At 50.9% G+C, this 68,551-nt stretch overlaps 4 protein-coding genes across 7 annotated transcripts in view; all 4 read right to left on the minus strand.

Moving 5' to 3' along the window:
- Window positions 1-13,971: 13,971 nt before the first annotated feature.
- On the minus strand, window positions 13,972-26,755 carry Abcf3 (ATP binding cassette subfamily F member 3). Of its 2 annotated transcripts, XM_006987761.4 has the most exons (22): window positions 26,665-26,755; window positions 25,641-26,200; window positions 25,270-25,417; window positions 25,067-25,146; window positions 24,235-24,281; window positions 23,907-24,004; window positions 23,686-23,808; window positions 23,283-23,549; window positions 22,638-22,718; window positions 22,496-22,555; window positions 22,329-22,385; window positions 22,200-22,222; window positions 22,031-22,086; window positions 21,726-21,926; window positions 21,373-21,449; window positions 16,833-16,877; window positions 16,622-16,754; window positions 15,806-15,894; window positions 15,604-15,695; window positions 15,290-15,422; window positions 15,073-15,160; window positions 13,972-14,985 (listed from the first exon to the last, which is right to left on the minus strand). In XM_006987761.4, the coding sequence occupies exons 2-22, from the start codon at window positions 25,711-25,713 to the stop codon at window positions 14,827-14,829; spliced, it is 2,130 nt and encodes a 709-aa protein (XP_006987823.1). In that variant the 5' UTR covers window positions 25,714-26,200; window positions 26,665-26,755; the 3' UTR covers window positions 13,972-14,826. The 2 variants fall into 2 exon arrangements, with proteins under 2 accessions (XP_006987823.1, XP_042115005.1); XM_042259071.2 differs by lacking the exon at window positions 26,665-26,755 and having other exon boundaries at window positions 25,266-25,417; window positions 25,641-25,794.
- A 1,997-nt stretch (window positions 26,756-28,752) lies between these two features.
- Ap2m1 (adaptor related protein complex 2 subunit mu 1) lies at window positions 28,753-37,879 on the minus strand. Its single transcript, XM_076548568.1, has 11 exons — window positions 37,635-37,879; window positions 35,381-35,497; window positions 33,535-33,800; window positions 32,413-32,495; window positions 31,712-31,847; window positions 31,472-31,613; window positions 30,986-31,105; window positions 30,752-30,887; window positions 30,554-30,651; window positions 29,946-30,057; window positions 28,753-29,337 (listed from the first exon to the last, which is right to left on the minus strand). Exons 2-11 carry the CDS (start codon window positions 35,452-35,454, stop codon window positions 29,203-29,205), a joined length of 1,302 nt encoding a protein of 433 aa, XP_076404683.1. The 5' UTR covers window positions 35,455-35,497; window positions 37,635-37,879; the 3' UTR covers window positions 28,753-29,202.
- Window positions 37,880-38,929: 1,050 nt separating this feature from the next.
- Window positions 38,930-57,034, minus strand: Dvl3 (dishevelled segment polarity protein 3). 2 transcript variants are annotated; one of them, XM_006987765.3, is made up of 16 exons: window positions 56,671-57,034; window positions 51,368-51,437; window positions 50,611-50,732; window positions 50,381-50,490; window positions 50,068-50,203; window positions 49,784-49,877; window positions 49,540-49,609; window positions 48,405-48,544; window positions 48,200-48,276; window positions 48,026-48,093; window positions 47,747-47,896; window positions 47,135-47,266; window positions 46,172-46,339; window positions 41,812-42,033; window positions 41,337-41,726; window positions 38,930-40,552 (listed from the first exon to the last, which is right to left on the minus strand). In XM_006987765.3, the coding sequence occupies exons 1-16, from the start codon at window positions 56,829-56,831 to the stop codon at window positions 40,521-40,523; spliced, it is 2,142 nt and encodes a 713-aa protein (XP_006987827.1). In that variant the 5' UTR covers window positions 56,832-57,034; the 3' UTR covers window positions 38,930-40,520. The 2 variants fall into 2 exon arrangements, with proteins under 2 accessions (XP_006987827.1, XP_015861787.1); XM_016006301.2 differs by having other exon boundaries at window positions 50,068-50,200; window positions 56,671-56,965.
- Window positions 57,035-64,091: 7,057 nt separating this feature from the next.
- Window positions 64,092-68,551, minus strand: part of Eif2b5 (eukaryotic translation initiation factor 2B subunit epsilon) — a 9,501-nt gene continuing 5,041 nt past the window's right edge. Inside the window, exons 8-16 of one of the 2 annotated variants that reach the window (XM_006987768.4) lie at window positions 68,346-68,491; window positions 68,005-68,146; window positions 67,780-67,881; window positions 67,199-67,306; window positions 66,964-67,054; window positions 66,352-66,475; window positions 65,524-65,649; window positions 64,636-64,746; window positions 64,092-64,480 (exon numbers count right to left, since the gene is read on the minus strand). In XM_006987768.4, coding sequence (XP_006987830.1) covers window positions 64,421-64,480; window positions 64,636-64,746; window positions 65,524-65,649; window positions 66,352-66,475; window positions 66,964-67,054; window positions 67,199-67,306; window positions 67,780-67,881; window positions 68,005-68,146; window positions 68,346-68,491 — 1,010 coding nt within the window. In that variant the 3' untranslated portion in view covers window positions 64,092-64,420. Of the gene's footprint in view, window positions 64,481-64,635; window positions 64,747-65,523; window positions 66,040-66,351; window positions 66,476-66,963; window positions 67,055-67,198; window positions 67,307-67,779; window positions 67,882-68,004; window positions 68,147-68,345; window positions 68,492-68,551 lie in introns of both variants that reach the window. The other variant, XR_013043650.1, reaches the window with a different exon arrangement.

Genomic DNA, 68,551 nt, shown 5'->3' on the forward strand with positions numbered 1-68,551 from the left:
AGAACATGGGGCTGGAGAGATGGCTCAAGGCTTAAGAGCACTGACTCTTCTTCCAGTTCTTCCAGGACCCAGGTTCAATTCCCAGCATCCACATGGCAGCTCACAACTGTCTGTAAGTACAGTTCCAGGGGATATGACAACCTCACACAGACATACATGCAGGCTAAATACCAATGCACATATAAATAAATCATTTAAAAAGTAGAAATAAGAACATAATATACAAGAAATATAATACCACCACCATTGGGGATGCGCAGGACATTGCTGTTGCTTAGTGATGAAGAAGGACTCCAAACTTCAAATGTAAATTATTGTTGCCAAATGTTGACTGGAATACCTCCCCAGCTTTCTTCCTAGCCTTAGTCTTGCAGGTTATGTAGATGATTGGTAGTCTGCAGGGCTTTTCTTTCTTTCTTTCTTTTTTTTCTGCAGGGCTTTTCATATGTGCAGATTCTGCACCAGATTTTCTTTTGTTTTGTTTTGGTTTTGTTCGTTTGTTTTTGTTTGTTTGTTTTGTTTTGTTTGTTTGTTTTGTTTTGTTTTGTTTTTCTAGACAGGATTTCTCTGTTTAACAGCCCTGGCTCTCCAGGAACTACTTGCCTCTGCCCCCGCCCCTGCTGGGATTAAAAGCATGCAACACCACCTCCCAGCTTGCACCAGGGTTTTTTGCCTTTTTTTTTTTTTTTTTTTTTTTGAGATACGGTTTCTTGTAGCCCAGGCTGTTCCTCTTTTATTTTTTTTAATTATTTTATTTTATTTTTATGTGCATTTGTGTTTTTGCCATGGGTGTCGGAGTCCCCTGGGACTGGAGTTACAGACAGGTATGAGCTGCCATGTGGGTGCTAGGAGTTGAACTCGAGTCAGTGCTCTTAAGCCCTGAGCCACCTCTCCAGCCCCAGGCTGTTCCTCTTGCCTACCTCTGGAGCACTGGGATGATAGGAGTGCACCGCACCACCACCATACTTGGTGCAGTTGTTGGTTTGAGTCAAGGCACTTTGGGTTTGGAAGGCAGTGGAACGCTTTAAGCACTGCTTACTGGGCCACACTAGTAGGAGCATGGAAGACAGTGGTGCGGATCTGAACTGTGGAGACCTTCCTCAAGAGGCTCCAGAGGAGAAGAGTTTTAATACATTGCCTAAAGATTGTTCTTTTGATATTTTGGTGAAGAATGTGGCTGCTTTTTGCCCTTGTCTGGAGAGTCTGCCTGAGGCTAAAGTGAAGATTTTTGGATTCTGTTGGCAGAAGAAATGTCAAAAAAGCCTAGTATAGACTCTGTCGTGTGGTTATTAGTGTTAACTCTAATGGAGATTCATAATGAAAAGAAGCAAGCTGAGCAAATAAAAATACAAAATGTACAGATTGAGAAAAGGGACACCAGGAAGTAGAATAGCTCTAAATCCTGTGTTCCAGGAGATAAACAGATTAAGAAATGGAATAAAGGGAGTGGTAACCTCAGGGTAAGATCCCACCCAGTTAAATTTCCAACTTATGAAAAGGAACTAAAGAAACCTTAGAGCCAGGTGTGGTGGGGCACACCTTTAATCCCAGCACTGGGAAAGTAGAGGCTGGTGGATCTCTGAGTCTGAGGCTGGCCTGGTCTACAGATCTGGTTTCAGAACAGCCAAGCTTAGGTAGTTAAGGACAGAAAGCTGGTGAAAGTAACTGAACAAGGAGGCCATGTTCCAGCCCCAGTAAGCAGCCGAACTTGGCAGCTTTGACCATGTGGTTCTGGAGCTAAGGACAGAAGAAAGGGGCTATGGAATTTGCCTCCATGACTAAGGAAAGCTACTGAGGCAGGCATGTGTCAGGGGTGTCCCTGAATGGAGGCCTAGAGAGGCCATTATGTGAAGCTGTGAAGTTGAAGCCTGGATTGCTTTGGAGACCCCAAGATGTTGGTGATGCCAGAGTCATGTGATGCCTGCCAAGGAGAGCTGTTAATAGGGGATGGAACCAACCCAAGAGACAGAAGTGTGTTGCAGTCAACAAAGCTGAAGGGAGTTGGAGATATGAAGAGTGTTTTGACATCAGACATGGAGGTGCAGAATTAGAAGTTTGCCCAGCTGTTTTTTGGTATTGTTTTGGTCCAGTATTCCCTTGTTATGCTCCCTTCTGTATGTTTTGAAATGGCAATGTATATCCTGTGAGATTATATGTTGGAAGGATGTGATCTGTTTATTTTGATTTTATAGGGGACTACCGTTAAGAGATTGCATGAATCTCAGAAGACACTTTGAACTTTTAAACATTGTTGAGACTTCGATAGACTATGGGGACCTTTGAAGTTAGACTGAATGCATTTTTGCATTATGATATGACTACAAGCCTTTGGGGGTTGGGGAGTTGGATGTGGTGGTTTGAAAGAAAATGACCCCAAAGGGAGTGGCACTAGTGGGAAGTCTGGCCTTGATGGAGGAAGTGTGTCAACGTGGAGTACTGCGGAATAATCCTTTTGTACACTGTAAAGATTTGTCACTCAAATTGATTTAATAAAAAATCTGACTGGCCAGTAGCCAGGCAGGAAGTATAGGCAGGACAACCAAACTAAAGATGCTGGGATGAAGGGCAGAGTCAGAGGAGATGCCAGCAGATGCAGAGGAAGCAGGACATGTAGAAAATGAAGTAACAAGTCATGAGCCACATGGCAGAGAGTAGATAAGACATATGGGATAATTTAAATGTAAGAGTTAGCTAGTAACAAGGCTGAGCATTTACAATTAATATTAAGACTCTGAGTGGTTATTTGGGAGCAGGCAGTTGGGACAGGAAAATTCCACCTACAGTGAAGGTGAACTTTGAGGTCCCCTAAGCTCAAGATACTGCCCAGTGAGACAGTCCACTTCCTGTCGCCTTCTGATTAAGATGTAGCCAGCACCGTGTCTGCTTACATACCATCATGCTCCCCACCATGATAATGGACTACATCTCTGAAACTGTCCACTACCACCTCAATTAAATGCTTTCCTCAGTAAGAGTTGCTGTGATGGGGCTGGAGAGATGGCTCAGAGGTTAAGAGCACTGACTGCTCTTCCAGAGGTCCTGAGTTCAATTCCCAGCAACCACATGGTGGCTCACAACCATCTGTAATGAGATCTGGTGCCCTCTTCTGACCTGCAGTCATACTTGCTGTATACATAATAAATAAAAAAAAATCTTAAAAAAAAAAGAAAGAAAATTGCACAGGAAACACTAAAAAAAAAAAAAAGAGTTGCTGTGGTCATGGTGACTCTTCACAGCAGTAGAAACCCTAAGACAGCCTCCATAGGACCATATGTTTGAATATTTGGTCCCCAGTTATTAGACTTGTGAGGAATTAGGAGGAATGGTCTTGTTGGAGGAGGTATGTCACTGGGGGTGGGCTCTGAGATTTCAAAAGACTCCTGTGATCCTCAGTGCTCTTTCTCTGCCTTGTGTTTTCAGATCAAGATGTAAGCTCCACACTCCTCCATCATGGACTCTAACCCTCCGGAACAGAAAAGTCTGTCAGATACTCTGGGCCTGTAGGCTGAAAATGGATTTCCCAATGTTGCAGAGGAACCTTGGTGACTGTCCAGGCAGCCAGCTGTCTCTGTCATTTCTATAGTTTTTGAAGTTGCTTGTTCTCTCCACTTCCTATTTACTCAGGTAACATTTTATCCTCAGGTCTCTGATGGGGTTGAAGACTAGACAGTTACAGTTTTACAATTTTTCTTGTCAATTCAGAAAAGAAACTCACAAAAGAGATGTAATGTTTATAAAGGTTGAGAGACATAAAAGGTTAAGTTGTTTAACAAAATATCTTAAGGTCTAAAAAGATACTTTTAGGATGTTAACACAAATTATGATGGAAAGTGATTTAGGTACAAAACTTTGGACTCATCAAGATAAGACAGATAATGGAATACTTTCTCCAAAGTTGTCCAATGCAGGTGGACTGGACATTGTGAATGCAATTCTTTCTCTATATAGTTTTACTGTGTTAGAGTTAAAAAAAAAACCTTTCCTTTTTATTTAGGCAAAAGGGGGGATGTGAACCCTGAGTTTGCATTTGCATTAATTAAATAAGATCAACCTTGGGTCAGGAGGTAGAGCCAGCGGCTGGTTGACAGGAAGTAATCATAGAGAGTCAGAGAGCAGCTGGAAGACAGAGACACACAGGAAGTAGTAGGGAGGGACTTTGTGGTGGTCTTTTTTGGTTTGGTGGAGGGGAAGGAAGAAGCTCTCTTTCGGAGATGCCGGTGAAGAGGGAAGGTCAGCTGGCTGCTCCTCAGCCTCTGAGCTAGCGGGCTTTCACCCCAGCCTCTGACTCCTGAGTCGTACTGATAAATAGAACAATAGAGATTTAGTTAAAAACTATATTGGTGGCAGGGGAAGGAGGCAGATCTAGGATATAAAAGTCCCACAGAGCCACCACTGGAGAAGTGGGTCAGTTAGCGCGGAGCCACAGTTATTGACAGAAACAGCAGTAGATTCAGGTGCGGTCGCTGTGCCAGAGACAAATCAACAGCAAGGACTCTGCTAACAGAGATGAAAGGAGAGAGAGGCCTGATTCCAAACGGAATAAATGGAGCAGTGCCCTCAGCGAAAGACCCCACCCAGCCAAGCTTCTGACTCCTGACCTCAGGCAAGGCCTGAGGGATTTTTCTGCCCCTAAAAAGCAACCGCAAATCAAAGCTGGTATCAACGTGATTCAAGGGTGCCAGAGTTCAGCCCAAGTTGATAGTAAAAACTGGAAGTGTCATCCATGTGGCTCTGCCTTTAGAATCATAAAGGATCGTAAAGGGGTTGTGTGGAATCTTCCTCTGTGGTTAAGGAAAGCCTCTGAGGCCAGCCATGTGGCAGGAGGGTTCCTGCATGGAGACACTGAGAAGCTGTGTGAGAAGCTGTGAAAGTGAAGCTTGGATTTCATTGGAGCCTCCAAGATGGCAGAGGTGCCAGAGCTGTGGGATGTCTACAAGGGAGAGCGGGAAACAGGAAGTTGAATTAGCCCAAGCAAGACTATGTGCTGCAGTCAGCAAAACTGGAGAGCAGAACCATCTAAACCCCTTGACACCAGACGTGGAGCACAGGACTTGAAGTTTGCTCTGATGGGTTTCAGTATCCCCCATCCCCCACAAGGTCTGATTGTTTACTTGTTACTTTTTTCTTTTCCTTCCCTTTAATTTTTTTTAAATAAAGGGTCTCACTATATATATCCTGGAATTCAGTGTAGACCTGGCTGGCCTAGACCAGGCTGGCTTCAAACCTGAAGAGATCCACCTGCCTCTGCCTTCCAGGTGCTGGGATTAAAGGGGTGAGCCACTGTCTATGCCCCAGCATCTTGTTACTCGGCAAGACTGATTTTTGACTGGACTCAGAAGCAGAAGCTCTCAACAAGGACAGCCTACATCTCTTGGCAATCTGTTCCTGGTAGTTTTCTTTGGCTCCATCCTCTAAGCCTGTAGCCTCCTCATTTTTCTTAGTGTGTTGTTTCTTCTGAGAATTACATCTAAATCTTGCAGGACATTAGAATTACAAGACACTGAATATAGGGTGTGTTGGTCCTGGGCTTTTTCTTTAAGGGCTTTCTGACAGGATATTGGTGGACACGTTATCTTCTTTAGAGATTAAAAACCTGTCAGATTCTGCCAGCTCCTTTGGGCCCCAGCCAACAAGGCACAGTGGCATGGCAGTCCAGGAATATCCTCTCTCTCTTTTACAATAACCAAGTTGAGAATACTTAGATTGGCATCCGCAATTCAACCTGAATGTTACAGGTAGTCCACCAGAAATGGGCACTAAGCCACAGTTTCTTTTTTTTTTTTTTTTTTTTTTTTTTTTTTTTTGGTTTTTCGAGACAGGGTTTCTCTGCGTAGATTTGCGCCTTTCCTGGAGCTCACTTGGTAGCCCAGGCTGGCCTCGAACTCACAGAGATCCACCTGGCTCTGCCTCCCGAGTGCTGGGATTAAAGGCGTGCGCCACCACCGCCCGGCCTAAGCCACAGTTTCTAACCAATAGAAGGTCTTCATGTCAGCTGGTGTTAATCCCAAAGATGGGAGGAGAAAGACCACTAACCCAAATCATCATGGCCAAATTAATTAAAGCAAACAATTAAAACAAACTTTTTTTTTGTTTTTGTTTTTTGGGTTTTTTAATTTTTTGGTTTTGTTTTGTTTTTTCGAGACAGGGTTCCTCTGTGTAGCTTTGGAGCCTGTCCTGGAACTTGCTTTGTAGACCAGGCTGGCCTCGAACTCACAGAGATCCACCTGCCTCTGCCTCCCAAGTGCTGGGACTAAAGGCCACCACTGCCCGGCCTTTTTTTGCTTTGTTTTTTTTTTTTTTTTTTTTTTTCAAGATAGGTTTTCTCTGTGTATCCCTGGCTGTCCTGTGACTCACGCTGTAGACCAGGCTGGCCTCAAACTCAGAGAGATCCGCCTTCCTCTGACTTCTGAGTGCTGAGACTAAAGACTTGTGCCACCACCGGCAGGCTTACAGCAAGCTTTTTAAATAGTGTACACAGGCTGCCTCCCACCTTAGGTGGGGTTCGAGAGGTTAGCATTTGACGTGAGGAAGACAAACTTTTTATAGCTCAGGAGTGGGGTGTTCCCACATAGGGAAGCTGGCAGGCAGAATAGGTGGGGTTACAGGAGCAGAACATGACCACAACAAGTTAGTGCTAATGACCTCCTGAAACAAGGACATGGTTGCAAGGTAGGCATAACAAGGTAGTCATAACAACCTTTTGAAACAAAGGTAGGGTTGCAAGATGGTTATAAACTTTTGAAACAAAGACCATTTCCTGGAATAGGCAGTATAGAACCTATAGGAAGTAGTTAAAGTCACAGGTGGGGGATAGTACAATCCTTGAGAAACAGGTGTAAGCATAAACAGGAATGAACCTAGTTTGCCTTCACTATAACATGGCTTTTAAGCCTAAAATAGAGGCAGGCTGGTTCATCACAGGCTGTGACTATACTCAGGTACTTGGGACCCAAGTGTAGCCCTGAGTATTTAGGGTAGGGTTTTTTTTAAAGGTAAAAACTACATCCGGTTGCAGGAGGAGGTTTTCAGCAAACAAGCAGTTTAACAGAAGCTAAGATAAATTAGCTGGGGGCATCTTGACCTCAGGCTCCTAAAATAGAGTTGGGTAATTTTTCATGGAATTCTCCATTAAGGAGATCAAATTTTAGTTAAACCTGAAATGGCCTCAGCAAGAATAGAAGATGGAGAAACCTCTGCAGGGTCTTGCCCTGTCACATGAACAGACTCACGCTTCCCCTCTCCAGCAGGCACCCTCTGTTGTGGGTCAAGACACCTTGCTTCACAGTAAAAGCCTTGTTCTTCCCATCGCTGATTGAGATTGGAACCACATAACCCTTCCATTCTTCACCCAGAGCATCAGCAGCTACATCTGTGGCCATGAGCTTCTCACAGAAGAATATAGAACTTGCAAGCATGCATTCATTGTCCCCTTCAGTGAATTCCTGACAGTAGGTGGCTGGGAAGGAGATATTCAACTTCATCCGACACAGCCTACTGCAGGAGGTGCCATGTGGGGTGGGGAATGACACACCACTGAACTTGGACTCTTAATAAACAGTGTTAAGACCATAGGGGATGTTTGAACTGGGATTAAATGCATTTTGCATTGTGATATGGCCACAAGCCTATGGGAGCCAGGGAGTGAAATGTTTGAATGACAATGCCCCGCATGGACTCATATGTTTGAATACTTGGTCCCCAGTTGGTGGAACAGGGATGGATTAGGTATGGCCTCGCTGGACGGAGGTGGGGTGTGTTACTGGGGGTTGGCTTCAAGATTTCAAAAGACCTGGTGCCATTCCGATAGGTCTCTCTGCCTCCTACTTTTGGATGAGGATGTAGATCTCAGCTACTGCTCCCTACCATGATGGCCACGGACTCTAACCCTCTGCAATCATGAGCTACAACAAGTGTTTTCTTTTCTAAGTTGCCTTGGTCACAGTGTCTCTTTACGGCAATGGAAAAGTAACTAAGACAGATACATATAGACGACCGGATGTAACTTTGTCTAAGCATACAACTTGTTCTGATCCTTATGTATTTAAATGCACTTTAGGATTGATGAAGCCTGGCTCAGTGTATCAGAGCACTTGCTATGCAGCAATGAGGACCTGAGTTTGAATCCCAACACCTACATAAAAAGTCAGGCACGGTTGTATATGCCTGTAACTGAAGCTTTGGGGGTGAAGACAGGAGGATCTCAAGAGCTCACTGGCCAGCCAGCAAGTGGGGAGCTTCGGCCTCAATGAGAGTCTCTCCTCAAGGCTATAAGGTGGAGAGAGACAAAGGAAAACATCTAATGTCCTGCTCTGTTTTCTGCATGTATGTGCACGCCCACACGCACACACACACACACATACATGAAGACTTCAGAAAATTAGGCAATATGAGATACCCAAGTTAGTTATATAAGACGTTGGACAGTGCGCTGAGAAAAATAACAAAGCCAGTCTCAGGCAGGCTGTGGCTAGCTCCCAAGGAGAGAAGCGCCTCTTTGAGGAGCAGGCAGCCTTCCCTTTCCCTTGGAGTAAGCCTCTCCACTTTCTGAGTAGTCACCCCTTTATGCACCCAACTGTAACAGACTGCATTGTGGGTAAGGACTCCAGGGGAGCAGTCCCAGGAGGCCAACAGCCCAGGCGACCCTGCACTGCCCTCTCTCAGGAGGGTGCAATCTCTCTCTTTTTCTTGACTGCTAAAAATAAATGCTCAACTGTTTGTTCTACCTGTGCCCACGTGAATCCTCCCCCCTCTGGAGCCCAGCTCTGAGATGGCTGCTGTGGCTGGGAGACTGCTGCTGCCTTGGTTGGAACCTGTGACAGTTAGGAGGAATTTCTTTTTGGTGCAGAACAGAGAACTTATTTCTTGAAACCATTTGAACTTCCTAGAATATTTTAGTGTACATTACCTGCAGACATCACTCCTGCACCACCACAGATACTCACCCAGACAAGGCATTAACAATGTCTAATCAACACCAGCTTCCGTTTTGCTGGGATACTCGATTTAGCAGGGCAGAGGGTCGTGGAAGGGCATCATAGGCTGCTGGCTCAGGAGCTTATCAGGAAGACTGGGAGGGGCAGGGTTGGGGTATGTGGTGGTGATGGGGCACACTCAAGACCTCACCTTGCTCCTGCAGGTGTGCCTCTCACCTTTCTCTTTGTCGGGACAACGACCTTTGAGGACAAGAACAGCATGTGAGTCAGTGCTATTCCTTAGGCCCAGGCCCAGTGAACTGGTAAATGAAGTACACTGATGAACAGTCAAGGGACCATCAGGGCTGTGGGAGTTGTCACATGAGGAGACATCTCTGAGCTTTACTTTTCACAGCTTTATAACAAAAATCAGTCAGAAAAGACAGGGGATTGACATACCTACCCCCTCCTCTTTGTGGACTGAATCAGGGCCTTGAGCTTGCTAGGCAGGTATCTAGCCACTGGACTCTATCTGCAGCCCCTGGCAGACCAGTTTTACAGAAGGGAAGGATGAGTCTCTAGCATGAACACTTAGGAAATGTCCAATCAGATGGACGGCCTTTTCCTCAGCACCCGGATGTCCCAAGTCACAGCCACACTGAAGTAGAGGGCCCTAATACCTACACTCCATCATGATTAAGTGGCCTATTCTGAGAGGCAGCCTGGGTGGAGAAACAGTCACCTCAAATTTCTCCTCTGACACATCAGCCCTGGTCTGAGTAAGCAGGAAGACAGCCCTATAGAATCACTGAAAGCATCCGTGCCAAGCCGAACATTTCTTTGCTGGGTGGTGTGGTGATACACGCCTTTAATCCTAGCAAAACAAAACAAAAACAAACCCCCAGCACCCCCCAAAAAGCAAAACCCATTTCTTTTCTTGGAGTTCATGTCAAATAAGCTGGGTAGGCAATTGTGATTACTTAAGGCTGTTGGAGACCATCAATGTTAATATCATGAACTTGATAGGATCTACAGTCACCTAAGAGATAAGCCTCTGGTATTTCTTAGAAGGGAATTTCTTTTTCTTTCTTTCTTTCTTTTTTTTTTTTTAAAGATTTATTTATTATGTATACAGTGTTCTGCCTGCATGTCTGCCTGCATGACAGAAGAGGGCACCAGATCTCATTATAGATGGCTGTGAGCCACCATGTGGTTGCTGGGAATTGAACTCAGGACCTCTGGAAGAACAGCCAGTGCTCTTAACTGCTGAGCCATCTCTCTAGCCCAGAAGGGAATTTAAAAAAAAATAAAATAAAATTATGTGTATATTATGTGTATATGTTTGTGTGTGTGAGACCTGTGTTTAGGATCTGGACTCAGGCAGTTTTGAGCTGTCTAACATGGGTGCTGGGAACAGAGCTCAGGTCCCCTGCAAGAGCTCTGCACATCTCCAGCTTCTGTGGGCAGTTTCCAGGCCAGGCTACCTGAGGTGGGAAGACACACTCTAAATGTGGAGAAAAGGAGCTGAGCACAAAGGTAGGCTCCTTTTCCTAAGTTATTATTGCCAGAGTGAGCTACAGTGACACAGTTTATCATTGGAAATTCAGCTGACAGCCAGGTGGTGGTGGTGGTGCCCATAATCCCAGCACTGGAGAGGCAGCACAGGGGACTGTCCACAAGACCAAGGGCAGCCTCAGCTAGGTCCTATCTTAATAAAACAAGACAATGGCTTCCCTGGCATGGTGCTACACAAGAACAGACACCCAGACTTCTCCAGGGACCGAGGGTCACCAACCTAGGAGAAGAGGAGGAGGAGGAGGAGGAGGAGGAGCACACGGGAAGAGGAGGGGATGAAAATGAAATGTGGGCCTTCTACAAGTGTTGGTGTAGGTGTAGTACAGAGCATCCAGAAAGAACTAGATGTGTGTGTGTGGGTCTGTGCATGAGTGTGCAGCATTAGAAAAAAACATCTTTACAGTGGAGACAAATCCAAGAAGAGGTTCTTTCTGGGCCCAACAACATGAAGTGAAGGTGTTCATTTTGACTGAGGAATTCTGACTAAATGCAATGGTTTTTCCAGCCACATAGCAGCACAAGCAATAACTCACTAAAAATCAACAAGGCAGCCGGGCAGTGGTGGCACACACCTTTAATCCCAGCACTTGGGAGGTAGAGGCAGGCTATTACTATGTAGCTCAGGCTGGCCTCAAAGTTGTTGAGATCTGTCTACCCCTGCCTCCTGAGTGCTGGGATTAAGGCTTACACCACATCTAGCTTTTTAAAAGCATGGTCTGTGTGCCTGTGTATCACAGCACATGCATGCAGGTCAGGCCAGGGGACAACGTATGGGAATCTTCCTCCTGCTGTTTGGGTCTGGGGATTAAACTCAAGTCTTTAAATTCATGGCGAGTGCCACTAAGCGATCTCACCCACTCCGGAACTAGCCTTTTTTTTTTTTTTTTTTTTTTTTTTTGAGACAGGGTCTCTGTATGCACCCACCTGTCCTGAAACTCACTATGCAGACCATGTTGCTGGCCCACACCTCAGAGACCTACCTGCCTCTGCCTCCCCAAGCGCTGGGAATCAGGAGTGCTACTACAGTCTTAATGAAAGCTAAGACTCACAACGGGAAAGGAAAGTAACTAGCTGAACTGGGGAACAGCCTCCAGACCTGTCCATCACTCCAGCTTCAAGGCCTCCTACGAGGGAGGTGGAATTTGTTCACAGCCTGGGCCCACTTTGCAAGCATCTCCTACTGGCGTCGGCATCCATTCTGCATGCTCAAGCCCAGTGCAGAGCTAGCCAGAGGGAACTTAGCAAAGTGTCTACTAGACCTCAAGACAGTAACAGCACATGGGAGTGAACAGCTTGTGGACTGGTCTAAGTGCCTTGTGAGACCTCTGCTGAGGGACCCATGGCTTCCTGAGGGCCAGGCAAGTTACTCAAGGGGTGCTGGTGAGTCCTGGTCAGGCTGAGAGAGGCAAGGAGCCCGGGACTCTAGTGAAGACTGGGCCCTGGTGTAGCATGAATCTTAAAAGTTCTTATTAATAAAATCAAGCCAGAGGCGAGTTATTGGGGTCCATGCTGGTAGATCAGAGAGACAGAATAAGCCACAGCTATCTCACCTTGCCAATTCCTTAGCTGGTCCTGTTTCCTCAGACTGGAGGCCTCTGAGTCCTCATCCAGAATGAATCTCAGCTGAACTGTGTTGCTCCAAAGCCTGAATGCTTATCCAGCCAAATGCTTAACCAGCCAAAAAGCCTCTAGTTTCTGGTCCTCACGCCTTATATATCTTTCTACTTTCTACCACCACTCCCTGGGATTAAAGGCTGGCTTTCTGGGATTAAAGGTGTGTGTCACCATGCTTGGCTATTTCCAATGTGGCCTTGAACTCACAGAGATCCAGAGGGATTTCTATCTCTGGAATGCTAGGATTAAAGGCGTGTGCTATCACTGACTAACTAGTGGCTTGTCTGTTCTCTGACCCCAGGTAAGTTTATTAAGGTACACAATATTTTGGTGAACACAATACCACCATACCCTGGTCAGCTCAAAGGCCGATGTCGGCAGAACAGCTCCAGGATACGCAGCTCCAGAGACTACTCCCAGCCGGTGCAGCCGGTGCAGCGGGTGGCTGCTGCGATGGAGGGCACTCCAGTGTGGGGCTCCTTCCCTCTTGTGTTTCCTGAAACAGGGTGGGTTGGCTGCCACTGCCACCTTCCCGGGCCTCTGGGCCACCACCTTCTCGCTACTGCCGTCCTTGCAGGCTGAGTAGGCTTGCCTCCCTGTACATCGGGGCTCTTCACAGTTCACGGAATTGTAGTCAGCACCTAGTGCCTCCCCATAGGCTCCAGCGCACCGTCAAGAGAGCCTGGGTGCCCGCAGCCTTTCTTTAAGCCCAGACGGGGCCATGATGAGTTACAGAAGTGTCTTCTTTTTCCTGTCCTTCCAGTCAGTGTGGGCACCCAGCAAACCCTTTCGGAATGCTTTTACACCGTGTGGTGGCCGGTCCCTTACGAGCGGCACAAAAGCCCGGCGGTCGGGTGGTTTGCTTTACCCTGGCTCCACTGTGGCTCCGTCCCCTGACACCAGCAAGTGCTGAGCCTTTCCTCACACCTCCTTCAGTTCCAGCGCTCTTGGTGCTCGATGCTCTCCAGGGGCCTTAAGCACTTGCATGACTCCTGGGGGGCTTACAAACTGGGAGGGGTTCGGGGCTGAGCCTGGAAGCCTGACAGGCTCGGGGCCTACGGTTCCCCAGTACTGATCTGTGGGCTTCAGGGTGGAAGAGAACTGTCTGAAGAAGCTTCCATCGCTGCTGAGGTGCCCACAGCCCAGCACAGGGATGTCTACGGGGAATACGTGTGACCCGAGGGAGGGAAGCTGAGGGGTGGACAGGCCTCATCAGTCCATCAGCACCAGCTCTGGGGTCACTGGAGCCTTCTGGAGCTGGGATGTCACGCAAAGGCTCATGTGCCGGAGGTCTGCCCCAATGCCTAACGCTCAGAGCCGTGGCTTTCAGGGTCCTGCGCACTCTTAGGAGGGAGTGTGTCCTTGGGGCGTACTCCAGGAGTGAGATGGCTACCCTGGCCTACTGTACCAGCACATGCCCCGCACTGCGTTCTGTCCACTACAGACACCACATCCAAGTGCTCGTGGGCTGAATAAACCTTTCCTTGTTTTAGGGGTTTAGTAAAGAACTCTGTCACAATACAAGGCTAGCTCACACATTCTCCCTTACCCCACAGGTTCTTTCCAAACTACCTAGACTACAACATTCAGCACACTGGTCAAGATTCTCGGGTTGAGACTCATGACCACAATTTCTAGTAGGCTAAGACAAGTTCCCCTGTTGACTCCATTGTAATGTCTACCTAGTGCTTAACTATAGCATTCAAGTCCTTGAGAAGTGACGTAAAAGCCAGACTCCTGCTGAACACTTCTCTTCCCTCTTTTATGAAGAGATGGGTCTCCCAGGTCAGGCTGGTCTCTTAAATCAAACCAAGTGGTCCTCCAGCTTCAGGCCCCAGGGTAGGAGTACATGCACACGCCACTGCACGTCTTCCTCTCTAAAGTCTGCTTTATTTGAAAAGAAGGAGTGTCCTGTTCCTTTCACTTAGACAATCCCCTGCTTCCCAGGCTGCTTTTACATGGGTAGAGGAAAAAACCAGAGCATTAAACCGCTAATGCAAACTGGGAACAACAATAGTTTCTCTTGAGTCCTATGGACTAGAGAACTGGAGGCTGGCCAGAGCCCCTGGAGAAAGCAGTTGGTGAGCCATGTACGAGGCCCGATTCCAGACCAGGGCAAATGCCCAAGCAGCAGGGGTTGAGACCGCAGGGCCCGAGACGCTCGCTGCCAGCTGAGGCTAAGTCTAGGCTAGGGTATGAGCACTAGTGATCCCACAACACTGCTTTGCGTTCCTCCAGCTCAAGCCTACCCAAGGGGCAGACGACGACGACGACGACATCTCCCAACGAGAGGGAGGCTGGCACTGCTGTTCCTGTCTGTGTGACTGACATTACATCACAGGAAAACACCAGTCAGAGAGCCCAGAACCACAGCAGAAAAACCATGGCAAGCCCTGCCCACAAAGGAGCAGAGATGAGGCAAGAGGTACAGGATATTTAATTTACATAGCAGCCACGCGGGGCCCTGTCAAGCTGGGCAGTATGGTACTTGTAACCCCAGATGGCTCCCCTCATCCTTTTCCATCAGGACTGTCTTCACAGGCCCTTGGGTAGGTCTCCCCACATTGTGTAGAGGATGCTCCAGTTGGAAGGAAAAGAGAAATTTGGGAATAAGGCTGTCCCCAAGCAGGGAAGTCCTAAGTCTGGAGTTGGTTGTCTACACGGCAGCTCAGGTCTTTCAAGACCAGTCCATGTCCTAGGCACAGTCCTTAACCGGCCGGGCGCTCTAGAGGAAGCCTTCCCGACGGAACTGTTCTTGGAGGAGGGCGCGGTACTGGTCAAATCCTCCCTCAACCCGGGTCACACTGCCTTTCTCACACACCCACAGCTCCTGGCACACCAGTCGGATGAAGCGCTCATCATGGGAAACCAGAATTACGCCACCCTGCAAGACAGAAGAGAAGTGTTCAAGGGAATAGATAGTGAGGGTGCTGAGACCTAGGGAAGAAGAGGCAGGCTAGGGCACGCTCACCCTGAAGTTGTTAAGAGCATGGCCCAAAGCCTCAATTGTCTCCATGTCCAGGTGGTTTGTGGGCTCATCCAGAATGTAGAAGTTGGGGCTAGAAGGAAGACCACACAAGTTACAAGACGGGAGAAAATAGACTCTTAGGACACCAAGATTTGAGAATCATTTTGTACTGGGCAAGAAGGGGGAATGAGAAGTAAGAACCCAAGAAAATAAGCCTCACCAAGGCATGGTCATCTGAGCAAAGGCTACCCGGCTCTTCTGGCCCCCAGATAAGCTCGCAACAGGGCGCATGGCCAGCTCTCCAGAGATGCCGTACCGGCCCAACTGGTGTCGATATTCCTCTTCAGGTCGCCCTGGAAAAGGCCCCACATCAGATGGGCTCTGGCCCCACGCCTTCACTACTCCCGAGGTTCTCCTTCTCAGTGCCATGTTCTCATACCTAGACGTGGGCAAGCTGCTTATACTGGCCCACGGCAGGCCTAGGTACCCGGGTCGGCCTAAACACCCGGGGCTGCCTGCCCTACCCTAACGTACCAGGGAACTTTCGAGCCAGGAGCTCCACAGCACTGACATTCAGGTCCAACTGCTCCACGTGGTGCTGGCTGAAATAGCCTATCTTCAGATTCCTGGAAGCAAAATGAAAAGAGAAGGCACCGCTGTGCAGTGGTAAAGGTAGCTGACTGTGTGTTGAGAGTGCATGCAGTTCACGGTGTGTGTGGGCAGGAGCGTCCCTTACCTGTGGGCATGCCTGATACCTCGGACAGGGGCCAGGTCCCCCATGAGCAGCTTCAGCATAGTGGACTTCCCAGCTCCGTTCTCCCCAACCTGTGGGAAGCACAGGCATGCTCAGTGAGTGGACATGTGCGGGGCACAGAGGGAAGGAGTGAGAGGCCCTGGGTAGTCCCGGCCTACACCCAGAACTCTGAGGAAGTAGCACATAGGGAACTGAAACTTGAGTACTTGCCAAGGAGTGAGGGTACCTCCCCCCAGTAACCAGGAGTAGTGTGTCCCCATGTATGGGTACGTCTGGGCACAAATGTGTGCATGTGGAGGCCCACGGCAGCATCAGATGTCTTCCTCAGCCTTTTCTAGAACCCAAGTTGCACTAGCCGGCTAGCCATCTTGCTCTGGTGATTCCGTCTCTGCCCCTTGCACACAGGGATTATGAGGGCTGCCATGAGCACTCAACCGTAGAGTGAGTTCTGGGGACTGAACTCTGGCCTTCACATTTGGGCAGAAAGCGCTTCCTACTTGCTGGGCTATTTCCCTAGCCTTTACCTCCCTTCTGAGAAAAAGGAAACTTCCTAACCTAAACCAAGCTATAGAACAGCACACTCTAAACCCTGACCTGTATCCTGTGTTCTTACTTTAGTGTCCCATGACTGACACAATCCAGAACCAAAAACAGTAAAGTAAATGACTGTTCTATATATTCAAAAATGCCACCTCGGCGGTACTCTGTGAGACTACAGAGGACAGACACCACAGTGTAAGCTTAATGCCCAGGCCCCACCCATTTCTCTCTATACACAGAACAGAAGAGCAACCATACCACGCAGATTCGAGACTCGAGGTCAGCAGAGACGGACAGGCGACTGAAGATGATGTGTTCAGGGTCATAGTAGAAATCCACCTCATCTAGCTGCAGAATCGGTGGTGAGAACTTCTCAAACCCATCCGGGAACCTGCAGGAGGTGCAAGTGTGGAGTATGGAGGCAGCCAGAGACAGAGGTTCCCCATCAGCTCCCCGGCTCAGCACTCACTTCATCACCACCTCCGATTCCTTGTCCACTGGCTTCAGCTCAGGTCTGGGAGGAGAGATGGGAAAGGGTTATTTAACAAGACAGGGAGGTGGAAAGGAGATCAGCGGGGGTGGAGAGGTGGAAGCAGGGAAGGGAGACAGGGAGATGAGGGAGGGTCAACAAACACTAACAATGTACGGAAAAGCCACAAGGAGACCTGATACTACTTTATAAGCTAATTAAAAACCAAAAAAGTTTAAACAGAAGTATCCTGTGTGTGTGGCTACAGCTGCTCCAAGAAGCCACAGGTTATTAAGAAAGTCCCTGGGCCAGGGCTGGTATTCCTCCCTACAAGCAGCTATCAGGAAGGCCTTTGAAGACCCAAAACAATACAGGCAATAGTTATCTGCTCACCAGAACAAGGTGGTCAGGAGACACACACACACACACACACACACACACACACACACACACACACACACACACACACATATACACACACACGGTTATCCTAACTGTAAGCATCAGTATCAAGGCCATGACGACTCAGGAGTAAAGAACTCCCCTATGCAGAAACACGTGGTTACAGCACAGAGGAATCAAGACAACAGAGGTGAAGTTTCTGCCCCGCTGGCCAGCCAAGCCCGCAGTGCTGGGAGGTCCCAGGCCGGCTGCGGGGAGAGAACTACCATCAGCAGTCCTCCTTCGCCATGGAACCGGGTGCCACACCACTGACTGGCCACCAAGTGTGCCCGCTGGCAAGTCTGCTGTGGGCTAACCAAGGGCCTTCTGACGGGAGCTGAGGCCTGCTCTACAGGACGAATCTGCATCTGTGCTGCAAACCAGATCAAACCTGTGGCCAGGGAGGACACAAGCCCTGGCGTGGAAGCTACAGCTCTTTGTTAAATCATCACGATGTGCCCATCCGATTGCCTTATAATGACGATGCCTATCCCCGCAGGTTAGTCAGCCACGGTCTGAAAAGCACTAACTGCAGAGACTCAGAACTGGTCAAAGTGCTGAGGAACAGAGACTGGTGGGTGCTCAGCCATGGAGGAAGAGAGAGAAGAAGAAATAGGAGCTGGGGGACGGGTGGAGCGTAGGGACAGTCTTCTGGGTGTGACATGGCCGTGACACTCAAGCTACGGCTGCTACGATTACCTGCACAAGACCTGCACAAGATCTGCACGAGACCGGGCCTCAGCATCCTGTCATGAGGGGCTGAGCTCATGAGGTCCTACCACTGAGGAGTTACAGGCAGTTAATCAGTGCTGGGGGCGGGAGAGAAGCCACAGGTGAGGTGCCTATGCTTCTGAAATGACACCTCACCCGTGCTCTGTAAGCAAGCCAAAGAAACTTACAGGGTTGCCAAAAGACAGAAAAGACATCAAAGCTGAAGGGAACGAGTTGGGAAGAGAGAGAGATGGGAGGGGAATAGAGAGAGCAATGGGAATGGGTACAATCAAAATACATTATGTCGTTTATGATAACACTAATAAAAGCAGCCAAATAATCAACTTTATGTTGACTGTGGTAACACACCCACAATCCTACCACTTAGGAGGTCAAGCCAACCTACATAAACATTTTGTGTTATGTAGAGAGACTCTGACTCAACACAATGACAAAAATTAACAAAACTTAAAGAAAATCTGTTCCTCTTGCACAAGTAAGTGCTTGGAGAAAACAGACCTGTGCGTCTTTCACTTGGCTAACGCTACAATATGTTCTTCTAGTTCACTATCTCTAAGAAAGAGAATCATCTTTTTTGCAGCTTAAAAAACAAACAAACAAACAAAAAAACAAACTTGGGGCTGGAGAGACGGCTCAGTGGTTAAAAGCACTGGCTGTTCTTTCAGAGGACCCGGGTTCAATTTCCAGCACCCACATGGCAGTTTACAACTGTCTGTAACTCCAGTTCCAAGTGATCTGACTCCCTCACACAAACATCCATGCAGGCAAAATACCAGTGCACATAAACAAACAAGCAAGCAAGCAAACAAACAAAAAAACCATTTAAAACACACACACACATTGGGTATAGTGTGCATGTTTTTGATCTTAGCACTTGGGAGGCAGAAGCAGGCAGATCTGAGTTTGAGCCCCACATGTTTTACGTAGCATGTTCCAGGCTAGCTAAGACTATATACATACACGGAGAGTGTATGTAGTTTCAAACAACAAAATAAAGAAAATTTATACATACAAAAAATTAAAAAATATTAATTTAATATATTTCTTATTTTATTTCTACCATGATTCCTCTCCCGGCTGAATGGTTCTCCAGTAAACAAAACAAAACCCAACCCCATCTTTCAACAGCTTTTTAAAAACTTAAATATGTGCTATTCCTTTATGCTGTGCATGTGAGGCAAGGTCTCCCCAGCTTGCTTAAGCCAGCCTTGAACATGAAGTCCTTGGCTTTCAGCCTTTTCTAGTTCTGAGAGTACAGGTCTGTGCCCCAGCCCCAGCTCCCAGTCTGTCTTGGGAGCTTTTACCCTTAAAATACAGTGATAAGTGTTTCCATGTCAGAGTTGTAAGCCTTATGAATTTACTCTCTCTCCCAGAATTTCTAGAAAACCCCCCTCAAGATTAAGCCTTCAATGAGCAGTTTCATTAGTCATGGAACTGCTTATCAAAACCACGAGATGTTGCTTTTCATCTGCTAGGGCGGCTGAGACTGCCAAAGTTAAGAACAAGCACTGGCAAAGACACGGGACAAGGACAGCTCCCACACCCTGGAGGAGGCGTATGAAGATAATGCACCTGCTTTAAAACAGAGTCTGGCAAGCCAAAAGTGGAAGAGATTCCAGCTCGTGGGAAGCAACATACCTGGAGTTCAAGGTTAGCCTGGGCTATAAAGTGAGAGACTGTCTCAAACTAAAAACAAAAAGACTGGTCTGGACCTGCAACCATCTTTCTGCACTGCATCCAACTATCCTACCCAGCCAGACTTTCCAAGTCCTTCTCCAGGGTCTAGCCTCACCCCTCAAGGAAACTTCTCTTTGCAACAGACAGAGACCATTACAGAAAACTACAACCAATCAAAATGTAGACTTGTAGAACATAGTCCTTATGGATACATCCACAAAACACCCCAGCATCTAAGGCTCAGGGAACTTTTGGAAGAAGGGAAAGACTCTAAGAGCCAGAGAGGCAGGGAGTTTGCCTTGAGACTGTTTCCTAGCAGTGTCGGAAGTACAGCCATAAAGTCTCAACAGTATGACTGCCCAAACATGAGCTGAACATGAATGACGCCAATAGACATGCCGAAGTGTGTGTGTGTGTGTGTGTGTGTGAGTGAGAGAGAGAGAGAGAGAGAGAGAGAGAGAGAGAGAGAGAGAGAGAGAGAGAGAGTGAGTGAGTTAGTTAGTTCAGAGCCAGCCTAGTCTACAAAGCCGGTTCCAGGCCAGCCAGGGCTGTGTACAGTGAAACTGTTTGAACAATAATAACAACAGCAGCAAAAACCCTCAAAAGTTAAATTACCTAGATATGTACCTAAGTAAAACAAAATAAATGTCTGCTTAAGAACTTGAACATGGGGCGGTGATGGTGCACGCCTTTAATCCCAGCACTCGGGAGGCAGAGGCAGGCGGATCTCTGTGAGTTTGAGGCCAGCGTTGTCTGCAGAGTGAGTTCCAGGAAAGATGCAATGCTACACAGAAAAACCCTGTCTCAAAAAAACAAAAAAACAAAACAAAAAACAAAAAACAAAACCCACAAACAAACAAACTTGAACACAGGGCTGGAGAGACGGCTCGGAGGTTAAGAGCACTCACTGCTCTTGCGGAGGACCCGGGTTTGGTTTCTAAAACCCACAGAGTTGCCTACAGTCATCAGTTAACTCCAGTTCCAGGGGACTCCCCTCCCACTTCTGACACCTGACCAGGCAGACACACACACACACACACACACACACACACACACACACACACACACACACACACACACACACACACAGTGCCTTCACATACATGCAGGCAAAACACTCACACACATAAATCTTTAAAAGAAAAAATAATTCAAAAAACTTGTGTATATATATTCATTGCAGGCCAGCAAGAGAATTGTGAACTGGCGATCAGCCTTACAGATTAAGACTGGTCTCCATCTCTCACATCCCCTAGAAAGTTCAAAGTAGCATTCATTATTCCTAAAAACAAATTAGGAATAACCTAAGTCCACCAGCTGACTCAATGAACAAACTGTAAACAGTCATTATGCCACCACAAAAGGAAACAAAGTGTTCCCATTACAACATGGATGACCCTAGAAAACAAGCTATTAGAGAAGCTAGACACAGGCGAGACTTGGTCTGCTCCAGGCATTAGATCAATCTTCAGGGCGGGGAGAAAGAAAGGCTAGACAAAGCAAATATATAGAGACAGACAATAACTCTCTGAATTTGTGGCTGCCTAGGTGAGATTAGTGTAAAATATTCTGCTTAATGAAAGCTGGCAGCCAGCTGAGGGGAGACCTGGAAAGGGAGGACAAAAGGCATCTCAGAGGAGGAGGGAAGACGTGAAGAGGAGCTGGTGTCTGGACAAGGGTGTGTACTCACAGCTTCTCCAACATCTTGAGTTTACTCTGCACTTGAGAGGCTCTGTTGGCATTGTATCGAAAACGGTCTATGAAAACCTACGGAGAAGAGGCGTTCTTCAGCTCTCTGTCACCAGCCCTGACACCCACCCACGGGCTGGGGCCTCCTCCTGCCTCCCCCTGCCCCCCCACCCGCCAGCCGGCCCGCCCCACCTGGATGTGCTGGCAGTACTGCTGCTGGGCCTCCTCCTGCCCCCCCCCTCCCCCCCGCCCGCCGGCCCGCCCACCCCACCTGGATGTGCTGGCGGTACTGCTGCTGGGCCTCCTCCTGCCGCCCCCCCCCCCCCCGCCCCCCCGCCAGCCGGCCCGCCCCACCTGGATGTGCTGGCGGTACTGCTGCTGGGCCTCATACTCTCGCTGTTGGCTGAGCAGCCGCTCCTGCTTGCTCTTGATGAAGGTTTCAAAGTCCCCTCGATAGCCGTCCAGCCGCTGGCTGTGCAGGTGGATGATGTCTGTGGCAATGGCATTCAGGAAGTTGCGGTCATGAGAGACAACTAGGATTGTGGAGGGCCACGTCTGAGGAATAACAGGACGACAGGCTGTTTGGAAGGGTAACTGGCCCCCGGTGTCTTGGAGGCAGACTCTCTCCAGACCCACTGTAAAGCCTTCCCTAAACTTACCTGCAGGTAATTCTCCAACCACAGGATGGCCCTTACATCCAGCATGTTTGTGGGTTCTGGAGAGGAAGCAAGAAACACATACTTGGGAATGGAGGTCTGGAGAAGTAGAAAACAAGGATGTTATCATCCTTGTCTATCTCCAAAGTCAGGGTAGCTCATTCACACTCACCATCTAGCAGCAGCAGATCTGGCCTATGAAAAAGAACACACGGATGAAGTATTATGGTAAGAGACTTGTCAGGCTATCCTATGAGACCACTGTGGTCCAGCCACACATTCTCAGGCTCAGGAGACTCACCTGGCAAACAGAGCCCGGGCTAAGGCCAACCTCATCCTCCAGCCACCTGAGAACTCCCTAATGACAAAAGACTCACATTAGGGGTGGGTGTTCATCAGGACAGACAGGGCCAGGGCCAGGGCCAGGGCCAGTAGTGTTCAAAGCCAAGAACGGCCAAGTTTACTCACTTGGTAGGCTGCTGCTGCATTTTAGGAGTAAAACCAAGGCCCGCAAGAATGACTGATGCTCTGGGAATGAAAATGAGAAGAATCCAGTTGGAACAGTTCAAATGAGAGAGCAGCTAAAGGGGAGAGGACATGGGAGCTTTACCTGGCGGGTGCCTTATCAGCCTCAATCTCCTCCAGTTTGGTATAGACTTCTGCCAACTGTGCAGCTTCTGAGCCCTCTGCCCTGGGGAGGAAAAAGACCCAACCAGCTGGTGTAAAGACAGTCTAAGATAGAGTCTTGCACCACTGGGAAGCAGGTCACTGGCAAGAATGAGGGCTTTACAATTCCACAGGTCGAATCCCAAGCTCCGCTGCTTACTAGGGAGGCCACACGATTTACAGAGACACTCTATAAAAGACAGTGTCTTAATGTCCGGGTTTCTATTGCCATGATAAAACTCAGGTCACGCTCCATCACTGACGAAAGTCAGGGCAGGAACTCAAGGCAGGAACCTGGAGGCAGGAGCTGAAGCAGAGCCCTGAAACACTGCTCACTCGCTTGCTTCTCATGGCTTGCTCAGACTGCTTTCTTATTCAACCCAGGACTACCAGCGCCCGGGGGGGGGGGGGGGGGGGGGGGGCCACCACCCATAACTGAGCAAATGCCGTAAAGGCTTGACCTCAGGCCAACCTGTTGCAGGCCTTCTCTCACTTGAAGTGAGAGAAACACCTCTGGCTTGGGTCAAGTCCACACCAACCAACCAGGCCAGAGAGCTACTGCTCGCAACCCCTAGCCTGGAGCCTTCACCTGCCAGCAGCGATCTTGACACTGAGCTCCCGTTCCTGCCGCAGCAGGTCCTCCCGCACGGTGTCGCTTTCCAGCACACTCTGCAGGGCGGGGGTGTCATCTCCGGCAACCTCTTGCTCCACGTGCAGCAGGGAGATGTGGGCCGGAACCCGCAGGCTCCGGGTGGCCAGCATCTTCAGCAACGTTGTCTTCCCCAGACCATTGCGTCCCACCAGCCCATACCGTCGGCCCCATGCCAAGTTCACATCCGCTCCGGCCAGCAGTACCCTGAAGGGGTGGCAGGAAAGGGATGAAGAATGATCCAGAAAGAGGTGCAAAGGACCTTCAACACTGTTTTGGTACCACTTCCTAACTCCAGATTCTCCCCTAATCGGAAAGATCCTGCCACTGGCCATCCCCTCACCTGTCACCAAAAGACACGTCGAAGTTCTCAATTCGCACGTCATAGGACTTGTTCTTGCCGGACGATTCCAGCCGGCTCTCTTTCCTGCTGCCCGCCTGGCTAGCTGACGCCTCCTCCAAGACCCTTTGAAAAGGAGAAAGGGACAGTTTTTAGGACTCCCGACAGCCTTCCAATACCAGAACCTGACCTCCCCGCTTCTGAGTCCTTCTTGCTGAGCTCACAGAGGGCCGCTGGTCTTCAGTGTCTCCTTCTCCGAGCGCTTCTCCTGCTTGGCCTTCAGCCGAGCTTCAGCCTTCTCTAGTTTCTTCGCATTCACTGTCTGCGCCAATTCCAAACACGGCAGTTTAGAAGAGGGTACAGGTTCAAACAGGCACGCGGGGACCACTTCAAACCCTTAGCACTCACCCACGATGACACAGAGCCAAAGATTCACGGGAAGAGCATCAGACACCTCCCCCAAGGGTATACCCGCTCTGTGGACAGTCAACGCCCACACCCGCCACGCTCACACCCGCCAGGCGCGCGGCCCCTCCCCCTTCTGCTCCTCACCGAGGATTGTTCCCTCTTTAGCGGTCCTGGAAGTCTGGTGTCACAGTCTGTGATAAGAAAAGCAGTCACCTTCTCCGTGAGGGAAGAGAAGGGAAGACTAACAAGAACCAAGGACAGCCGGGCGGCGGTGGCGCACGCCTTTAATCCCAGCACTCGGGAGGCAGAGCCAGGCGGATCTCTGTGAGTTCGAGGCCAGCCTAGTCTCCAAAGTGAGTTCCAGGAAAGGCACAAAGCTACACAGAGAAACCCTGTCTCCAAAAACCAAAACAACAACAATAACAATAACAAAAAACCCTAAACAAACAAAAAACAAAGGACAGTGTTTTAAGACAGTATTGTGAACTGGGATAGATGGTTATCAGCCTTGAACATGAAATAAGGAAGAAAAAGATCTCACACTTAAAGACAAGACTATGCTGTTGGTTAAAGCACAAACCCGGCAAAACCAAGCATGGTTAGCTCCAAGGCTCTGTGCCTCCTACTACAGCCAACAGCCTGGAGAACCTTCCGATCATACTCTTCATCACAAGCTTTTTTTTTTTTTTTTTTTTTTTTTTCCCCAGACAGGGTTTCTCTGTGTAGCCCTAGCTGTCTTGGAACTCTCTCTGTAGACCAGGCTGGCCTTGAACTCATGCCTGCCTCTGCCTCCCAAATGCTGGGACTAAAGGCATGTGCCACCACTGCCCTGCTCATCACAAGCTTTTATGTTCACAAACTATCACAAGTTCCTACGAGCCCTGTTGTAGAAGAGATGGAGGGAGTCCTGGCTGCAAGGAGCGGGTGGCTGGGGTGGACGCAGAAGGCAGCTAGTTCAGTCTCCCCTCACTCTCACCGTAGTTTTCCATTATCTTTGACAACTGGATGGGGGCGTCCAGCAGCACCTGGCTGTTTCCCTGGTTCTGTGGCTCAGCCCTGCGTGGGTAGGGACAGAAAGCAGTCAGTCGAGAGAAAAGATTTACAGGCTTCAGACCTCCCCCCTCGTTCGTACTCCATTCGCTTCCCTTTGCCCATCAACTCCTCTCCCTTAGCACCTACAGGCGTAGAGTGTTGTACATGCGCTGACAGACCGCCCTGATGCCCGCGTCATCCTTGCTGTCCCCGGACACTTCTTGCAATAGTTCCCCCACGGCTTCCACTAGGTCATCCACAGACTCGAAGTCCGCGCTGCCGCTGTGCAGGACGCCTGGGCCGGGCACCGCAGAACAAGAACGACACCGGGTAGGACAGACAGACAAGCAGTTTCAGGGTCTGCTCAGCCCACTCGGGGCTCCAGACCCCACCGGCCCTCAAGATACGAGGTCACGCAGAGGAGAGACCGGGTGGCAGTCCGCTGCGCTGTCCACCCTCAGGCTTCCCCCACGATCTCCATCTCGGCCTCCCCGGGCAGTTAATTCCGTTTCGCTCACCGGTCACGTAGTCGAAGACCTGCCCGTCAATTTCTGGGAACTCGCTCCGCAGGATATCGGCGCAAGTCGCCATGTTCGGCCGGAATCCCGTCTGCGCAGTCGTGATGAGACCCGGGCATAGGACCGCCTCTCTGCCCTTCCCCCCTGAAACCGCGCCCCCTCCCTCCCAAGGCGCACGCGCGGCGATGACGTAAGAAAGCCGAGGTCTGCGTGAGCCCAGGGGGCGGGGCCACGGGAACTGCACACGAGCGCCGCCGTGTCCACCAGGGACGGCGGCCCGTGCGCCTGCGCAGTACCTGTTTCACGACCTGTGCCGATTTTCACCGCCTTCTGGGAAGTGGAGAAGGGATCGAGGGGTGTGGCGGAGTCCACCCGAGGCTTATCAGGGCGACGAGCCCAGGAGGCGCTGCGAGGGGAGCCCCGCTGTCGTGGAAGTGGGCTGCTTTGCTAGCTCGGAGCCTTCCGCGCGGGCACGTGGCGCCCGCCGCGCGTCCCCCAGGCCTGGAGGCCGCGGCGTTTTGCTGACTCACGCCAGCGCTCAGCGCTGCTCAGTCGGGAGTCTGTCGGTTTCGTGTCGTCCAGTTAGGTGAATCAGCTTGGTGATGCCCAGCCGTCTACCCGCCCCTGTGCGCAGTTCCTTCTCACTCCATAGGTGTTCAACCGAGTCATCGAGAATTAGACTGTTCCGTGCTTCCACCCCCCTAAGGCACCACCTCACCCACGGCCAGAAAACCATCAACAAGAAGCCCTCTATAGAAAGCAGATTTTCTCACACCCTAAAACTGAATCTCGGGGTCTGTAAAAGGACCACCCCCTCGATTTGCTCAAGTAGACTTTGTTCATAAATAACACTACTGCTTCATAGTAACATGAAAATCGTTCCTAATATGCTCAGATTACAGCCGTATTATTTAAGACAGTCTCCCTATAGAGTCCAAGCTAACCTAGAACTCGTGATCCTCCTGCCTGTCACCTAAGTGCTGGAATTAAGAGCATGTGCCACTACACCGGACTGCCCACTCACCCATCTTAAGCTTTTCCGCAATGGACAGCAGTCTCGGTGTTCAAAGTTTAAAAAGCCATCAGTATGCCCGAGGAGATAGCTTGGTTGATACAGTACGTGTCTACTGTGCCCGAAGCTTTGTGTTTGACCCCCAGTACCTCATAAAACTGGGCATGGTGGCTTGTTGTAACCCTAACATCAGGAGGCCGTGATAGGACCAAGAATTCAAGGTTGCTGGGCAGTGGTAGCTCACACCTTTAACCCCAGCACTCAAAAGGCAGAGAAAGGCGGATCTCCGTGAGTTCGAGCCCAGCCTGGTCTACAGAGTGAGTTCCAAGATAGCCAGGACTACACAGAGAGACCTTGTCCCAGAAGGAAAAAAAAAAACGTCACCCACAGCTATAAAACCAGCTATCTAATAAACAGTTTACAGTAAATACAGACTTAGCAAAGTGTCATCTCTGCAAGCCTGAGGACCTGAGTTTGATCCAAATAAAAGTCACCTGTTAGAAACAAGTCCCTATGGTCTATATCAGTGTAAGGTGTACTCAGTGCTCACCGAAGAGTCACAGTAAGCAGGAGGCAAGACGGCCTGCTTTCCCTGGCTTGCAGAGATTAACTGCTACTTAGGCACTTTCAGTTTACCTGAGGGCTGAGAAGTTAGTCAGCTACATAACAGGAAATGAGGAAGGACCTCCAACCCAGGAGGAGGGGGATTTTTTTTTTTTTTTTTCTAGAAAAGATAATGGGAGAGACTGTGACTCTCTGGAATATCAGCCTGGGGGCGGGGGAAGGGCAGGATTTTTATTATCTATTTATTTTTGATCAGGAACTCTAAAAACCACTGTTTGGTGCCAAATCAGAGGGCCAGGCAGCCATGTCTGCCTCTTCCCCAGGCTGATGACAGATTCTGCAAAGTCAAAAAATAAACTGCTTTGCTTTAAGTCTCTAGTACCCTTATTATGAAGCGAGGAACACCGTTTCTCACACACCTGTAATCCCCATGCTGGGCAAGCAGAGACAAGATCCCTGGGGCTCACTAGCACTTGCTTTTTCAGAGGATTGGGGTTTGTTTCCTAGAACCCACATGACTGCACCGTTTCAGAGTATCCAATGCCCCCTTCTGGCATCAGAGAGTACTGCATGCATGTGGTCCGGCAAAACACTCAAGGACGGAAATAACCAAACCAATCAGGGGCCAGAGAAACGGTAGTTAAGAGCACATACTGCTCTTATAAAGGACCCAAGTTCAGGTCTTAGCTCCCATGTCAGGCAACTCATGACCCGCCTATAACTCCAGCTGCAGGGGATCTGATACCATAACTGGATCCTGATGCAATTGTAGAAATTTTATAGGCTACCTTGGGTTAAGTTACACACTAGAATTGGCCATGAGTTCGTTTATTACTGTTGAAGCTGGGTGACAGGATGTGGGGTTTGTTATATTATTCTGCTTATGCTTGAAATTTACTTTTAGTAGATATCCCCCCCCCCCCCGCCCCATTTAAAAAAGCTGAAACCTGGCAAGCTGTAACTGGCGAGGGCAACCCTACTCTCTCTCTGTCCTAACACACAAGCCCTTGGAGACTCTGGAGGGATGAAGGCTTTCACCAGAGGAGTGTGACAGGATGCACGGGGAAAAGAAACATCTTTCCTCTGGTGGTTTACACCGCAAGACTGGAACCTAGCTTAACAGAGAGACGGATGGAGCCAAAACATCAGCTTTTCAGGACAGTTGCGAGAACCAATACAAATCTTCCTTGGTATGTGCTACTTAGGAAACTGCACATCTGCAACACTGCACTTAGGAGGGGGAGGCAGGAGGATCCTGAATGCAGCCAGCTGGGCTTGCACAATGAAAACCCACCTCAAAGCAAACAAAGCCTGGAGTGGAGGCACATATCTGTAATAACAGCACTTGGGAGGTGAATCTGGTCTATACATTAAGTTCTAGGTCAGCCAGGGCTACATGTGACAAGACCCAAACAAAACAAAGCATTTAATCCCAGCACTCAGGAGGGAGAGGCAGCATGGTCTACACAGAGAGTTCTAGGACAGCCAGGTCCCACAGACCCTCCCCGACAGCCCCATTAACACTTAGTCAACAACTCCACTCTACAGTTTATTGGGTTTCTAACTGGACGAAGTCACACGTGTACAAAACGAAGCATACTATCCCAAAGCAGAGAGGGGCTAAGGGCTGGGAATCTGTTACTGGCCTTTGGGGGAGCTCTGAGGTGAGGGCTAGTCAACCTTCCCACTGCAGAGGTGTGGCCACGAGGGTAGAAAGGAGAGGGGGCCACCTGGCTTTGGTCACAAAACTCAGGGCCTGGCACGAAGCCAGGACAGACAGATGGAAGAGAAGCCTCCAAAACCACCCTGCCCAGAAGCCGGGGACTGCCTCACCAGTCCCACTGGGGCTGGCTGAGACCTATAATCAGGGGCCGGGGTAAGGGAAGGCAGCAGAGCAGGACGGGGAAGGACACTGGCGAGTGGTCACTGGGGTCCTTGGACTTCTGGAAAAGGGTGGGTGGGGAGGTGGCCAGCTGCCACGGGCAGCTAGCAGCGGGTTTCATAAATGCCGCTGCGGCCAATGTATCGCACCCATTTGATGACATCATGGTCACTGTAGTTCAGCTTCGGCTCGAATACCTTCAAGTAGCGCACCTTGAGGCCGGAGGGCGCGAATGGCACCTGGGCAGAGGACAGCTGCAGTTAGGACCACGGCCTTCCTATCAGAGCAGCTCTACTCTGGCAAGCTCCATGGTCACCCCCTCATCTACCACAGGGGGTTTTGAACGGCTGGGTCCAGAAGCAACAGAAGAGCACTCAGGTGGGAGCCCACTCCGAGGTTACCGAGTGGAGAGTCACTAGGAATCTTCTCAGGTCTGAAGAAGGCCCCAGCTGAGATGCTAACCATTTCTAACTGTCAGGAGGTAACCAGAAACTACCTTTGAACATACTTATCCTTGTCAACACTACGGGCTGCAAAAATGAAAGCTGCACGTCTCATCCACACAAAGCAAAGTCAGCTTGTTGTCTTGTCTAACAGAATTCCTGTCTTTCCAACAATCTAAATGTTTCTCAAGAACTGTTCTGTGACAGGTCAAGAGAAGTCAAAGCTTTCTGTTAGATTAAACTTCACCTTCTATTAAGAGGTTTAAGAGGATGGATCTATCAACTCAAGATGCTTCTCAATGGAGGCCCAGCTTCCTCCTCCCTAAGGGGCGGAGACTGATCTGAACGATCACCGACTTTCCCATCATACCCAGACACGGCACTGGGCCCCTCCTCTGCCATACCTCAAAGTTCATGGAGATGGGGGGTCGAGCCCATTTCTTCTTATCGTTGGTGGGCAGAAGCTCAATCTCTGCGCTGATCTGTGATTCCTTCATGCCTGCCATGCGCTTGATCCTAGGAACACAGGGTAAGGGGCAGTAGGAGCCTGTAGCAGTTTGGAGAATTTTTAAAGTAGGGATTGCTTATTTCAAGCATGGAGAGAGAAGGGGAGAGGCAATAAGGGCATACGAGCTTATGAGAGTGCCAGGATAAGGATGAGAGATCAGGACCCTGAGAACTACTTGTTACACCTTTAAGTACTTGGGGCTTCAATTTCTTCTTAGATGGATGGGTGAGCTCTCCCTTACCCAGACTGTATGCTTCAGACACAAGACAAGGGCCAGTGGGAAATACTTTTGAGAAATAGACAAATAGACACGCACGCACGCACGCACGCACGCACGCACGCACGCACGCACGCACGCACGCACGCAGGCACGTCCACAATACAGGCACAGGTTCCTAGCACACCTCTCTCACCCCATAATCCACACAAGAGGACACAAGGTGAAACCTAACGAGAAGGCACACTATGGCATCTCGAGCCTGGCCTGGCCTCCTCAAGACTCACTTCCACACAATGGCGTTCTCGCTGGCCTTGTACTTGGCCTTCCCCTTCATGCAGATCACCTGCACTCCACTCGTGTTCAGTGGGGTTGGGATCCTCACCTAGGAGCAACACACGCGTCAGTGAGCTCTGTGAAGGCCTAAGAGTACCTGTCCCTGCTCCCCGAGTCAAGTTCTCCCTCTCCAAGTCTCCTGGCCTCACCTCAATCTTCTGGGCCAGAAGCGAGGGCTTGAAGTTGGACTTGATGACCACCTTGACCTCCAGTTTGGTGCGCCCCACCTCCCGCACCAGCGGGATCACCCGGAAAGGGAGGATGATGTCCTTGGTAGTGCGGTATCTTTGGGAGGAGAGAACAGATGGACACCACAGGGCTGGTCCCACTCTTCCCCCCACCTCCTCCAGGTGTGCCCCTGCCTCCTCACACCCCAGCGGCACCTCATGAGTTCAAACTCTCCATCGGGTGGGATGAAGCTGATGCTTCGCTCAGAGTCAAACTTGCTGAGTCGCACACACTGGTGGAAGGTGCAGTCATCAATGGCAATTGATTGCTTCCCGCTGCAAACAGAAGCAGAGCGCTCATAGTACAGTATGTGCCAGACTAAGAGACCAGGCCACAGCAGGCTAGCCACTCTGACATGGGACAGCTTCCTGACTCGGGACTCCCTGTCCTGCAGTCTGAGCTGAGGGAGGGCCTCCAGGTCCCGGAGCCCCCGAGAACCCTGCTGCTGGGGACCAAACAAAGCGGCTGCTCTCTGAGGACAGTGGCAGTCCCTTCATCTGTCTTATCATTGGATGATCTAGACAGACAGTTAGCAATCCAGAAGAAATGAAGTCCAAGAGGAACCTGTGGCTTCCTAGGTCGTGCTCGACTCTCAAAGGCCTACCCATGTCTGTTCCCTTGAGCTCCGTCCGACTCCGTACCTCTTGCCGGTTTCATCCGCTGTGCCTTTGCCCTGCTTTTCAATGACAATCTTGTCATTCATTCCAAATTTGCACTCAGGCATGCCACTCAGGTAACTCTTCATCACCACCCGGCCTGACACATGGGCACTCAGCACCTGCCCTGTGACAGAAGAGAGAAACGGGGGAGGGGCAGCTAAGCCGGCAGAAAGGCCAGGGTCTGCCCTGGCCGCCCCGGTTTCATCACGAGAAGGCACTTACCCTGGGGGGACATGAGCAGATTCACACTCTCCAGAACATCTAGGAAGAGTTCATTTCGCCGATACTTGATCCCTTCCCGCCGCCAGCCGATCTGCCCAGTCACCTGGCTGGTGATCTGGGATTGTTCTTCTTTTGTCTATATGGGGTGAAGGTGGCCAGTGACCTCACTCCTCTCCTCTCCATTACCCTCTCGCCACTCCAACCTTATCATAAGAAAGCTCTCCTTCCTGTTCATTCCTCTGTCACCCACTCCCCCTTACAACCTTCACAGGGCGGGTCTGTAGTACAGAGCGAAATCACAACGGCAGCCGTGAAGGAATAACTTACCTGATGCTAGAGGCCGCGGAGCCAGCAAGGTCACAACAGGAAGCAGCACAGGAAGCAAAAAAAAAAAAAATAAAAGGGAAAGCTATGAGGCTTGAGCCCGGAGGAGAACCACGTGCCCTTCTGAGCAGCCACACCCCCTGCCCTCGGTGCAGAAGAAACCAACTGAGCCGTATTCCTGGTAACAGAGAAGCTGAGTTGGCAGCTTCTGGGGTAGGAGATCTACCCAGGGCAAAACAGGCCTGCAGGCACGGCAGGAGGCTGAGGCCAGCACTTCCTGTCTTGGGCAGACTCATGAGTCAGCTAGGAAAAGCTGGAGACTAACGGGGAGGAGGGGAGTGTGGGTGCCCTCCCTGGGTTCCGTACAGTCCGAGTACCTGACTCTTGATGCCCTGCTGGGTGATGAAGGTCTTCAGTGCACCTGTCTCTGAGTTCTGTGGGTAGCCAAAGTCCAGAATCTCTGCAAAAAGAAGGGAATCGTAGCTGGGTGGTGGTGGCTGATGCCTTTAATCCCAGCAATCCAGAGGCAGAGACAGGTGGATCTCAGAGTTCAAGGCTGGCCTGGTCTACTGAGTCAGTTCCAGGACAGCCAGGGCTACACAAAGAAAATAAAACCTGTCTTGCAAACAAAAACAGAATAAAAAGAAGGGAATTACTAGCCTCTAGAGAAAACCAAAGGCTCCTTCCTTCAATGCAGTCCTTCCTCTGGCCTGGGTATCCCTGGCTGGTACAGGTCCTCAGGCCTATGTCTAACCATCTGCAGTAAGGCCTTCCAGCTGAGAGCACTCAGCTTATGATTTGCTCTTCATAAGAAAATACAACTTTTTTGTTTTTTGGTTTCTCGAGACAGGGTTTCTCCGTGTAGCTTTGTGCCTTTCCTGGATCTCACTCTGTAGACCAGGCTGGCCTCGAACTCACAGAGATCTGCCTGGCTCTGCCTCCCGAGTGCTGGGATTAAAGGCGTGCACCACCATCGCCCGCCTAGAACTTTTTTTTAAATGTTAAAAAAAAAAAATCACAGAAGAGTCACATGGTCAGTGGGTAAGAGGCTGAAAAATCATGAGTCCTCATTTTCTCCAGAAAACAGATGTTGTTAAAGGGGAAGCAGCCAGCCAGACTCGAGGAGAGGAAAGCGCACAGCCAAAGGGACCTCCAAGACTTCCTCTTCTCCAGGCCTTGCAGTGTTGAGCGGAGAGCTGGGAAGAGTGTGTGAACCAAGGCTCAAACTGCAGAGGAAAGGCTAGAACAGCGGCTCAGCGCCAAAGCCCACAGTCAGGTTCCCAGGCCAGCGAAGCCCAGAACTCCCCACCCCACGGCTGGCCTATTTCTGTGTTCAAAACAGCCTTTAGGTCTGGGTTTGGACTGGATGTATCAAGGGCAGAGGTCATCACCTAAGAGACCAGAGGCTCTGTAAACAAAGTTCCGAGTATGCTGGAGTCTCCAGACCCCTCCCAATTAGCTTAATCCCCACCAAGGCCACCAGTCCCCAGAAGCCTCACCATCCAGCAGCTCATAGATGAGCACAAAATTGTTCTTGATGTTCTCCTCGCTGATCTTGCCAAAGTAAGCAGCCATTACGTCACACATCTTATAGAGGAATTCGAAGACCATGGCAGCGTTGACATTCTGCTTGGTGACGGCTGCCAGCCAGATGTTGGACCGCTTAACATGGAAGAAGCTGGTGCGAGCGATGTTCGTGACCGGGCTGCGCACCTGCTGCCGTGCGTGAATCACATTGACCCGAAAGGCGTCCACTGCATTCCTCCTGAGGGGAAGGATGCCCAGGGCCTGCTCAGCATCGAGGCAGACCGCAGCCCATGAGGTCACCTACAGATGCTGGCAGCTCCACCCTCCATGTGTTTAGAGTCAAGGCTTGAACCACGAGGGTATCCTTCTTATAGCACCCAGGAGGGTCATGGGAAGAAGGCCTGCGCTGGGCTGCTATCTGAAGGCCATGAGAAGTAGGGGAGTCGAAGGATAATGACGGAAGTGACTCCAGGCCTGACTTCAACTTCCCAGATACACCCCAGCTGTCACCTTTCTAGCTTTCCAGAAAGTTCCAGACCCTGAAGAGAGAGAGCTCTCTATTGGGCCCACCAGTGGGAAAGGCAACTCCCCTGAAAGCCGGACAAGGCTAGAGTGACCTCGGGGAAGACTATTCTATCGGGTGAGAAGAGGCTATGGACTGTAAGACCCAGTTCTTTTCTGAGATCCAACTCCAGAAACTCAGGGGGTGGAAAAAGATGAAGGAAAACCATTCCGTGGAGCAGGACCCGCTACCCGCCTGTACCTGAGTGGCAGCGTGACAGGCTGCTTACCTATTGCTACATCAGCCAATGAGATGGGATGAGAGAAATGACGTCAGCAAGAGGAGGAGAGTGACAGCAAGGAGAGAGAGGGTTAGACGACACAGCACGCTGACACAGCACGCACGCCCACACAGCACGCCGCGGTGGGCAGCACACACCACGGCGGGGAAGCACACGAGACAGGCACCGGGTAGAGCGCACACCGAGGCATGCAGGGCTTCACGTGGCCTAGCCGTAGCATCAACCATCAGAGGTGGGAGGAACAGGAAGGGGCGGGACCGGCCAGGCTCACTTAGGCTAGGCACTGCCACAAAGCCTAGCTCAGGTTTACCACCAAACAATGGATACAGCCACAAGGTGCCACACCAGGCTAGCCCATCAGCCAGGGAGACAAGAACAGAGGAGAGCTAGGACAGGTCTATTCTGACTGTTTATCTCAAGCGATCTGAGAAAGAATCACAAGGTAGGAAGTACTGGAGGAGCCTAGGCTCGGGTTAGAGCAGCGAGGATCAGCAAAGAGCCACCGTGTGAGGCAGAGTGAGAGAAACAAGGCTCTAGTGAGCTCTTTGTAGGGTCTGAGGGACTCAGGACACGAGCGCCCATAGAGCGCTTCGAACCTGTTCACAAGCAGGAAGGGCCCAGGACACCCGAAAACAGCTGAGTTAACACACCAATGAGGATTTGACAGGGGTTGAGGGAAGGCTCTCAATATGAGAAGCATTTTGAAAGCAAGATTTAGATAGCTTAGTACCCCTGGTACTAACTAATCACGCCCACTGGAGATAGTGCTCCCTCCTGAAAGGAAGAATCAATCCGACTGGGAAAAAAAAGCACTCATCTTTAGCAACCAGATCTATACCTAAAAGATACAGGAATAGGAAGGGCAGGAATTCCTCAGCCTGGGGTTTGGGGGTATCATTCCGAGGTCCTGAGCCTTGCTGCTAGGCCAATGCCTAATGGGGACCAGGCTCTATTGCATGCTCAGGCTGAGGCAATCGGGAGGTTGGAGCACAGCATGCTCAGCCACGGAACTTACCCGATATCATCTCTGTACACCCGGGAGATGAGCACCTCCCCCTTGTGATTATAGATGAATAAACCTCCAATCATGGTGGCAGCTCAGTCTCTGTGACCCATTGCTCTGAGAACAGACCTAGGAAGGAAAGATGGGGGCAGGGTAAAGGAAATCTTCAGAACCCCTGCCCAAGTCGGGGCTGTACAGGCTTGGATTTTTTTTTTTTTCTGACTCAGTCCTCTAGCAAGTGACCCTGCAGCTCTCCCAGGGAAGCCCCTCCCCCTCAGCTAGGCCCCAGTTCCTGTTTATTCCACACTGGATAGGAGAAAGCAATTTCAGAGTGTGGGGCCGGGGATGAAGGCCATTTTCTTCCAGCCTTTTCTGAGGGCCGAAGCAGAGAGTAACCAACCCCCCCCCCTCCTTCACAGCGCTGGGCTCAGCAAGGATTCCTCTCAACCTCCTGCTGTGCAGTCTCATTCAGTGAGTCACTGAGGCGGCCGCCTGCGGATGCAGGCATGGCGGTAGGAATTACTCTTTAGCTGGCTTGGGCCTGGGACGGCCACCAGGCAGAACCTTTAGAGCAAGCACTACTTTTCCAAGAAGGCAGCAGGGCATGGACCTCTAGAAGTCTACACATTCCAGGAAAGGGTGTGCAGGGTGAGGAGGGTGGAGGGTAGGAGAGCGAACGGTGGCCCTTAGGCTCTAACATGGACCCAGGAATGTGGCTGAAGCAGGCACATCTTTCCCAGGCAGTGAGATAAGCAGGCAAAGGAGCAGAGGCCCCAGCACAGACAAACCACACTTAATGATCCAAGCTGCCTACTACAGTTCTTTTAAAAAAAGATGAATTTTCACCTCCATGAATGTACATGCCGGTGTGTACGCTGTGTGTGTGTGTGTGTGTGGAAGCTAGATGTGCAAGCCGTGGTGAACTACCTGACGGGGTGCTGGGATCTGAACTCAGGTCTTCTGGGAGAGCAGTGAGTACTCTTACACTCTGAGCCCCTCCCTATCACAGTTATTTCTGGTCACCGTCCTTTCAAAATTTCAAAGTGCAATTCAAATAAGGTCTGTGTGTAGCATTAATCCTGCCATCTAAACTGTGACTCCAGATCTACCAGTCACTCATGGCAGGCCTGACATTTAGCAGCAATGGTCAGGGATAACAGAGTGCCTCGACTGTCCAAATTATTTGGGTCAAAACTAATTTAGACTGTTTGTGAAAAGGGGTTAATCTGGTTCTAGATTTTCTGGATTAGCCCAGGTATTAATTTCACAGGGGTTAGTTTAACAGACCTTCTTTCTGAAACTGGAAAATAAACCCAAGACCAATGACAAGTCTCTTAGGGTGGTGGACTCATTCGAATCCCACAGTTCCAAAGCTGAGAGAGAGAAAAAAATGCAAAATGGAGGTTGAGTCCTGAGCAAAGGACCAAGTCCACAGGTATCAAGCAGTAGATGGTTCCGGGCACTAGAACCGCAGGTCGGGCGTATGCGTGTGTGTGTGTGTGTGTGTGTGTGTGTGTGTGTGTCCTGGACAGAAATGGGATATTTAGTTAAGGAAACGGCTAGCTGTGCTTGCTAGCAATATACTAGGGTGACCCCACAGCAGCAAGCACAGCCGTGGACGCCCCTAAAGAAGTTCTCCTAAGGCAAAGGTCATAGGAGCTTTGGAGGAGCAAAAAACGGCGGCGGAGATTGACAGCAGAAAAAGGGAAAGCTGAGCCAGGGCCTACTCTGAGGTTCGTGAGGCAGGAGAAGCTGGTGGGGTTTTCTCAGCCGCGGGAGGAGATACCCAGGCCGGGGAGACGGCAGGGCGGCATGCGGGGGCTGTCACGGGTCTGGGGGGAGAGAGCCGTGGGGGTCAACAGGAGGAAGGAATATCGCAAGGTTCGAGACCTGTCACTGTCCAAGGGAGTGGCACCAGGAGATGTCACTGTCCCGGGGGGGATGGGGGAGATGGGAAGCCTCAGGGGTGAGCGGTTGTCAGGGTTCTAGGGCTGGGGGCGCCGCGCGGCGCCCCGGCTCAAGGATCCGGGCCCGTGTCTCTCCCCAGAGACGCCCGGCGGGTCACCGGAGGGCGTCGCTCCCCGCCCTCGCTGCAATCGCGCCCGAGGCACCCCCGCCCGGCCGTCTGCTCCTTGCCGGCTCTGGAGGCTGAGGCCACTCCCGAGTGCGGGCAGTTTTCCACCCGGCGCAGTGCAGGGCACGGCAGGCGACCCCCGGCGCCCTCGCTGGCCCGGGAAGGACCCGCAAGCCCAGCTTCCCAGCTCACCTGGAGTCAGCAGCCCCCCAAAGGCCGGCCTGGCCACTCTCGGATCCCAAGATGTCCGCCCGCCCCCTGCTCGCCTGTCCGCTGCCTCGGCTTTCACTGCAGTGCTCCCGCCCCGCCCCGCCCCGATCTCAGCTGCGCCTGCGCGCTGGCCTCCAGCGGCGACTACAAGTCCCGTCAGCCCCCGCAGCTTTCAAGCTGCTAAATCAGACCGCCCTAGGTTTAGCAAAACTACAACTACCGACCGCCTTCGAGAGAGAGGGCCGACGCCGGCCTTAGTGCGTCTTGCTTGCGCTAACACGCGTCGTGGTACGCTCCACCCATTCATTTGCTTCACTGAGTATCACGGGAAGTGTAGTCTCGGCAAGTCTTCCTGTTCCTAGTTAGATTGTTTCGGCAGGCTTCGAGAGATCAAAGCTGTTTGTCGAAACCAGTTGTAAATTTTGAAGTACTGAAGTCTTTTATTGTCTCCAGATTCCGAAGACTGGCTATCTTCACTTTACAAACACAACCTGGCATAAACTGAATTTACTGCTTTTTAACACTACGATTGATTCTCCCAAGGTATATGTATCTATTGCAGTCACGACTGAGCCTTTTCCCAGGGATAATTATCCAAAGACAAAGGGTGGGGAGGGAGACTAATTCTTGGCAAAACTAGTTAAAGCTTTTCTCAGCAAAACCTGTGACTTTGTGTGCTGGTGATGCATTCCTTTAATTCCAGGGCTCAGGAGGCAGAGGCAGTTAGTTTGAGGCCAGCCTGGTCTACATAGAGTTCCGGGACAGCCAGTGCTACATAAGAGACCCTGTCTGCCCTCCACCCCAATTTAGCTGGGCATGGAATTAAGAAATTCCACCTCTCATGATATCCAGACTGAGAGAATGAGGCAGGGTGAGAGAATGAGGCAGAGCCAACCCTGGACACAGCCTGTCTGGTTCTCACCAAATCAAGAAAATGTGGTTCTTCTCTCTCAGTAGGCAGAGGCATCCTGTTGCCTGAGCAGGCCCAAGACTGCTATGGCAGAAAGGAAGCGGGGTGGGGAAATCTGGTTGCTAACCTTACCATTCCTAGCAACCTCCTTCCAGAAGCCAGGACATAGCAGGATGAAGACCTGACATTTCTCAAAAGATCGTCACTTTGGGACATTATTCAGTGATCAAAATCAGATACTTTTAACCCTTGAACCACCATGCAAGGCTTCATGTCTATGTTTGCAAAAGCTTCCCCTTCCCAACACACCCTAAATGTTTGCCAGTGTAGAGTAAATTAGTAATGATAATAATAATAATAATAATAATAATAATAATAGCTACCATTTATTGAGCACCTACTCTATTGTGTGCCAGGCACTGTGCGCGGCACTTTTCGTACAATATCTAATTTGAATCCTCACAACAACCCTGTGAGGTAGGTATTATTATCATCTTACATACAGGAGGACTGAGGCTCCGGAGAGGTTAAATAACTCTATTACACAGCCAAAAATGGAGAGCTGGAATTCAAACCCAAACCAACCTGACTCCAAATCCCATGCTCTGTAAATTAAGAAGGGGAGAGGAACAGCTGAACTTCAGAAAGAGTGTCAGAGCGGAAGGGTGTGATGTGCTGACTAACACCATGTAGGATGAAGGATTTTAAGCGAATAAATGTTTCTGGCTGGGGGGCCTATGTAGATTGTGACGAAAGTCACCAAGACAGGAATTCAAGAGGAATAATACTGGGCTAGGGACATATGGACATGCCTATGGAGATGTCCAGTGAGTAAAAAGGAAGTGGCCAGCATATCAATGGCAACTGAAAGGAGCATGGATGACACTATTTTGGGAGAGAAAGAGAAGTGAGCAAAAGTTGGCAATGGAGACACTGGCATCCAGTGCATGAGCCCTGGGGAGGGGGGGTCTCAAAAGAACAGGACATGGCAGAGTCACAGAGTACTGAAGACAGGGAAGACTGAGTCATGCGTCTAACATAGCCCTTTGTTCATTAAAAGCCTAGGAAATATTTGTAAAATGAATGAATGTCAAAATATCCCCACCTCGGTTTGCCCCCAAACATGGGCTAAGGACATCTTGATGGCAGGAGGCATTTTCTGGGGACTGAACCCCAGGGCACGCTAGGCAAGCACTCTACCCAGAGCTACATCCCCAGCTCCGATACCTTTGCCCTGAAAATGTGAGTCTGGGGAGTCAGTAGAGTTTATAGCAGAGTTTTAAAGAAAAATTGTGATTTAAGGTGGAAAACAACTTTAAAGATAACCGGAACTTTCTGGAAGCCCCAGTGGTCCCCTTGTGTAACTTCGGTTGGCCTGTTTCCTGACTCTGTTCTCGGGTGTCATGGTGAAGATGAAGACAGGGCAGGGGTAAGGCCCCGGGGGAGGAGGAGGGAAGTAGAGAAGGACCTGTCAGGTACCCGGAGAGTCCTCTGCTGAGCCCAGCTTTTGGCCTTGATCCAAGTACCGAGGTATTGGGGACATGTGTGGGAGGCTTTCCGGCAAGCGGGAAGGGGAGAGGGCGGTTAGGGACCAGCCCCACTGTCTAGGAGACGACTTGGAGGAAGGGTCCAGCCCTGTGGGCAGGGACCAGCCCTGAGGCTTATGTAAACTTGCATAGGCACACAGTGTGTGTGTGTGTGTGTGTGTGTGTGTGTGTGTGTGTGTGTGTGTGTCTGTCTGTCTGTCTGTCTGTGTGAGGGGGTAGGGAGAAAACGTCTCTACTTCTCTCTGGAAAGAACAGTCTGTCATGCTTGGGTGAAGCTGAGGCCTTCCCAGAAGCCTAGTAACCTTGCACTTGTGTGGGTGTGGGGGCTGGACATCCTTGGGAAGCCCCGAGGGGGCTGCTGAAGCAGAGTTCCTGGTCTCCTTGGAGGCCGGGCCTCCCTTTCCTGGGGACTCACAGAAAGTCAAAGAGCCCGAAATTCTTGGCTGCTCCAGGCCCAGGGAAATTTGGAGGAAGAAAAAGAAGAAAAACATTTCAGGCCCAGAAATCAGATGAGCCTGTGGGTTAGTAGGGTTAGATCTCAGAGAACCAGCACACAGGACAGGCATAGATGAGGGGCCAGGCCCAGCAGAGATATTCCCCGGAAGCCACTGGTGGTCCTGGCACCTGAGCACCTCTCTGGGCTCCTGCCTGGGCCGGCTCCAAGCAGGGACAGATAGCATGGGTGCCTGCTAGAGGTGGTTACAGCCGTGGGTGAAGGCCTGAAGTAGTGGGCAGGGCAGTTAGGACCGGGAAGGCCATTTTTTGGTGTCAGTGTGGCGGGGTAAAATCAAGATCTCTGCACACATGCTTGGGTTGGGGGGAGGTGGGGAAAAGGGTTGGGGGGAGGTGGGTATTAGGGCGTGACACCACGGGGGTCAGCTCCTAAGCGTGAGAATGGAGCGTCGGGAAGTAAGACTAGCAGTGCAGAGCCAGGGACAGGAAAACTTCTGGGAAGCCAGAACCGGATGGAATGGGTGCTGGTTAGCGGGCAGAGGCACAGCTGGGCCAGAGGCGGGTTTAGGGCTGTGGCATGGATGAGCAAAGACCCTCATCCTTGCTGCTACCAGCAAGCAGGAGCAGTTAGCTCCATTTATTTCCCTTTTAGGTACCAAAGTTTAAAAAAAAAAAAAAAAAAAGACCGACTGATGAGAAAGGGATGCAGCCGGCTGGGGGGTGGGGTGGGGAAGGGAAGGGGTCCTGATCACATCACATCCACAAAGAACTCACTGGGGTTTCCCATTGCCATGCGGAAGGACTGTCTGCTGGCCGTCAGTTCCGGGGGCACCGAGGCCAGGTCACGGCCTGGAGGGGCTCCTGGGGGCCCCATGGCTGCAGGCGGCGGGGTCATCATAAGCATCGGGGGGCCATAAAGAGGGGGCACTCCGGGCGGGCCGTAGCTCGGGTGCGTGTGGTGGCTGCGCAGGCTGCGGTGGCTGTGTTCGCTGGCGGCCGGGCCCGAGCGCTCGCTGGGCGCCCGCTCCCGCGGCCCCCGCAGACTGCTGCGGGTCGTGTGGTCTGATTCGCTGCCGCTACCGCCTGATTTGGAGTCCCCAGCTTTTGGGTCCTTCTCCTTGCGCCGGTCGCTGCCACTTCGGTTGGAGCCGCTGCTGCGACTGCCTGGAGGGAACAAACAGGGCCAGGATGGAGGTGCAGAGGTGGCCCGGGTTCCTGCAGATGCCGTCCGGCTGGGTTTCTGACTTACCTTCACTGTGCTGACTGCTGGCGCTGCCCCCGCCGCCGCCGTAGCTGTAGCCCAGTTCTGGGAAGCCGGGGTGTGGATTGTAGGGATGCGGAGGTGGTGGGTACTGGTAAGGGAAAGCCATAGGCCACGGGGCAGCCCCCGGGTGCGGCAAAGGAGCCAGTGTGTCCTGGTCAGAGGCGCCACTGGAGCCGTCGTGGTCGTGAAGTGACAGGTTGGCCATATCTGTGGGAAGAGGGCTCGGTAAACTGGTCTGCTGTGTGTCCCACGCCCTCGGTCAGGAGGCCTGCAGCCAAAGATGGACGGCAGGCAACGATGCTGAGTTTATGGCCAGGATGGGAGGCCTGCAGATCTATCTCCTTGGCCACTCCTAGCTCTACAGCCAATCCACCACATCTAATACCCAGTGCCTTCAAGGTTTCCCTAAGTACCGTTCAAGGCTGGGCGAGAGACCTGATAATGAGCTCAAGCCCAACTTGGGCTACATGGCAAGTTGGAAGCCAGCCTGGGCTCCATTATTAGAGAGTCTCAAAGAACTGAAAAAGAAAATCTCCAAAATAAAACAAAAACAACCTGGCCCGCCCACCCACTCTCACCTCTTTAGCCATTTTCTCTTCTGTTGAGAGGGAAATAAAGTCAGGGAGTGGAAAGCTGAAGTACTAGAAGCCTCTGCGTATTGTACTATGATTCATTAAGCACACTACATATGGGGCTGGAGAGAGAGACGGCTCAGCGGCTAAGAGCACTGGCTGCTCTTCCAGAGGACCCAGGTTCAATTCCCAGCAACCACATGGCCACTCATAACGGGTAGCCGGTACCCTCATATAGGCAAAACACCAATGCACATTAAAAACAAAAAACTAAAACAATACACACTACCCAGCAACTCACAAAGGGTTAATCGTCAATTCTCTAGGCAAGGAAACAGAAGTCCAGAGAGGTCAAATGAGCAGCTTGAGTTAACCCAGCTGCAGACAGAGCAGAGCAGAGAGCAGGCTTATACATTTACCTTCTCAGATTAATTAGGAGGGGCATGTTTGGGACAACTAAGGTGAATGTTTTCCCCCAAGACAAATAAGAATAAGATATGAATGATGATGATTTATTAAAAGTCCAGAATGAGGCTGGAAAGATGGCTCAGCAGTTAAAAGCACTTGCTGCTCTGACAGATCTGGGTTTGATTCCCAGCACACGTATGGTGGCTCACAACCATCTGTAATAACAGTTCCAGGGACCCAGCAACTTCTGGCCTTCCTGGGCACTGCATGCATATGGTGCACAGACATACATGCAGGCAAGGGACTCATAACACAAAGTAAAAGTAACTCTTAAAAATAAAAGTTCAGAATGAGGTGGGTGTGATAGCCCACTCCTTAATCCTAGCACTCAGGAGGCAGAAGTAGGCCGATCTCTGAGACTTCAAAACTAGTTTGGGCTGGGCAGTGGTGGGTATGCCTTTAATCCTAGCACTTGGGAGGTGGAGGCAGGAGGATCTTTGTGAGTTTGAGGCCAGCCTGGTCTACAAATGGAGTTCCAGGACAGCCAAGACTGTTACACAGAGAAACCCTGTCTCTAAAAACAAAACAAAACAAACCCCACAAAAAACCAAACCAACTAGCTTGGTCTACATAGTAAGTTCCAGGACAGCCAGAGCTGTGCAGTAAGAGCCTGTCTCAAAGAGGAAGAGGATGAGGGGCGTCCAGGACGGGCTGATGGGGTGTCCACCTGTGTCACTCCAGCAGGACCGAGAGGTCAGCTGACCCGCATGCAGGGTAAATTAGAAGAGCAAGAGGAGGGCAGAGTCCTAAATGAACACATGGTTTGGGGGCCTCCTTTGTAGAAGCTCTTGCCCCATCACATTTTCCTGGTGCTGTTGTAGAGAGTGGCGATGACGTAGGAAGGGCCAGAGAAAACTCCCCACCCTGCTTGCAGCCAGAACTGGTACCAGTTCACCAAGAACACTGCTTCCTTTCTTCCATCCTTGAAAGTGTGCACTTCCTAAAGGTAAGCTGTCCTCACAAGAGCTAGAACTTCCTGGAAGGGAGTATAAAGGGACACTAGGACTGATCACCTGCCCAGGACATCCTTTGCTCATGCGCACATGAATTCTAAGAAAGCTATAATTGTTCTATAGAAGCCTTCTATACCATTAGATCTTCTTCCAAGAACCAAGGTGATCCAGCCAGCTCTGCAGGAAGAAGCCAGGGTATGGGACTCTGAAATTGCTTATGGAGCCTGTCAGCCAAGCCACTAACTTGTCCAGAGGGGTGGCAGCATGCAGGCAGTGAAGGGAAGCAGTGGCCTGTATTGGCTCAAATGCAAAGAGCTGTAGGGTGCTGCCCTGGGGACCAACAGTATACTCCAGGGCGAGCACATAGGTCCTCTTTGAGCCTGCCACATTCCCAGCTCAGCAGACTTGTGGCCTCTGTGAAGAAAAAGGCTTTTCTGTCAGCACATCCTGAGCTGAGCCTTGGGTGGCCTAGGTGGAGGAGCAAGTTGGGGCCAGGAAGGAAACATCTTTTGAGCAAAACTGCCATAGCTGTCTTGGAAGCTTTGTATGTCGCAAGAGGTCTGGGACCCTGGGCTGATGTCTGCTAACAATATCAATAATAACCAGTTTCTTTGAGTCTACTAAACTAGCAATGGAAGATATACCCAATCTAAGATAATGGAAGGTGAAAATAAAAAGTGCACCTTATAATCAATTAAATATATGAACAGTAGGCAACTTCTACGGAGCACTTCTTATAGGCTGCACACTGTTCTAAGTGGTTTGTATACATTACATGATGTTCGAGACAGCCCTATGGCCGAGGTTCTACTCTTCCTTCCTTCCACCTCTGACTCAGGAGTTGAAGCACCTCCTGATGTTCACAGTAAGGGCAGAGCTAACATTTGAACCCAGAACTGCCAGTCCAAAGTCTATCACAACCCTGTAAGAGCTGCTGAGGGACAGGGACCCCACCCTCTACCAAGGGATGGTGTTCTGTGGTATCGGCCGCTCTAGTCCCAGAAGCATTCTGAGTTAGCCATTGGGTGCACCACAGCCAGCACCACAGGTGTGAAGGAAAGCTCTTTTGGGCCGAGGTGGCTGCGGGCACTGGGGCTGGGACTTAGCTGCTGGTGTGAACAGCAATGTCTGTTTGAGGTCATCATCTGGAGGCAACCGGGAAGGAAGGGTCTCCACAGGGAACTCGACGTAATGATGCTCAATGACTCTGCACCCTCTCAGGATCAAATTTAAACTCCTTAGTGCAGTTTGTAAAGTCCTCTGCACCCTGACTGACAATTTCTCCAGCTTTACTCCATGGTATGGTTCACCCCCGGGCTCTTAGAAAGACAGGACTCCCTGGCCAATCCATATCCTGACCCAGTAGTTCCCATTGGTTCATGGACAAGGGCAGGCACTCTGTTTAGTCTTGCTGAGACAATGTTTGGGGAGCATCATGTATCTTGAGCAGCCCAGAACAGCGGGGACTAGAACCAAAAGATCTGGATCCAAGTCTAACTCCTTTGTTTCTAATTGTGGAACCTGGGGTAGACTATTTTACATCAATAAATCTATTTCCTCATTTGATAACATGGACAGGACTCACCCCACCCCCACCGAGAGGTGAAGACTGAGTGGGATGTAGGTTGACACTTCAGAAACCACTGGCACCATGCCAGTCACAGAACAGGCACTCGGAGAATGCCAGGCTCAACACAGCGATGGAAGACCAATGGAGAGGCTAGACTGGGCTGCTTAGATCATAGGGCTAAAGCTTTGAACCAGACCCCAGCTATCACATCATATCCTCACTCCCGTCACATCACATCCTCACTCCCATCACATCACATCACATCCTCACTCCCGTCACATCACATCCTCACTCCCATCACATCACATCCTCACTCCCGTCACATCACATCCTCACTCCCATCACATCACATCACATCCTCACTCCCATCACATCACATCCTCACTCCCGTCACATCACATCCTCACTCCCATCACATCACATCCTCACTCCCATCACATCACATCCTCACTCCCATCACATCACATCCTCACTCCCACCACATCACATCCTCACTCCCATCACATCACATCACATCCTCACTCCCATCACATCACATCCTCACTCCCACCACATCACATCCTTACTCCCCTTCAGGGGACAAGAAAGGGGAGGTGGAGATCCTGGGTATGGTCGTGGCATGCACTTACAATCCAATCCTTAGGAGGCTGAGGCAGGAGGGTTTCTGCAATTTCAAAGTCAAGCTGGCTACACAGCAGGTATTAGGCCAATAGAATCTACATAGCAAGACCCTGTCTCTAAAAAAATGAAGAAGAAGAAAAAGGTGGTGGGGAGGCACGTACTGCCACAGAGGTCACCAAAGATGTAGTAGCACTGCTCAGAGAACGTGATCTTGTTGACGGTGTGGCGGATGAAACCGGCTTTCAGCAGGTTGCTGGCATACTTGCGGGCCTCCCGCCGGTCCGTGAATCCTTCCACATTGTGGTACAGCCAGTCCACCACATCTGAGCCTGGGGATAAGGCTGACAGTTGGTTTGGGTTCCTCTGGCTTCACAGAAGCTGTGAGCCTGAGGCATTAACAGCTCAAAGGAGTTGTCCATGGGGGCTGCTGGGTCCCCAACCCCTGCCCTGCTCCATGACCCCCACCCCTGCCCTGCCCCATGACCTCCTCCATGACCCCCACCCCTGCCCTGCTCCATGACCCCCCACCCGTGCCCTGCTCCATGACCCCCACCCCTGCCCTGCTGCTCCATGACCCCCCACCCGTGCCCTGCTCCATGACCCCCCACCCCTGCCCTGCTCCATGACCCCCACCCCTGCCCTGCTCCATGACCTCCTCCATGACCCCCCACCCTGCCCTGCTCCATGGCCTTCCACCCCTGCCCTGCTCCATGACCCCCACCCCTGCCCTGCTCCATGGCCTTCCACCCCTGCTCTGCTCCATGACCTCCTCCATGACCCCCACCCCTGCCCTGCTCCATGACCCCCCACCCGTGCCCTGCTCCATGACCCCCCACCCCTGCCCTGCTCCATGACCCCCCACCCGTGCCCTGCTCCATGACCCCCCACCCCTGCCCTGCTCCATGACCCCCAGCCTGCCCTGCTCCATGACCCCCACCCCTGCCCTGCTCCATGACCCCCAGCCTGCCCTGCTCCATGACCCCCACCCCTGCCCTGCTCCATGACCCCCAGCCTGCCCTGCTCCATGACCCCCACCCCTGCCCTGCTCCATGACCCCCCACCCCTGCCCTGCTCCATGACCCCCACCCTGCCCTGTCCTTCTTACAGCTGTAAGGTTCTCTCACCAATGAAAGCGTTGGGAATGGTAATCTTGAGCCACATGCGGTCTCGAACCTCCAACCCTGACTCAGGGGAGGCCATGGCTTTTACGATGGCCGCCATGTCACTGTGGATGGAGAGGTGGAAGTCATCTAGGCCTGGGGGGAGAGGCAGGGTAGTGAGGTAAAGAGGAGCCGTGGAGTTAGGAAGAGCGGCATCCCAGCTCTCCCGCTCAGTTTCCCCTTCTGTGAAAATGAGTCCTTTAATGTACACCCAAGAATACGTGAAAGAGGAATTCAGTGATTTCATGAAGGTACTCAGCACAGTGCAGATGTTATGACAATGAAAATGAGTGTGTCCTTCATACCACACAGTAATAACGTTCTACTTAGAGCCTCTTACTAAACACCACGAGAACCTGGTGAAGCATATGCTGGGAGTCCAATGGGGAAACTGAGGCTCTGTGGGGAAGCAAGTGTGTGCAGTGTGGCCCTAAGAGCCTGTTGGGGAAGGGCTGCAGTGTGAGGCACCTGGGATGAGCAGGGCCCCCCAAAGGCCCTGCACGGTGCACAAGCCGGTCATCGGGCCCCCCCACCTGGCCCTGGGTGCTGGCCCAGGGGACAGGCTTGAATACTCACGTTCTGTGTCGGGAATGGAGCTGGTGATGGAGGAACTGGTGGAGGTGATGGTGCTCAAGGAGGGGCTCATGCCATAGGCAGGGAAGGTGCCCGTCATGGCTGCAGTGTGAGAGACCCAGGCTGCAGGGTCAATGGGCCGGATGGGCTCACCTGCAGGGAGGGCGAGGAGTCACAGGCTGCCCCCCCCACTCTGGAGCTCAACATGTAAGCTGAAGACATGAGGGTCAGAGTCGACAGACGCCAACACCAACCTTAGGGCCGAATCCCTTGTCTACTTACTCCGGGGTAACGTGAAGCACCCACGAGGACTTGGGTCCCAGCACTTGGCTACCGTCAGAGTGATGGGCCTGAAAACAAGGCTGTCCTAGTAAAGGCAGGATGTACGGAGGCCAGACCCAGCCTGCTTCCAGAAATGCCTCTCCCATCTTCCCCAGAAGCCCACTCCATTCTTACCCTGGCTTGTGGACAATCTCCCGGAGTACGCGGACGGCGTCGTCGTTACTCATGTTCTCAAAGTTGATCTCGTTCACCTGAGAAAGAGGGCTAAGAGTGAGATAAGAGGTAGCGTTCAGGAGATGGACGGGGGAGCTGGGTTGAGGGCCTTCCTCCAGACAGCAGGGGCTCCTCACTCTCCACCACCCAGGGGAGGCAAGGATACCTGTAACAGCATATCTCCTGGCTCTATGCGTCCATCGGCTGCCACAGCCCCACCCTTCATGATGGAGCCAATGTAGATGCCTCCATCGCCTCGCTCGTTGCTTTGGCCCACAATGGAGATGCCCAAGAAGTTATACTTTTCTGCAGGGAATAATTTAACACTTTGAGACGGGCAGGGCTCCTACCCATTAGTACAGGAAAGAGAAGAGCAGGGCTCCTACCCATTAGTACAGGAAAGAGAAGAGCAGGGCCCTTATCCATTAGTATAGGGAAGAGAGGGGCCAGAACTGGTTATTAGTACAGAGTGGAAAGGGGCAGGGCTCCTTATCAGTACAGGGTAGAGAGGGGCCATAGGCCTCCTACCCATTAGTACAGGGCAGAGAGAGGCCGTGACTGACATAATAACCATGTAAATATTTCTGTACAGTATGCACTTAAACATGTTTTTGATTTTTCTACTGGTTATGAGGCAGGGATTCCAGACTTACTTTTACAAATCGGCAAGACATAAGTGCCCTTCCTAAGCCAGTGGGTGTCGGGAGTTAAACTCAGACTCACGTTAAACTCTTTCTGTTATATTTAACTGCCTTTAAAGTGTATGATATTTGTATCCACTTGTTTTGTTGTGGGGAGCACTCCTGTGTTTGTGGGTGCAGGTCAGAGGCCAACTGTGGGAGTCAGGTTTCTCCTTCTCCCATGTGGGTTCCGGGACCGACTGAAGCCCTGTCACTAGGCTCAGGGCGGGCCCACCTGCTGAGGCACAGGCACCAGCTGCCTTCTAAAGAGTCAGAGTCAAGGATGCAAGGACAAGATGGGCAGGGACAGGGCTCTCAGAAATCACCTCCCACAGGAAACCTCCCAGGGTGCCACGTTCTGCTCCCACAGATCTGAGTTTATCTGTTATAGCCCTGCCAATGAAATACTGAACCGATTATATTACTTATCAGTGTTATTCATAAAAGAACAACTTGAGAATAGGGAACATATATTTTTCTTCCTGTATTGGATTTGGGACCTAGGGCCTTGTACTCTGTCACTGAGATCCCACCCCAAGTCCCAGAAAATATATGTTGTATTTCCCAGAAACCCCTGATGCCTTCCCAGCCAAGGCGCTGGAACCTGTTCCCCGGACTCACCCATGTTGAGAGTAACTGTGATGATATTGAGTGACATGGTGGAGTCCGTGATGCTGCTGAAGGACGAAGACTGGAAGAGACAGTGGCTGTGAGCAGCAGGCAGGGGTGGATGTTCCCACCCTTGCCCACTAAGATTCCAATCACCGAGCCAAACAGATGGGCTCCGAGGAAGAAAGGGCTGTGGTCCTGCGTGGGAAGGACTCATCATCCGCCCTGCTCATCCTGGACACCAAAGAGCCCATACCCGCTCGATCCGCGAGACCTTCTGCTTCCGCCGCCGCCGCTTGTGTCTCCTCATGAGGCGCGAGGCACTGCTCTGTTCTGTGGAGCTGCTGAACCTGTGGGGCCCAAAGTCGTTCCCCACCAGGCTGGCCCATCCTGGCCCTGGCTCCAACACAGTGCCCACACCCCTCCCAGAGGTGAAGCTTCAGAGGATTCAGGGCCCCTCATGAGTCACTTGCCGTCCCCCCCCCCCCCCCCCCCCGCGCCCCCACTCCCATCCCAGTACCTATGAAAGTCAAGCCCCACCTGCTGGTGGAGTCATCCTCATCTGAGTCAAAGAAGCTGGTAGTCTCCAGCTCACTGCTCATAAGGGTGGATGAACTGTCGTAGCCACCCGGCTCCCGCCGCCGCTCCCCCTTTGCAGTTCCATTGAGCCGGGCTGCTGCAAGGGAGGTAGGCAGCTGGGTCCATGCCAGGCCCAGTGTAGGGAAGGAGGGATATGAGGCGGGCAGGCCAGGGGCTGAGCCAGGCATATCCGTAACTCTGGGAATAGGGTGAAAAAAGGAGGGAGCCGGCTGAAAGCTGCTGCGGGGAGCGGCTCGAAGGGGGGAATACACACCGTGCTCTGGGCCGTCCCGCCGTCGGGGCCGCTCTCGTTGGGCAGACACCAAGGAGTCGGTCTCCGTGTCATTGTCCAGGTTCTCCTGGCTGCCTCCACCAGCGTGAGGGCTAAAAGGTAGAGAGGACTTGGTGGAGAAGAGAGCAGCCTGGGGGCTCCCTTATCCAGCCCTGGGTTGAGCTGAGGTGCCCCTTTTCCATGGGCCATTCCCACCTTCAAGTCCCACTTACTGAAAGGACGGGGGTCGAGAGTCCCCAATGCCCCCCGTGCGTTCCATTGAAGGTGGCAGCTCTGATGGGTTGTCAGCGCAGAAGGGAGCTGGCTCTGGGTGCGAGCCCTCGGCCGATACCAGCTGCCGAGGAGAAAATAAGTGGTGGGGGGGGGAGGCAGGGAAAAGCAAGCTGTGGCTTCCAACAGGACACGAAGGCAGGAGAGAGTGAGACAGAGAAGAAGACAGGCCCACGCAAGGGCAGCTGGCCAGACGCATGAGGGAGAGGGGCTGGTGGGCACGGGTCACTGTAGCAGAGTTGGGGCCCAGCACAAGTGACAGAGGATGTCAACTGGCTGCAGGTGTCTGGATGGACAGAGGAGACCTCCGAATCAGCACCGTGTGTTCCTCTTTCTCCCCTCCCCCCTCCCACTATTCCCTCACAGTTCATTAAAGGCTGAAGACTCTAGATTAAAAAAAATCACTACAAGCCAGGCGGTGGTGGCGCACGCCTTTAATCCCAGCACTCGGGAGGCAGAGGCAGGCGGATCTCTGTGAGTTCGAGGCCAGCCTGGGCTACCAAGTGAGTTCCAGGAAAGGCGCAAAGCTACACAGAGAAACCCTGTCTCGAAAAACCAAAAAAAAAAAAAAAAAAAAAATCACTAGAAAACTAAAGGCGGGTTCAGATCCGGGGGCATCAAATCACCAGCTGAAATCTCGGCTAAGCCTTTCCTCCCTGACCACCACAGGGATACAGCTAGAGGCAGACGGCTCCTTACCCAGGACACCACTCGGCCATTGAAGCAGGGTAGCTTGGCATTGTCGTCGGAGATCTCTTCCTTCACCACCCTGCAGGGAAAGGGGGGTGTCAGAGAGAGAACTTTCTGATGTAGGGGTGGAGGGTCCTCATAATCTGAGTTGTCCTCTACCCTAAGTGTGAGATCAAGCCAGCAACACAAGACTGTTGGGCTGTGAGGAGGGACTAGGGACATATCCTTCGCACCTCCACGAAGTCGGTCAGAGAGGAAGGAGCCGTGGGGGGAGTCAGAAGTCAGGGACACACACTATGCTCTGGGCCACCCCTCTGGCGGGGCCGTATCTGGGCCAACTGCCTCGCTAGAGCATCCGCTCAGCCACTGGTCGACTGCAAATTATAATGGCCCCACGCCACCCCTCAGATCCCCTAGGGCGCATGCCCTGTTCCCAGCATGACTTTCCCTTCCCCTCTGACCTTCAAACTGGGAAAAGGCAGGCAGCACAAGTCTTACTATTCTTCACTTCTCAACTAGGAATCCTGGCTTTGTTCTGAGAGCTGGAGTTTAAGGAACTAGGAAAGTGGAGAGAAGGCATTCACGAGCATCCATGTGGTACATATCTGTAACCCAGTCAGCACTTGGGAAGCGGAGGCAGGAGGATTAGGAGGTGAGCCTGGGCAATACAATGAGATTCTATGGGAACAACCAGTAAGGAAGAAAGGAGGCTGAAGGTGGAGCCCAGACGGCAGTGCTTGCCTCGCATTCGCAGCACCATTTGATCCAACACCACACCCTGGGGACGGTCGCACACGCCTGTAATCCAGCACTAGAGAGGTGGAGGCCAGAGGAGCAGCTTAAGGTCATCCTTAGCTTCAGACTGAGTTTGAGGCCAGCCTGGGATACACGAGGACCCCCACCCACCCTGCCCCTGAAAAAAGGGAATGATCGATGACAACTGGCTTTGTCTACTGAGCATGCGTCACACGCCAGCATCATGCTAAGCACTTGGAGCATCATGTCATTCCCACAGTGATGCTATAAGGGGAGAAAAGTGGGAAACTAAGCTTAGGTCCAATAATCCACCTAAACACCCCACTAACAAGTGGGAAGCTGCCGTTTGAATCCTAGTCTGTATGACTCTCCATTTTTATCTATTATATTTTCTATTACTATAGTCAGAACAACAACAACAAAAGCTGGGCGGTGGTGGCACACACCTTTAATTCCAGCACTCAGGAGGCAGAGGCAGGTGGATCTCTGAGTTCAAGTCCAGCCTGGTCTACAGAGAGTTCAAAGACAGCCAGGGATACACAGAGAGACCCTGCCTCAAAAAATATATATGCATATACATACATATAAAAATATATATAATTTGTACTCCAGCCTCCTTAGGTAGACAACATAATTCTCATTTCATGAATAAAGAAACTGACACTTGGTAACTCATTCATGGTTACAATACTAAGAGATGTTACAGATGGAATTGAACCCCAGGCTGTTCTGACTTCAATTCTCTTTTCATGAATAAAGAAACTGACACTTGGTAACTCATTCATGGTTACAATACTAAGAAGTGCTACAGATGGAACTGAACCCCAGGCTGTTCTGACTTCAATTCTCTTTTCATTCTATGTCACATTTTTTCCCCATTGGATGACAGATGTAATGGTCTATGAGGGATGAGGGGACGTAATGTGGGGCATGAAGGACCATAGAAAGTGGTCCTGGCATGCAGCCTGGCCTTGGGAGAGTGGCAGGGCCAGAAGTTAGAGACCGCCTATGGTTTGGGGCCAGAGATGGGGATGGAAACTGTCGTGGACCATCACACTCTCACTCACCCCAGGAGTACACAGCTAGATCACAGGTCAGAGGAGGACACACGCTTAGAGTTGTGGGGATGCAGCAAGGGAGGCAGCTGTGAGGCTCAGTCCGCTCTCACTCTTACAGTGGCTTCCCTGTGATACTCCCATTCTTGAACTTACGATGAAGCTCCCGAGCCAAGGCTACCGTCTCCCTTCCATCTAGCTCCCTACCATCTCTAATCCCACAGCAACCCGAAGAAAGAGGCCCGGACCTATCAGCCACTCTGGCCACTGGGTTCCAAGCTTGTAGCCCTGCATGGTAACCTGGGCTCAAGAGGAAAAGAGGGTTCCCGTGACACACAGCACGGACACTATGTCCTTGTGGCAGCTGAGTGCAGCCGAGTCCCCCACCACTCCATCCTCCAGATGTTTCTTCTCTTTCCGGGGGTCACCAACGGGCCTACAAGCCTCTGCTGACTGGAGATGCTCAGCTGGACTTCAGCAGCTTTGGAGGAACCTTAGACTGCACGCTTGGTGGGAGGGCTGGGTAGGCAGGGCTCCACAGCAGTCTCCTCCCTCCCTTTTACTCAGATTAGAGTCAGATAAACAAAACTGGGCTCAAACCCCTATCCTGCCACTTAGTTCTCCCAGCTTAGAGATGTCTTTTTAACTGATCTCATCCTGGTAAATGAGACTCTTAGAACAGAATAAAAACTAGATACTGGCTCTCTCTAGTTTAAGATCTACACTCTTTCATTAAATGTAAGTGCCCTTTTCCAGATTTTTATTACTTTTTAGTGTGAGCGAGCGTGCGTGCGTGCGTGCGTGCGTGCGTGCGTGTGTGTGTGTGTGTGTGTGTGTGTGTATGTACAGGTGTATGGAGGTTAGAGACAATCTGTGGAAGTTGGATTTTTCCTTCCACCATGTGGGTCCTGGGGCTAGAGCCCAGGTCATCAGGCTTCACCAAGGCAAGGGTCTTTATTGGCTCTCCCAAGTAATTTAAGAGAGCTTCCTCTACCCCGAGCTTGACAAATATTTTTGGGGAGCAGATGGGAGCTGGGATTCCTAAGGCCTCACATTCTAACCTCTGAGGCTGAGGTGAGGCAGGCTTCCTCCTCCTCCCCGCCTGCTTTCTCTCTTCTCAACAGGGGTCACTGGCCTAGGCTGGCTGGAGCGCCCTGTTACTGTCCCAGTTTGCCAGGGCTTACTATCTTTTTGAAGAGGAGTATCTATAACATGGTCATTTACACAGTATTCTTCACTATTATGTCTGCCTCCTCTCTCTGACACACGTGCACACTCCTACAGTGGCGTGATCAAGACCTCAGATGTCGGAGTGAGAGCCCCCCCACCAACCACTCTCTGTCATTTACTAGCTGTGTGACACGGGCCAAGCTCTCCAGGCTTTTTGCATTCTCGTTTCCTCTCTTGCAAAGTGGGGATATTAGTGCCCATTTCATAGGCCGGCATGAGGACTCAGAGATGAAAGATGTGTAGAGAATTATATCACTGTCAGGCAGATTGTAAGTACCATGTGACAAGCTTGTAAAATAAAAAATAAAAAATAAAATAAACTGTGAACAGGATCCTCTGCTATTAGCCCTCTGTAATAGGAGAGCCCTACTGGGTCTCTTGCTCACTTATCCTTGGTGTGTGTGTGTGTGTGTGTGTGTGTGTGTGTGTGTGTGTGTGGTAAGTCAACAATTAATCACATCCACTTCATCCTCGGCATGTTCTCATCCCTGCTAGAACAGCCAACTGATATTTTGCAAAGGGGGCTGCAGGACCACGGATGGGCAAGGATGGCTTCAGGTGGTACACGATCAACGTTGCTCAGTTCAATAGCTTGATATTTATTTGTGACACAGTGTAGCAATAAATAGAAACAGGTAATCAGGCTGTCTGTAGTTGATGTAGTCTTAGTTTAGTCAGCTAAGAAAAAAGGAGTGGACAGGCAGTTGATTTCAAGAAAAACATTCTGTGAGCGGTGAGCAGATGCAAGGGAGGCCTTTTATAATTGTACCGAGGCCTGCTTGCTCAACAACCTTGGGAAGGCAGGAAGCAGCCCACGGTGGTCTGCTCGGGAGGCAGAGGCTAGTGGGGGTGGAGATACAAGACTATTCTAATCTCTCAAGGCATCTGGCCCGGCATACCCTGAAATATTATCCCAGTTCCTTCAGGCCCTGCTTCCTTATTTCGCTCAAGTCAGGTTGAGACACTCACCCCCTCTCCCCAGCTCTTCCACACAGATCCTGAAAAGATCTTCCAACCAGGCATGCCTAACTCTAAAGACAGACAATCATCACCACACCGGACTACTCATCCCGGGGCAAGAGCGGAATCAGGAATAGCCAGATCTATTCTCCACTGTACAAAACACTGCCATGCACAGTATTTCAAGAGCTCATCAAATGCGGAGATCCAGGGCAGAAGATGACAAGCATGCCAGGCAGGAGACAGAAGGTGCTTGCCTCCTGGGGCTTGGAGGGCGGGCCTTGGGAGAGAAGCCAGATTAATGAACACTGGGGAGAAGAATGTCTCCCCTCACCCAGCTCTGGGGCCTCAGCTGCAAGTACAGTGCAGGCCTCAGGCAAGTGCATCAGAGGAACCTTCAGGCCTGGAGGGTGCAGAAGAGGGTGAGGGTGTGTGTGTGTGTGTGTGTGTGTGTGTGTCTTCTCCATGGCCTCTAAGCCCACTGTCCAGTTAACGTGGGCAAACTTCAGCCCCTGGGAGAGGGGTGTGTGTGTGTGTGTGTGTGTGTGTGTGTGTGTGTGTGTGTGTCCCCTCTCAGGCCAGCTGCTACAGAACCCTCAGGCTCCAACATTCCAACCTCCCTTAAAGGGGCAGTCCCTGCTTCCAAACTGCAGCTGGGTAGGGAGGGGAAGACAAGGGAACACCAATAGGCCCTCCCCGGCCTTCCCATCCAAGCTCCGAAGCCCCATCTGGCGAGAAAAGGCCCCAGCACCTGGCTAGTGAGGACTCCTCCTCCGGGTCAGGCAACACCCCATCTGCCCAGGGGAGAGGGGAGACCGCTCAATAAACACCAGGTCCAGGATCTAGGCTGGCAGAACACCCCCCAACTCCTTCTCCAGTTCAAAGTCCCACCGGCTGCGGCCTTAGATACAGCACACTCCAAATAAGGCTCTGACTCGCAGAGCTCAGAGGATGGAGAAGGCAGGCTGGGTGTCAATAAACCCCAACTCTATGCTTAAAAGGTGGCAGGCACCTGGAAGGAGGGCTGAGGACTCCTGACTTTGGATTGGAGTGGAAGGGATGTACGTCTATGGGGGCCGCTGATCCGTCGGGAGTGAGGGGGCCTGAGTGGTAGGAGCTAGGAGGGACAAGGCCTCCAAGAGGTGATCGGGAGTCCCTCAAAGTCAAGAAGGTCCCAAGTGACCGAGCCGCTCCCTTGCTGCAAGCGGGGCTAGAAACCAGTGCAGCGAGGGAAGTCCGAACTGGCCGCGGTGGCCCCCGAGCAGCGGAGCGCCAGGGGCTCCCCGGGGGCGGGGCGGGGGCCATCCTCACCCAAAATCGTCATCCATAGACTTGAAGAAGAACTTATAGCTGGGCCGCTGCAGAACGCCCTTAAAGTCCGCCAAGGTGACGCGCTCGGCGGGCAGGGGCAGCTTCACCAGGTACGGCGTCTCCTGCCCGTCCAGGTGGTAGATGATCTTGGTCTCGCCCATGGCTCCGGCCTCGGCCCCGCGGCGCGGCGCGCGGCCTGCTCGGGCAGCGGGGCCGGGGCCTCTCCCGCGGCGCTCGGCGCTCGGCGCGGCCCGCTGCTCAGCCCCGCTCAGCCGCCGGCCGGGGCGCCAGCTCCCTTGTTCTCCGGCCGCTCCCGGGTCCCAGCGCCGCCCGCCGCCGCTTCCGCTCCCCACTCCCCGGCGCTCGGCTGGCGACCGCGACTCTTCCGGTGGCCTCGGCCCTCCCGGCTCTGGGCTGAGCCCAGCGCGGCCCCGCCCCGCCCCGACGCCCAGCCGCGCTGGCTGCTCTCTGCCGACTGCCCGCCCACCCGCCGGGCGGCGCTCCTTCTTGGCGATCCGGGTTCAGGCCGCTGGAGGTGGAAGTCTCCACCCGGTGGGCCAAGGGAACGGTTTGCTGGCTCCTGTGCAGCCGGAGAGGGGGTGGATCACAGGTGCCACCTTCTGCGGAAGAGGATGGACTTGAAGACCCGACTGGATCCCCGGAGGAGGGTGGTTTCGGCGTGGAGCTTTGGATCCGGCTGACAACACAGTTGCTGTCGTAGGACGATACTAAACTAAGCTCCTCGAGGGCTGAGCAAGTTCAAGTTCTTATCCTTATAACCTCAGTGCCATGCGCAAGTAGTTTGAGAAATGGATCGGGCAGGTGTGGTGGTGCACGCCTTGAATCTCAGCACTCAGGAGAGAGATGCAGGCGGATCTCTGAGTTCGAGGCCAGCCTGGTCTACAGGGCAGCCATGGCTACACAAACCTCCCCCCCACCCCCCAAAAAAAGAAAAATGAAAAGAGTGCAAGCAGCCAGGCTTAGTGGCACACGCCTTTAGTCTCTGCACTCAGGAGGCAGAGGCAGGTAGATAGCTTGAGTCCAGGATAGCCAGGGCTAAACAGAGAAACCCTGTCTTGAACCCCCACCCCCATATGCAAATATAAAATGAGAGAGACAGAGACACACACAGAGAGACAGAGAGAGAATGTGTGTGACAGGGATGGTAGGTGTCAAAACCAGAACTGGGTATAGCCAGTCTGTGGTTCAGCTTCTCGGTTGTAACAATGTATACCAGAGGTGGCTTCAAAACTCCCGGCAATCCTCCTTTCTGGGATTATCATGTGCTATTATGACTGTATTTCAGGACCTATTTCAGTCACCTGAAATGTCACGACCTCCTCTGCTCAAAAACCTTCATATTACCCAACATGCCTTTTACCCTCAACCCCTCAACATGTTACACAAGGTTCTTCATAATCAATCTTCCTCTATAGTCTTTCTCATTACATCATAACCAAATTTTTTATTACAGGCAAAAGAACATAACCAGTAGCAGTTACATAATCTATGTTTTAACTTCATATCCTTCATTTAATCTTTTTCTCCAAGTAATGTGTATGCATAACTAAACAGTATTAAAACTTGTTTTCAAGATTTATTGTTGTGGAATATTACTTTAGGCAAAGATGTGTTACATTCGTTTCTGTTGCATTTGTTTAACATGTAAAGATGTGTTACTGAAGACATGTTACATTTGTTTCTGTTGCATTTAAGGATGTAAAGATGTGTTACATTTGTTTATGCTGCACTTATTTACAATGTAAAAAGGTGTTGCTTTGCCTGCTTAAGGTACCTGATTCATCTAATAAAAGGCTGAATGGCCAATAGCCAGGCAGTGGAGGGATAGGCGGGGCTGGCCGGCAGAGAATAAGAAGGAAAGAGAGGAGAGAACCAGGAAGAAAGAAAGGGAGATGCCCAGGGGCTGCCAGGCAGCAGCCAGACAGCCAGACAGGAGGGTATACAGGATGAAAGGTAAAAAGCCCTGAGGCAAAATATAGATCAAGAGAAACAGGTTAAGTTAAGTTACAAGAGCTAATGGGACAAGTATAAGATAAGGCTGAGCATTCATAACTAAAAATAACTCTCCATAGCCTGGTGGTGGTGGCACGCCTTTAATCCCAGCACTGGGAGGCAGAGGCAGGCGGTTCGAGGCCAGCCTGGGCTACAGAGCGAATTCCAGGAAAGGCGCAAAGCTACACAGAGAAACCCTGTCTCGAGAAAAAAAAAAAAAAAAAAAGGAAAAACAAAAATCAAAAAACAAAAAAACTCTCTGTGTTATGATTTGGGTGCTGGCAGTACAAAAAAGCCTATAATATATTTATTTAAATTTTCAAGACAGTGTTTCTCTGTGTGGCCCTGGCTGCCCTGGAATTCACTCTGTAGACCAGACTGGCTTTGAACTCACAGAGATCTGCCTGCCTCTGCCTCCTTAGTGATGGGATTAAAGGCGTGCACCACCAATGCCTGGCAAGATTTATTTATATATGTGTGTATGTGCACACATTACAGGTTATCTCAAGTGGTCAGAAGAGGGTGTTAGAGTTACAGAAAACTGAGCCACCCATCAATAATGTCGATGCTGGGAATTGAACTCAGGTCCTCTGTAAGAACAGTAAGCCTTCTTAACAGTTGAGCCATTTCTCCAGCCCCAGTATTAAAAATGAAAAGCCCAGGATGACCTTGAACTTTCTACTCTCCTGTCTCTGCTTCTCAAGTGGCTGGGTTTACAGGCATTTAACATGATACCTATTTCTTTTTCTTTTTAATTTACTTGAACACAGTGTTCTGTGTGCATGTACACCTGCACACCAGAAGAGGGCACCAGATCTCACTATAGAAGGTTGTGAGCCACCATGTGGTTGCTGGGAATTGAATTCAGGACCTTGGAGGAACTGCCAGTGCCCTTCACCTGAGCCATCTCTCCAGCCTGTGTGTCTATTTCTTTCTCTCTTTTTTTTTTGGGGGGGGGGGAGGAGGGGTTTCAGACAGGGTTTCTCTGTGTAAGTCCTGGCTGTCCTGGAACCCACTTTGTAGACCAGGCTGGCCTTGAACTCACCAAGATCCACCTGCCTCTGCCTTCTGAGTGCCGCGATTAAAGGTGTGCGCCACTATCACCTGGTCTATTTCTTGATTTACACATTCTAGACATTGCCTGATGTTCCACCTTTTACTTTCTTAAAATATTGAAATCGGCCCCTACCCCTTTTAGGGTCTTGTATGTAGCAAGATCTCTACCACTGAAGCCCAGATTGTTTGAGCCGCACAGCTAATGTATGATTGAGGGTTGGTGAAGCAGTTCAGTGTAAAGGCCACACCAGACAACCTGAGTTTGATCCCCAGGGTCCACGTGGAGGAAGAACTAACTCCTGCAAGCCTGACTTCCACGGGTACACTGGCATGTGTGTGCTCCCCAACACCTCCACACAAGCCACATCATTTTAAAAAATGAGTTGAAAAGAATTTCCCTTCAGAATTCTGAAGGCATTTGTTTTCTGATTCCATCAATAAGGGGTTGGCTTGATATCGTTTCAAGGCTCGGCTTCTTTCTAGAAGCCTTTGGGCATTTTCTTTTTTTTTTTTTTTTATTCCTGGGACTCTGTGTTGCCCCGGCTGGTTTTTAATTCCTGTGCTCAAATCATCCTCCTGTCTTAGCGTCTGATAAGCTGGACTAGAGGTATATAATGGCTTTGCTTAGTGGGTCTCTTTCCTCATTCACGGTGCCAGGCATTTGGAGTATCTAGAAATACAACAATTGAGTGGATAATGTCCTAACCTCTCTCTTGCTCTCTGCCACTCTCATTAGATGTTGGACCTTCTGGATTGATTCTTCCTATCCTTTTTGCCTCTACTATTTTTGACAATTTCATCTTATTATAAGATTCCCTATTATTAGAACCCTTCTAGTCACTTATCTATCCAATATATCAGATTTCAATAATCCGATATACTGGTCTTTACGTACGTCCAGAGAGGATAAAAACAAGTGTAGCCAGGCTTGGGGAGAATGAAATCAAACTGACTGCTCCTGAGTAAAGCCAAGCACATGTAAGGCGGAGCATGCAATGAAGCATCCCCATCCTATCCAGTCTTCCAGTCACTTAAGACTGTCACTATAATTACTGCGGTTGCACAAGTATGCAGAGGTCGGACAACTTCCAGGAGTCAGTTCTCGCCTTCACTGGGAGTCCTGGGGACTGAACTGTGCCCTGAACTCAGGTCACCAGGCTTGGCTGGCAAGTGCTTTTTCCTGCTCGGTCACCTTGCCAGCCCTCAGAAGTTCTAAGGACTCTTTTTTCTCCAATTCTCCCCTTTTGTGACATTTTTCTTCATGGACACAGCAGTTTCCCTCCTTTGAGTTTTCATAATCCTAATCATAGCTTTCTGCCCTCAAACTTCTCAGAGTATCCTACTTTACCAGAGCCCCCATGTTTCCCTTCATGTTTGGTTTCTACTTCCCATGCTGGAGGATTCTTCAGTTTGGGCCTTGGCTTTTAATGCATGTAAGGCACTAAAATGCAGGTTGGGAGCTCCATGCACAAGGGCTACTACTAATAACTAAGTTTCACTGCAGGGTGGTCAAGTGTGTGTGTGTGGGGGGGGGGGGGTTGTTCTTTGGGAGGGTCAAGGAAAGGAAAAGTGTCAACATTCAAAGGCCGTGGTTTCCTTCCTGTAGCTGTTTTAGACTTGGGGGTTCTAGTCAATGTGTGGATGCAGCGTTCCAGCACTCACACAGTTTTCCTGAATTCTTCAGTCAACTTAATACCCCATCCCAACCATGTTTCTGACTGAGTGGAGGGCTCTGACATCTTGAAATCTCACAGGACTTTCATCATGCCGGGAACCCACAGGCTCTGTAAGTCTGGAAACGTGTGACAATTCCTGAGACAAGGTGTCACACAGCCTGGACTGACCTCAAACTGGCTGTGTGACTGAGGATGACATGGGCTCCTGATCCCCCTGCCTTCGCCCGCAAGTGCTCCATTACCCCAGTGACACTTACTAGTAAACTCTATGCACAGACCTTGGGATTACAGTCATGCTCCCGGCCTGGTTTCTCATGGCTTTCTTGAACGTATTTCTTTGGTGATGTCCTCCCTACCATTGTTTACAGACTCAACTGTACAATTCTTGTAGAGAAGAGGCTAGTCACCTGGCTGGATCTGTAAGTGGCAATGGTGTGTGCGCAGGGACATCTTTATCAGTGGATCTCTGTGTGAGTTCCTCTCTCCACATCTTTACTTTCCTCTAAGGCTCTAGACCAGTGGTTCTCAACCTGTGGGTGTGACCCCTATGGGGAGGTCAAACAATCCTTTTTCAGAGGTCACCTAAGACCACCACAAAACACAGTTACTTACATTACAATTCATAACAGTAGCAAAATTACAGCTATGAAGTAGCAACGAACATGATTTTATAGCTGGGGGTCACCACGTGAGCAACTGTATTAAAGGGTCGAGGCAAAAGAAGGTTGAGGACCACTGTGCTAGACCTTATACTGGCTTGTTAATAACACTATCCCAGTAAGAAGAACCATCTATTCTAAGTCACTTTTATTACTCCATTAACATTTTTTCTTTTTCTTTTCTTTTGGTTTTTTGAGACAGGGTTTCTCTGTGTAACAGTCCTGGCTGTCCTGGAACTCATTTTGTACACCAAGTGCTGGGATTAAACATGTGAGCCACCACCACCCAGCAACACTGATTTTCATGTGAATGAGTGTTTTGCTACATGTGTGTCTGTGTAGCATGGGTATCCTAGAGCTGGAGTTATGTTCAGTGGGTGCTGGGAATCGAACCTGGGTCCTCTGTAAGAACAAGTGCCCTTAGCTGTTGATCCACTCTCTAGCCCTTCTGTTCCATTTTCAATGTTTCACAGTGTTGTCACATCATTCAGGACCCCTCCTGTTCTTACAGAGTCACATGCCTTCCTACCATCCCTTCATGGACTTGGCGAGCTCTGCTTTGGATGTGCTCTAACCTTCCTTCTTCCCTTCCTAAGCTGACAGCATCACAGTTTAGTGAAACTTTCTCTATTACCAAAACTAGAAGGATCCCTTCTTCAAGTTCTGTCATTTCTGATCTGCGCACTATCTGGAACAGATCAAGATGTCTTACAGCTTAATTGTCCCAAAGGTCAGGCCATCATCTCTGTATGTGCTCCAGGTATTAGATCTTGGACCTGGCCAGGGTCTCCCATAGCCCAGGCTAGCCTGGAACTCCTGAACTGCTTGCTTCCACTTTCCAAGTGCTGACAAGTGTTGCTACCATGCCAAAACATTTTTTGTTTTTCCTTTTCAAAAGAAGCCTCTGCAGCGGGCAGAGTTTAGCAGCCCTTCTTTAGCTTGTTCTTTCCCACTCAAATCAAACAGAGGCACCTCTTTCGTACGTGATGTCAGGTGTGTGTAGGGTGACATTTACTACAGGTTAGTGTCACGAGAAACTTAATGACCCACTCTATACGAAGGCAGCAAAGACCTCACAGAAGGAGAGTGCTGAGGTCACGAGGCTGCAGAGCAGTGACAGACTCCAGTCCTAGGGTCAGAGGCAAACTCTGCCTCGGGGAGTGACCAGTCACATGGCCTCGCTGGGCTGCAGGCAGCCATCTCCTCAGAAAATGACAAGCACTGTGTCACAAGGCTGACGGCAACGGTCAAATGAGAGAACACATGACTATTTAGCAGAACTCCTGCCGCATGCTACACTCAGCCTAAGAGAAAGCACACTTCACGGGAATGTCCGTGTTCTTAGCATGTCCATCCCTGGCTTTTGGGTTCATTTGCTTCTGGGACAGTTTCTACTTGACTAACGAAGACAGACTTCTGAACTACAAGGTCAAAGTCCTTAGTTATGCCCTGAGAGAGTCATAACATCTTAGGTGGGTTTCTTTACACCCCACTGCTCTCAGGGTTCCTCTGTGTAGCCCCAGCTGGCCCTGAACTCATTCTGTAGACCAGGCTGGCTTTGAACTCACGGAGCTCCACCTGCCTCTGCCTCCAGGGTGCTGGGATTAAAGACATGTGCTCACATCCAGGGGATTGATTTCCGTATCTGTTAAGATGAATGTGGCCCAGTATCTCTGACAGAACCAGTACTGGATCAACTGGAAAAGGCTGGAGTGGCAGATGGCTTCATATAAGCCTGACACCATCAGGCTCGGGTAGAGGGTGTTCAGACCAGGAAAGGCTATGGAAATAGGCTCTGGCACACCGCTCCACGACCACAGACTGGTCTATGGAGCTTGGGAAGGCAGTTCAGCCATTCACTTCCCACGTGCCAGGGGAACGGAATTAATCAGGTAGCATAGCACCACCTTGTGGCCACCACAAGCCTGCTCCCTTCCCTCCAGGTGTTGGTTAAAAGCAGCTAAGTCAGATCACCTAACTTTCTCTCCTGGCTGATCAGACAGAGTTGGCGAGAAGCCCAAGCACCCCTCTTTTTAATATTAACAAATACAAACCAGAGAGAGGGCCAGCTGCTCTTTACTGTCCCGAGGGAAGCTGGAGAACAAAGGGCTTCCTCTGGCCTACCTCCAACTGCAGGGCTGTCTAAATTTTCCTAACCTCCCGCATCCCAACGTCAGTCAGGACGAGAAGCACACGGCTGCCAGCAGTAGGAAGAACACTGTAGTTGCAACTTCTGTTAAGTCTCGGTCTGTAGCGGCCATTCATGCTTCTGCAGCTAGCTTTCTTGTTCCGCCTCATCTGTTAGGAGGGCAACCAATAACACACCATGGGAACCGGCAGTCAGCGTCAGTCATCCTCAGATGATTCCTCTTCTGCCTCTTTTAGCCATTGGATGAACCTCTGCAGCTGCAAGGAAGCAGAGGGGAGAAACATGTATTCCCTTGTTCTTGTTGTTGGATAAACAGCTCTGACCACAAAGTCCCGAGAGTGGAGGTGGAGGACTAGGTGGAGGACTAGGTGGAGGACTAGGGCATTGGGCAGCAGAGGGCAGCCTGACCTACCTGTCCATTCTTGCGCAACTGCTGGCCTTTGTCAGTTACATCTCTTTGACTGAACCAGCTCAAGATTGTTTCCTCAGCTAAGATCTCCAGCTGGTAAAAGGCCATCAGAACCTACAGGAAGTCAGCAAAGGGGAAGCTCAGGGTCCTTCGGATCCAGCAAGGATATAATAACAATAATGGCTAACATCGGAGAGGAGATCTTAGCACCTCCAGGCTCTCAGCTTCCTCCCATGCACCAAGTAGCCTCTTCAAAATAGACAAGAGAATGGGCAGAGTGGTACGTGCCACTTATAATGCCAACATTTGGGGGTTGGGGGTAGAGGCAGGAGGATCAGGAATCCAAAGTCAACTGCATCACAAGTTTAAGGCCAGTTTGAGGAAAACAAACAGACACCAAGCAAATCATCATCACCATCACCCAAAAGAAAGACAAGAGTGAGCCAGGAGGTGGTGGTGCACACCTTTAATCCCAGCACTCGAGAGGCAGAGGCAGGCGGATCTCTGTGAGTTTGAGACCAGCCTGGTCTACAGAGTGAGATCCAGGACAGGCACCAAAACTACACAGAGAAACCCTGTCTTGGGGGGGGGGGGAACGGACGGACACACAACACAGACACAAGAGTGAACTGTACTGAGACAGGCACGACCCATGGACCTCCTGATGAATGCTTGGCTAGTGCACCCTCAGGCCAGCCCCAATGGCTGCCTCACCAGCACCAGGCTGGCTCTCGATGCATTACCCTAGCAGTAAGCAAGATCCCAGGGACAGATGGTGTGGTGAACAAACTTAGGATGGGCAAAAGTTAACCTCAGTTTTGTGTTTCTGCAGGGGTCAAGAAGGCCTGCTTCAAAGTACATGGAGGATATGAAGTGTGAGATGGTGTTCACCTTGGCCAGGGAAGTAACAAGAGTTTCGTGTTCCAGGAAGAAGTCCTCAATGGCTGCCAGTGCTTCCAAATGGTCAGCTGCACGCTTTATGTAGTTCTTAAAAACAGGGCTCCAGGCTTTGAGCAGCTATGGGAAAAGGAGGGGAAGAGGGAAATGAACTGTGGTATATTCCTTAGCATGCTCCCGAAGCTGAACAGTAAAGACAATCAATATTGATGACATGGAAGGACAAGAGGGAGATGATGTAGGCATTACAGAATCATGTAAGAGGCATTTAGAACTGTTCCAATGAGAGGTTGGAAAGAATTACCTTTCTCAGGGAAGGGAAAAGTGGGTCAGATAGATGCTGTCTCAAAATACCTATCCCCAGCCAGGGGTTAATCTTGTTCTGGGTCAAATCATTGTGGGCTCTGTAACACCAGGTCTATTCTTCATGTTGTTTTAGACTTTGGTCTTGAGATGGAATTTTGCTGTGTTATCCTGGCTAGGCTCCAGTGATCCTTTTGCCTTAACTTCCTGGAAGAGTTAAACTGCAGATATGTTCCATAATAGCTGATTTCCAGGACTACTTCTGAATGTCCTTTTGGGGGCCTGAATGCTCTCAATCCTGGGGTCTCAAGGACCATTCAGTATTAAATATTACCAGACCTGGACCCGCCACTGCCACTCCAGAAACCAACCCCCTTCCACAGGCAAGGAGAATGGACCCAGAAGCAACACAGGCCCACAGCGAGCCCACTGCCTCCCAGCCTCCTCTAAGACAAGCCCTGCAGAGACGTTCAGCTGCCTCCACTGACTCCCTTGCACCTGGCCTCAGTCTTTGCTTACAGGAAGCAGCAGGGCACAGTAGCGGTTTGGGTCAAGCAGGGAATCCATCTGCTGCAGGGGGAACTCCAGGACCACATGACTGAGGACCTGCATCACCTCCTTTAGGCTAATGTTGTAGGCATACCTGTGGGGAGATTCACATGTGTTATGGTTAACAGTGATGGTCCACTTGACGGGACCTGGAATCATCCTAGGAGACAAATCTCTGGACCGTGGGAAGAAGACTTATTCTCTGGCTGAGCACCAGCATTCACTTCCGCTGCTTGGCGGCAGGTGCCATGGGACCAGCGGCTCCCTGCTCCCACCACCGCGAACTGTATCCTCAAACTGTGAGCCAAAACAAAGCCCTCTTTCCCCAAGTTGCTCTCTCCAGGCTTTTTGCTGCAGCCGAAGTAACTCCAGGGTTCACCGTCCTTCTGCTCTAAGCGCAGGAGGGTTCTAACAGCATGCTGGAGGAGAGGAAATCTACTCTGAGGCTAGATGCCAATGTTCTTGCTCCAAACACTCCTGGCCTTCTCCTATCCAGTCTCCTACTCTGGGAAGAAACGCTTGGAGAGGACATCTCTGTTCTTGGGGCATCCCAGAGAAGAAACAGGAAGGGGTCGCTCTTACTTGAGAGAGTTGATCTCCAGGACTAGATTGTCACAGGAAATATTCTCCTCTTTGCCTCGCTGCAGCGTTCCCAGGACCTCATTCTGGAATACTGAAAGGAAAGATATTCACCTTTCCAGATGCTCTGCTTTAAGTCATCTAGTTCCGGCTTTCACAGCAAAGCCTGGACAGGAGAAACTTGAGCCTTTGGCTAGCAGATTCAAGCAAAGAGTAAACTTTCCCACTTTGTTCACACCTTTGATGTCGTCCAATTGAGGGGACCCCGCTCGGCTGTCCAGCTCCTCAGAATCCACACTTCGCTCACTTTCAGTTTCACTCTCGTCTTCCACATTGATTGTGAGTCCTAAGGACAAGGAAAGCTCAGGAGGTGGAGTGCTTGGCTCCCCCGGACAGAAGCCCGGCACCACACAAAGCCGGGGGCGCTGTGCACGCCTGTGATACCAGCACCGAGGAAATGGAGGAGCGGGAGGCTCGAGGTCACGCTCACTACACAGCAAGTGCACTAGCCTAGGAAGTGGTCCTCTCATCTGTACTCTGACACGGCACATGCATACATAAACACACACACACACACACACACACACACACACACACACGCTCACACAAACACGCTCTCACACACGCGTGCACACATACATACATCACAAAGTTTAAAAAAAAAACAAGACCAGACCTAAACACTGACAGACATCAAAATCTGTGTCCTGTCAGTATGAATTGAGGACGCAATAATAATCAGATCCTGAGGCATTCAAAGGTCTCAAAGCTACTCAGGTTACGTAGCAGGCAGGCAGGTAGGTCTAAGGTCTAGCTTACCCCACAGACTCTGTCGCAGCTCCTCCTCTTCCTTCATGCTCACATCTGCAGCTCTCCAGAGGTATCCCTGCCCTTCAAAGCCTACTTCTGCTGGGTTGTAACCTGGAAAAGGCATTGATTGATCTCTTGAGAAGGCCTAGCAGCAGCACCGACTTCTCTGGCAGGACAGGCTCTTCCATGGGGCAGAGAGATGCACAGATGCCCCACACCTGTTCAGCCTCACACCTTTCAGCCTCACTTTCTCCTTTTCTTGGTCAGCCCCAGAATCATCACTGAACTGGCCATCATCTTCCTCTTCCTCTGCATCTGGAGGGTGCAGAGAGATCACCGAACCCTCAGGCAGGGTGATATCCGGGCCCACAACCACCTGAAAGAAAAAAGGATGGAGTGGCAGACTCAATGCACTGAGAACTTATTTTGACCATCAGAATAATGCTTCCTGTTTCGTTCTGGCTTTATACTAAGCTAAGCAGAAGGTCAGAGGAATGTTTACGGGAATATGGTCCCTCGACTCTGCACAATCACTACTCAATTCAGGACTGTGCCCAGCCTGGAATGGGCCTTACCTGGGAAGTGAGGACACAGTGTGGCTTCAGTGTGACCCGCTCCTTGACCTCAGCTTTGTCACAGAGTAGAGACTGGTGTATCTGTGATCCAGCAGCCACGCGGACTCCCTGCCACAGGTAGGCCTGGTCCAGGACCACATTATCACCTGGCTCAGAATGAGGAGGACTTCTGGTCACTCAGGGTCCACCTCTGAAACAGTCCTTCA

This window comes from Peromyscus maniculatus, chromosome 12, assembly GCF_049852395.1.
Source record: "Peromyscus maniculatus bairdii isolate BWxNUB_F1_BW_parent chromosome 12, HU_Pman_BW_mat_3.1, whole genome shotgun sequence".
NCBI classification, from domain to species: domain Eukaryota; kingdom Metazoa; phylum Chordata; class Mammalia; order Rodentia; family Cricetidae; genus Peromyscus; species Peromyscus maniculatus.

Coding starts and splice junctions, on each gene's coding strand:
- Dvl3 (XM_006987765.3), bottom strand. CDS start 56,831: ATGGGCGAGACCAAGATCATCTACCACCTGGACGGGCAGGAGACGCCG. Junction 51,438..56,670: donor TCTATGGATGACGATTTTGG/GTGAGGATGGCC, acceptor CTTTCCCTGCAG/GGTGGTGAAGGAAGAGATCT. Junction 47,897..48,025: donor GTGCTTCACGTTACCCCGGA/GTAAGTAGACAA, acceptor CCCTCCCTGCAG/GTGAGCCCATCCGGCCCATT.
- Abcf3 (XM_006987761.4), bottom strand. CDS start 25,713: ATGGCGACTTGCGCCGATATCCTGCGGAGCGAGTTCCCAGAAATTGAC. Junction 25,418..25,640: donor GGTCTTCGACTACGTGACCG/GTGAGCGAAACG, acceptor TGCCCGGCCCAG/GCGTCCTGCACAGCGGCAGC. Junction 14,986..15,072: donor ATGCTCTTAACAACTTCAGG/GTGAGCGTGCCC, acceptor TCTGTCTTGCAG/GGTGGCGTAATTCTGGTTTC.
- Ap2m1 (XM_076548568.1), bottom strand. CDS start 35,454: ATGATTGGAGGTTTATTCATCTATAATCACAAGGGGGAGGTGCTCATC. Junction 33,801..35,380: donor GTGTACAGAGATGATATCGG/GTAAGTTCCGTG, acceptor CCTTCCCCTCAG/GAGGAATGCAGTGGACGCCT. Junction 30,888..30,985: donor GGAGAGTTTGAACTCATGAG/GTGCCGCTGGGG, acceptor CTCCTCCCAAAG/ATACCGCACTACCAAGGACA.